Source organism: Oncorhynchus gorbuscha, linkage group LG05, assembly GCF_021184085.1.
Source record: "Oncorhynchus gorbuscha isolate QuinsamMale2020 ecotype Even-year linkage group LG05, OgorEven_v1.0, whole genome shotgun sequence".
In the NCBI taxonomy this organism is placed as follows: domain Eukaryota; kingdom Metazoa; phylum Chordata; class Actinopteri; order Salmoniformes; family Salmonidae; genus Oncorhynchus; species Oncorhynchus gorbuscha.
The window spans coordinates 78111054-78183142 of NC_060177.1; the positions used below are offsets into that span (position 1 = coordinate 78111054).

General features: G+C 46.2%; 2 protein-coding genes across 2 annotated transcripts; one reads left to right on the forward strand and one right to left on the reverse strand.

Annotated features, from left to right (window-relative positions):
* Window positions 1-1688: 1688 nt before the first annotated feature.
* On the forward strand, window positions 1689-28455 carry pold2 (polymerase (DNA directed), delta 2, regulatory subunit). The gene is made up of 11 exons (XM_046351244.1): window positions 1689-1846; window positions 2192-2432; window positions 2533-2654; window positions 2772-2895; window positions 3101-3212; window positions 3621-3822; window positions 4014-4094; window positions 4215-4372; window positions 4652-4779; window positions 24460-24561; window positions 27782-28455. The coding sequence occupies exons 2-11, from the start codon at window positions 2198-2200 to the stop codon at window positions 27940-27942; spliced, it is 1425 nt and encodes a 474-aa protein (XP_046207200.1). The 5' UTR covers window positions 1689-1846; window positions 2192-2197; the 3' UTR covers window positions 27943-28455.
* LOC124034934 (inactive carboxypeptidase-like protein X2) lies at window positions 28295-58846 on the reverse strand. Its single transcript, XM_046348328.1, has 22 exons — window positions 57976-58846; window positions 44251-44451; window positions 42903-43580; window positions 41579-41662; window positions 39745-39822; window positions 39098-39163; window positions 37843-37920; window positions 37520-37629; window positions 35258-35397; window positions 35095-35179; window positions 34603-34747; window positions 34439-34530; window positions 34125-34248; window positions 33830-34026; window positions 33356-33532; window positions 33008-33180; window positions 31045-31545; window positions 30808-30938; window positions 30435-30574; window positions 30236-30335; window positions 29524-29690; window positions 28295-29434 (listed from the first exon to the last, which is right to left on the reverse strand). The coding sequence occupies exons 1-22, from the start codon at window positions 58226-58228 to the stop codon at window positions 29063-29065; spliced, it is 4092 nt and encodes a 1363-aa protein (XP_046204284.1). The 5' UTR covers window positions 58229-58846; the 3' UTR covers window positions 28295-29062.
* Window positions 58847-72089: the final 13243 nt, after the last annotated feature.

The window sequence follows — 72089 nt, forward strand, 5'->3', positions numbered from 1 at the left end:
GACGTAGCCAGCGGTCAGGGATAAGTTGATGAGCGAGGTGAGGTAAGGGAGAAGGTCTCCGGAAATGGTCTGGAGAAGAGAGGAGGGGATAGGGTCAAGCGGGCAGGTTGTTGGGCGGCCGGCCGTCACAAGACGCGAGATTTCATCTGGAGAGAGAGGGGAGAAAGAGGTCAGAGCACAGGGTAGGGCACTGTGAGCAGAACCAGCGGTGTCGTTTGACTTAGCAAACGAGGATCGGATGTCGTCGACCTTCTTTTCAAAATGGTTGACGAAGTCATCTGCAGAGAGGGAGGAGGGGGGAGGGGGAGGAGGATTCAGGAGGGAGGAGAAGGTGGCAAAGAGCTTCCTAGGGTTAGAGGCAGATGCTTGGAATTTAGAGTGGTAGAAAGTGGCTTTAGCAGCAGAGACAGAGGAGGAAAATGTAGAGAGGAGGGAGTGAAAGGATGCCAGGTCCGCAGGGAGGCGAGTTTTCCTCCATTTCCGCTCGGCTGCCCGGAGCCCTGTTCTGTGAACTCGCAATGAGTCGTCAAGCCACGGAGCGGGAGGGGAGGACCGAGCCGGCCTGGAAGATAGGGGACATAGAGAGTCAAAGGATGCAGAAAGGGATGAGAGGAGGGTTGAGGAGGCAGAATCAGGAGATAGGTTGGAGAAGGTTTGAGCAGAGGGAAGAGATGATAGGATGGAAGAGGAGAGAGTAGCGGGGAGAGAGAGCGAAGGTTGGGACGGCGCGATACCATCCGAGTAGGGGCAGTGTGGGAAGTGTTGGATGAGAGCGAGAGGGAAAAGGATACAAGGTAGTGGTCGGAGACTTGGAGGGGAGTTGCAATGAGGTTAGTGGAAAAACAGCATCTAGTAAAGATGAGGTCGAGCGTATTGCCTGCCTTGTGAGTAGGGGGGGAAGGTGAGAGGGTGAGGTCAAAAGAGGAGAGGAGTGGAAAGAAGGAGGCAGAGAGGAATGAGTCAAAGGTAGACGTGGGGAGGTTAAAGTCGCCCAGAACTGTGAGAGGTGAGCCGTCCTCAGGAAAGGAGCTTATCAAGGCATCAAGCTCATTGATGAACTCTCCGAGGGGACCTGGAGGGCGATAAATGATAAGGATGTTAAGCTTGAAAGGGCTAACCATGGAGCTTCAGTGGGTTTGTACTGCTGGTGTCCTCCTGCTGGTGTCCTCCTGCTGGTGTCTTACCTGGGTCTATAGGGATTCCTCTATCAGCATGGCCTCAGACAGGTAGCTCAACAGGGTCTGGAAGCTGGGGTCGCTATAGTCAAAACAGCTCCCAAACATCAGCTGGCAGATGATATTAAACAGAGCTTTGTTCAATAGATGCAGATGCACAATCAAGAGCATCCTGCCGGGCTGTGTCACAGCCTGGTACAGCATCTGCACCGCCCTCAAACGCAACGCTCTCCAGCGGGTGGTGCGGTCTGCACAACGCATCACCGGGGGCAAACTACCTGCCCTCCAGGACACCTACACCACCCGATGTCTACGGGAACAGGGTTGGAGTGAACACCTACAGGACAGTAGCTCTCCAGGAACAGGGTTGGAGTGAACACCTACAGGATGGTAGTTCTCTAGGGACAGGGTTGGAGAACCCTGGTTTAGAGGACGTATAATAAGACGTCCAAGAACTCAAAACTCCGCTTTGACCTTACAAACATGTCTGACTGTTTTGTCTGTTACGTAAGACGTTGTGCAACCCGTCGACGTACGCGCCGGGTAACAGTCAAATTTCGCGGGAGATATCTAAGTAAGCTATGCTCTTTTGAAAGAACATACTCCTCTCCAAAAGTAAACGTGCATTTCAACAAAATCGCATTTTTGTCAGGAATAAAAGGCCAATAAAGGTAATGTAATTATTTTATTTAACGCATTGACGTTTTTCTGTTTTCGCAGGACACTGCTTTTGTTGACAACAACAAGACGTTAGCAGCTAGCTTAGGTAGCTAACTAACGGAAGCTAAAGTATTAGCGAGCTAACGTTAATAACCACACTCACATTTGCAGACCACGTAATAATCATTGTAACTATTTATGAGCTGAGTTGAGGTTTAGCTAGCAGTAGTGGAGATGGCATATGGACTGTGTTTGATCCCTGTTCAAATGACCTAAACTAGCAAGGATACCGTGTTCATTACAGCTGCAATGCAAGATCCCATATCATGTGTTTAACTTAATAACTGTCTCCCCAGGCAGCTATGTTCTCTGAGGTAAGCGCCCCTCAGGAGGGTTCCTGTTCTCTTCTGTTGTGTCGTCCTGGCTCCGAGGACCAGGAGCCCTCCGTGTTTGACAGGGTCAAGCCGGCATACTCACCCTGCTCTGAGCGTTTCAAGCTGGGGGAGCGCAGCTTCAACCGCCAGTATGCGCACATTTACGCCACACGACTCATGCAGATGAGCCCCCTGCTCACGGAGAGGGCCCAGCAGAAATGGGGTAAGTGCAGGGTTGACACCTAGCTCTCCAATTTGCTGCAAAAGTTTGTACACCAATACCTTGCTGAGAGTTAACTCTGTCCTGACTCCCTCCCTGTCAGGTGCAGATGTACAGATCAGGAAGTTGTGTGATCTGCAGATGGGTGAGCAGTGTTGCATTGTGGGAACCCTGTTCAAGCACATGGAACTGCAGCCATCCATTCTGAAGGAAATCAGTGAGGAAGTAAGAAGCTGCTAACATAAAATCAGACGTTGATTGTCATGAAACAAACAGGATCGTTTGACAAAGTCTGTATACTGGTTCTGGTTGTGACTCTTCAACTACATCTCTCTCTCTTAGCACAATCTGCTGCCCCAGCCTCCGCGCACGAGGTACATCAGCGAATCAGATGAGTTGATACTGGAGGACGAGCTGCAGAGGATCAAACTAGAGGGCAATATTGATGTGGACAAGTTTGTCACAGGTTTCTGTCTCCTCTGTACCTTCTACCTAGTGTATCAGGATAGACAAGCTTGTCTCAGTTCTCATGTAGTAATTATGACCGCCTCTTTTGTGTTGTTGTCTGTTCTAAGTCGCTCTGGATAAGAGCGTCTGCTAAATGACTTAAATGTAAATGTAATGTAAATGTAGTTTTTATTATTTCTGTTTCTCTCCTTTCTCGCTCTTAGGTAGTGTTATTGCTATTTATGGTGCAGAAAAGAATGATGGGAAATTCACAGTGGATGATTTCTGTACTGCTGACCTCCCCCCGCAGGCCCCCAGAACCACTCTCAGCTCAGACAGACACACACACACACACACACACACACACACACACACACACACACACACACACACACACACACACACACACACACACACACACACACACACACACACACACACACACACACACACACCATACCTAACTTTGTGAAATGTCAAACTTTAGAAGTGTACCAGTATCACAACACTGCAAAGGAAACTAAACAGGAAGCGGACCTACATTCTAGAGGAAAACAGTCTTAATGTTGGATTAAACATCCTTGTGTTGTCACCCAGAGTCACATTTGTTTATTTTACAAACTATAGCACACAATATTTAACAAAAGTAGGTTTTAAAGGACCAAAGCGTAGAGTCTGCTTTTTCTATTTTGCCATGAAAATGTGGTATTGTGACAACACTAAACTAATATATTATGTTGTGTGTAGGTTTGTGCTGCTGTTGTCAGGTTTGGGTCTGGGCGGTAGTCATGCAGACAGTATGCTGGCTTTACAGCTGCTTGTTGACATGGTAACGGGTCACCTAGGTGACCAGGGGGAGCAGAGTGGTGCATCAACAATCTCCAGGGTTCTACTGGCCGGGAACCTTCTGAGCCAAAGCACACAGGACAAGGACGCATCCACCAAGGTGAGGGGACTTATTTAGCTGTGACATCCATTCATTTCAGTTGATGAGAAAGTGAGCTATTACCGTAGCTTACACTTTTCAAATCATTATAGTAGATTTGTCTTGACTTAGGCTACTGGTTCATTTTGAACTGTCCAATGTGTGCGGGTGCGTGCGTGCAATGTTTTCCTAACTGTGTATTGTCCCTCCAGGCTAAATACTTGACTAAGAAAACCCAGGCAGGCACTGTGGATGCCATGCGTCTGCTGGATGAGATGCTGATGCAGCTGGTGGTGAGTTCCAGAGATTCCTACCACCTACACCATGGATGTCACAGCCTGGGCAGTATTTATCTAGTTTGCCATAGAATGTGCCATTCATTCAGTTATCTGAAGTGTGTCCTCCTCTCCTAGTCGTCAGTTCCAGTGGATGTGATGCCGGGCCAATATGATCCTACTAACTATACCCTGCCCCAGCAGCCCCTACACCACTGTATGTTCCCCCTCTCCTCCTCCTACCCCACCCTGCAGCTGGCCTCCAACCCACACCAGGCCACCCTGGACGGGGTAAGGTGAGTCTCAACAACCCGGGGGCTTCTGGACTTAGGGCGTGGAAACATTTTGTTTGTTTTGACCAACTTCACAAAGCATTCTCTGTGGAAGAGTAATGTGGTCACTGTTTTCAAATGCGATTTTTTTATTGCCATAACCTTTTGCATTAAGCAAGCTAATGTATTTCCTGATGCCCTTTCTACTACAGATATGTGATAGCTAGGTGTAAGTTGGGTTGTGTATGTCATGTGAAGTTGTCTGTAAGGAGCCAATGCAAAGGTCTTCCCTGTGTGCCTTAGGATCCTGGGGACGTCAGGGCAGAATGTGAAAGACATCCAGAAGTACAGCAGCATGGACAGTCACCTGGAGATACTGGAGAATACACTGAGGCTTAGACACCTCGCCCCTACTGCACCTGACACACTGGGTATGAACACACACCTCGCCCCTACTGCACCTGACACACTGGGTATGAACACACACCTCACTCCTACTGCACCTGACACTGGGTATGAACACACACCTCACTCCTACTGTACCTGACACTGGGTATGAACACACACCTCACTCCTACTGTACCTGACACTGGGTATGAACACACACCTCACTCCTACTGTACCTGACACACTGGGTATGAACACAGACCTCGCTCCTACTGTACCTGACACACTGGGTATGAACACACACCTCACTCCTACTGCACCTGACACACTGGGTATGAACACACACCTCACTCCTACTGCACCTGACACACTGGGTATGAACACACACCTCACTCCTACTGTACCTGACACTGGGTATGAACACACACCTCACTCCTACTGTACCTGACACTGGGTATGAACACACACCTCACTCCTACTGTACCTGACACTGGGTATGAACACAGACCTCACCCCTACTGTACCTGACACTGGGTATGAACACACACCTCACTCCTACTGCACCTGACACTGGGTATGAACACACACCTCACTCCTACTGCACCTGACACACTGGGTATGAACACACACCTCACTCCTACTGTACCTGACACTGGGTATGAACACAGACCTCACCCCTACTGTACCTGACACACTGGGTATGAACACACACCTCACTCCTACTGTACCTGACACACTGGGTATGAACACACACCTCACTCCTACTGTACCTGACACACTGGGTATGAACACACACCTCACTCCTACTGTACCTGACACACTGGGTATGAACACACACCTCACTCCTACTGTACCTGACACTGGGTATGAACACAGACCTCACCCCTACTGTACCTGACACTGGGTATGAACACAGACCTCACCCCTACTGTACCTGACACACTGGGTATGAACACACACCTCACCCCTACTGTACCTGACACACTGGGTATGAACACACACCTCACTCCTACTGTACCTGACACTGGGTATGAACACAGACCTCACTCCTACTGCACCTGACACACTGGGTATGAACACACACCTCACTCCTACTGCACCTGACACTGGGTATGAACACACACCTCACTCCTACTGTACCTGACACTGGGTATGAACACACACCTCACTCCTACTGCACCTGACACTGGGTATGAACACACACCTCACTCCTACTGCACCTGACACTGGGTATGAACACACACCTCACTCCTACTGCACCTGACACACTGGGTATGAACACACACCTCACTCCTACTGTACCTGACACTGGGTATGAACACACACCTCACTCCTACTGCACCTGACACACTGGGTATGAACACACACCTCACTCCTACTGTACCTGACACTGGGTATGAACACACACCTCACTCCTACTGTACCTGACACTGGGTATGAACACACACCTCACTCCTACTGCACCTGACACTGGGTATGAACACACACCTCACTCCTACTGCACCTGACACACTGGGTATGAACACACACCTCACTCCTACTGCACCTGACACACTGGGTATGAACACACACCTCACTCCTACTGTACCTGACACTGGGTATGAACACAGACCTCACCCCTACTGCACCTGACACACTGGGTATGAACACACACCTCACTCCTACTGTACCTGACACTGGGTATGAACACACACCTCACTCCTACTGTACCTGACACTGGGTATGAACACAGACCTCACCCCTACTGTACCTGACACACTGGGTATGAACACACACCTCACCCCTACTGTACCTGACACACTGGGTATGAACACACACCTCACTCCTACTGTACCTGACACTGGGTATGAACACACACCTCACTCCTACTGTACCTGACACACTGGGTATGAACACACACCTCACCCCTACTGTACCTGACACACTGGGTATGAACACACACCTCACTCCTACTGTACCTGACACACTGGGTATGAACACAGACCTCACTCCTACTGCACCTGACACACTGGGTATGAACACACATCTCACTCCTACTGTACCTGACACTGGGTATGAACACACACCTCACTCCTACTGTACCTGACACTGGGTATGAACACACACCTCACTCCTACTGCACCTGACACTGGGTATGAACACACACCTCACTCCTACTGCACCTGACACTGGGTATGAACACACACCTCACTCCTACTGCACCTGACACTGGGTATGAACACACACCTCACTCCTACTGCACCTGACACTGGGTATGAACACACACCTCACTCCTACTGTACCTGACACTGGGTATGAACACACACCTCACTCCTACTGTACCTGACACACTGGGTATGAACACACACCTCACTCCTACTGTACCTGACACACTGGGTATGAACACACACCTCACCCCCAGCTGTTCGGTGAAAAAAGTTTCTTCGTAGTAGGTAACTTTGAAAGTATAAACCCAAATGGTCAAATTGACCCTGCCCTTCTGTTTATTTTCAACTGGTAAAATGTGTTTGAAGTACATATGATGCGTGCAGGGGAGTTGCATGAATGAAGCACAACAAATCGGTTGGGCATGACGGAGGGGGCAGATTAAGGGACAGAATTAGGGATACAAACAAAGGGGGCATTGCCACCTCGTGACCTGACCCACTGGATAAGAACACACACACACACACCTCATACCTGACCCACTGGATAAGAACACACACACACACCTCATACCTGACCCACTGGATAAGAACACACACACACACACACACCTCATACCTGACCCACTGGATAAGAACACACACACACACCTCATACCTGACCCACTGGATAAGAACACACACACACCTCATACCTGACCCACTGGATAAGAACACACACACACACCTCATACCTGACCCACTGGATAAGAACACACACACACACCTCATACCTGACCCACTGGATAAGAACACACACACACACACCTCATACCTGACCCACTGGATAAGAACACACACACACACACCTCATACCTGACCCACTGGATAAGAACACACACACACACCTCATACCTGACCCACTGGATAAGAACACACACACACACCTCATACCTGACCCACTGGATAAGAACACACACACACACCTCATACCTGACCCACTGGATAAGAACACACACACACACACCTCATACCTGACCCACTGGATAAGAACACACACACACACACCTCATACCTGACCCACTGGATAAGAACACACACACACACCTCATACCTGACCCACTGGATAAGAACACACACACACACCTCATACCTGACCCACTGGATAAGAACACACACACACACCTCATACCTGACCCACTGGATAAGAACACACACACACCTCATACCTGACCCACTGGATAAGAACACACACACACACCTCATACCTGACCCACTGGATAAGAACACACACACACACACCACACTGGATAAGAACATACCTGACCCACTGGATAAGAACACACACACACACCTCATACCTGACCCACTGGATAAGAACACACACACACACACCTCATACCTGACCCACTGGATAAGAACACACACACACACACCTCATACCTGACCCACTGGATAAGAACACACACACACACACACCTCATACCTGACCCACTGGATAAGAACACACACACACACCTCATACCTGACCCACTGGATAAGAACACACACACACCTCATACCTGACCCACTGGATAAGAACACACACACACACCTCATACCTGACCCACTGGATAAGAACACACACACACCTCATACCTGACCCACTGGATAAGAACACACACACACACACACTCATACCTGACCCACTGGATAAGAACACACACACACACCTCATACCTGACCCACTGGATAAGAACACACACACACCTCATACCTGACCCACTGGATAAGAACACACACACACCTCATACCTGACCCACTGGATAAGAACACACACACACACACCTCATACCTGACCCACTGGATAAGAACACACACACACACCTCATACCACCTCATACCTGACCCACTGGATAAGAACACACACACACACCTCATACCTGACCCACTGGATAAGAACACACACACACCTCATACCTGACCCACACACACACACACCTCATACCTGACCCACTGGATAAGAACACACACACACCTCATACCTGACCCACTGGATAAGAACACACACAACACACACACACACACCTCATACCTGACCCACTGGGTAAGAACACACACACACACCTCATACCTGACCCACTGGATAAGAACACACACACACACACACACACTCATACCTGACCCACTGGATAAGGTAAGACCCACTGGATAAGAACACACACACACCTCATACCTGACCCACTGGATAAAAACACACACACACCTCATACCTGACCCACTGGGTAAGAACACACACACACCTCATACCTGACCCACTGGATAAGAACACACACACACACCTCATACCTGACCCACACACACACACCTCATACCTGACCCACTGGATAAGAAACACACACACACACCCCTCATACCTGACCCACTGGGTAAGAACACACACACACCTCATACCTGACCCACTGGATAAGAAACACACACACACACCTCATACCTGACCCACTGGTAAGAACACACACACACACCTCATACCTGACCCACTGGATAAGAACACACACACACCTCATACCTGACCCACTGGATAAGAACAACACACACACACACCTCATACCTGACCCACTGGATAAGAAACACACACACACCTCATACCTGACCCACTGGGTAAGAACACACACACACACCTCATACCTGACCCACTGGATAAGAACAACACACACACACACCTCATACCTGACCCACTGGATAAGAACACACACACCTCATACCTGACCCACTAAGAACACACACACACCTCATACCTGACCCACTGGGTAAGAACACACACACACACCTCATACCTGACCCACTGGATAAGAAAACACACACACACCTCATACCTGACCCACTGGGTAAGAACACACACACACACCTCATACCTGACCCACTGGATAAGACACACACACACACCTCATACCTGACCCACTGGATAAGAACACACACACACACCTCATACCTGACCCACTGGATAAGACACACACACACACACTGGGTAAGAACACACCTCATACCTGACCCACTGGATAAGAACACACACACACCTCATACCTGACCCACTGGATAAGAAACACACACACCTCATACCTGACCCACTGGATAAGAACACACACACACACCTCATACCTGACCCACTGGATAAGAACACACACACACACACCTCATACCTGACCCACTGGATAAGAACACACACACACACCTCATACCTGACCCACTGGATAAGAAACACACACACACACCTCATACCTGACCCACTGGATAAGAACACACACACACCTCATACCTGACCCACTGGATAAGAACACACACACACACCTCATACCTGACCCACTGGATAAGAACACACACACACCTCATACCTGACCCACTGGATAAGAACACACACACACCTCATACCTGACCCACTGGATAAGAACACACACACACCTCATACCTGACCCACTGGATAAGAACACACACACACACACCTCATACCTGACCCACTGGATAAGAACACACACACACACACCTCATACCTGACCCACTGGATAAGAACACACACACACCTCATACCTGACCCACTGGGTAAGAACACACACACACACCTCATACCTGACCCACTGGATAAGAACACACACACAAGACCCACACACACACACACCTCATACCTGACCCACTGGATAAGAAACACACACACACACCTCATACCTGACCCACTGGTAAGAAACACACACACACTGACCCACTGGGTAAGAACACACACACACCTCATACCTGACCCACTGGATAAGAACACACACACACACCTCATACCTGACCCACTGGGTAAGAACACACACACACACCTCATACCTGACCCACTGGATAAGAACACACACACACACCTCATACCTGACCCACTGGATAAGAAACACACACACACACCCACTGGATAAGAACACACACACACCTCATACCTGACCCACTGATAAGAACACACACACACCACACCTCATACCTGACCCACTGGATAAGAACACACACACACACCTCATACCTGACCCACTGGATAAGACACACACACACCTCATACCTGACCCACTGGATAAGACCCACTGGATAAACACACACACACACCTCATACCTGACCCACTGGATAAGAACACACACACACCTCATACCTGACCCACTGGGATAAGAACATAACCTGACCCACTGGATAAGAACACACACACACCTCATACCTGACCCACTGGATAAGAACACACACACACCTCATACCTGACCCACTGATAAGAACACACACACACCTCATACCTGACCCACTGGATAAGAACACACACACACCTCATACCTGACCCACTGAACACACACACAACCTGACCCACACACACCTGACCCACTAAGAACACACACACACCTCATACCTGACCCACTGGATAAGAACACACACACACACCTCATACCTGACCCACTGGGTAAGAACACACACACACCTCATACCTGACCCACTGGATAAGAACACACACACCTCATACCTGACCCACACACACACACCTCATACCTGACCCACTGGGTAAGAACACACACACACATACCTCATACCTGACCCACTGGATAAGAACACACACACACCTCATACCTGACCCACTGGATAAGAACACACACACACACCTCATACCTGACCCACTGGATAAGAACACACACACACACCTCATACCTGACCCACTGGATAAACACACACACCTCATACTGACACTGGATAAGAACACACACACACCTCATACCTGACCCACTGGATAAGAACACACACCTCATACCTCATACCTGACCCACTGGATAAGAACACACACACACACCTCATACCTGACCCACTGGATAAGAACACACACACACACCTCATACCTGACCCACTGGGTAAGAACACACACACACACCTCATACCTGACCCACTGGATAAGAACACACACACACACCTCATACCTGACCCACTGGATAAGAACACACACACACACCTCATACCTGACCCACTGGGTAAGAACACACACACACACCTCATACCTGACCCATTGGATAAGAACACACACACCTCATACCTGACCCACTGGATAAGAACACACACACACCACATACCTGACCCACTGGGATAAGAACACACACACACACACTCATACCTGACCCACTGGATAAGAACACACACACACACACCTCATACCTGTCCCACTGGGTAAGAATACACACACACCTCATACCTGACCCACTGGGTAAGAACACACACACACCTCATACCTGACCCACTGGATAAGAACACACACACTTCATACCTGACCCACTGGATAAGAACACACACACACACCTCATACCTGACCCACTGGATAAGAACACACACACACACCTCATACCTGACCCACTGGATAAGAACACACACCTCATACTGACCCACTGGATAAGAACACACACACACCTCATACCTGACCCACTGGGTAAGAATACACACGCACACCTCATACCTGACCCACTGGATAAGAACACACACACACCTCATACCTGACCCACTGGATAAGAACAACACACACACACCTCATACCTGACCCACTGGATAAGAACACACACACACACCTCATACCTGACCCACTGGAATACACATAAGACCCACTGGATAAGAATACACACACACACCTCACACCTGACCCACTGGATAAGAACACACACACCTCATACCTCATACCTGACCCACTGGATAAGAACACACACACCTCATACCTCATACCTGACCCACTGGATAAGAACACACACACACATACCTCATACCTGACCCACTGGATAAGAACACACACACACCTCATACCTGACCCACTGGATAAGAACACACACACACCTCATACCTGACCCACTGGGTAAGAACACACACACACACCTCATACCTGACCCACTGGATAAGAACACACACACCTCATACCTGACCCACTGGATAAGAACACACACACACACCTCATACCTGACCCACTGGATAAGAAACACACACACACACCTCATACCTGACCCACTGGATAAGAACAACACACACACCTCATACCTGACCCACTGGATAAGAACAGAACACACACACACACCTCATACCTGACCCACTGGGTAAGAACACACACACACCTCATACCTGACCCACTGGATAAGAACACACACACACCTCATACCTGACCCACTGGATAAGAACACACACACACACCTCATACCTGACCCACTGGATAAGAACACACACACACACCTCATACCTGACCCACTGGATAAGAACGCACACACACCTCATACCTGACCCACTGGGTAAGAACACACACACACCTCATACCTGACCCACTGGATAAGAACACACACACACATACTTCATACCTGACCCACTGGATAAGAACACACACACACACCTCATACCTGACCCACTGGATAAGAACACACACACACCTCATACCTGACCCACTGGATAAGAACACACACACACCTCATACCTGACCCACTGGGTAAGAACACACACCTCATACCTGACCCACTGGATAAGAACACACACACACCTCATACCTGACCCACTGGATAAGAACACACACACCTCATACCTGACCCACTGGGTAAGAACACACACACACACCTCATACCTGACCCACTGGGTAAGAACACACACACACACCTCATACCTGACCCACTGGATAAGAACACACACACACACCTCATACCTGACCCACTGGATAAGAACACACACACACACCTCATACCTGACCCACTGGGTAAGAACACACACACACACCTCATACCTGACCCACTGGGTAAGAACACACACACACCTCATACCTGACCCACTGGATAAGAACACACACACATACCTCATACCTGACCCACTGGATAAGAACACACACACACACACTCATACCTGACCCACTGCAAGAACACACACACCTCATACCTGACCCACTGACCACACACACACACACCTCATACCTGACCCACTGGGTAAGAACACACACACACACACCTCATACCTGACCCACTGGGTAAGAACACACACACACACCTCATACACTGACCCACTGACCCACTGGATAAGAACACACACACACACCTCATACCTGACCCACTGGATAAGAACACACACACACACCTCATACCTGACCCACTGGATAAGAACACACACACCTCATACCTGACCCACTGGATAAGAACACACACACACACCTCATACCTGACCCACTGGATAAGAACACACACACACCTCATACCTGACCCACTGGATAAGAACACACACACACACACCTCATACCTGACCCACTGGGTAAGAAAGAACACACACACACACCTCATACCTGACCCACTGGGTAAGAACACACACACACACACCTCATACCTGACCCACTGGGTAAGAACACACACACACACACCTCATACCTGACCCACTGGATAAGAACACACACATACCACCCACTGGATCATACCTACCTGACCCACTGGATAAGAACACACACACACCTCATACCTGACCCACTGGATAAGAACACACACACACACCTCATACCTGACCCACTGGATAAGAAACACACACACACACCTCATACCTGACCCACTGGATAAGACACACACACACACACCTCATACCTGACCCACTGGGTAAGAAAGACACACACACACACCTCATACCTGACCCACTGGGTAAGACACACACACACACCTCATACCTGACCCACTGGATAAGAACACACACACACACACACCTCATACCTGACCCACTGGATAAGAACACACACACACCTCATACCTGACCCACTGGATAAGAACACACACACACCTCATACCTGACCCACTGGATAAGAACACACACACACCTCATACCTGACCCACTGGGTAAGAACACACACACACCTCATACCTGACCCACTGGGTAAGAACACACACACACCTCATACCTGACCCACTGGGTAAGAACACACACACACACCTCATACCTGACCCACTGGATAAGAACACACACACACACCTCATACCTGACCCACTGGGTAAGAACACACGCACACACCTCATACCTGACCCATTGGATAAGAACACACACACCTCATACCTGACCCACTGGGTAAGAACACACACACGACATACCTGACCCACTGGGTAAGAACACACACACACACACACCTCATACCTGACCCACTGGATAAGAACACACACACACACACACACCTCATACCTGACCCACTGGATAAGAATACACACACACACCTCATACCTGACCCACTGGGTAAGAATACACACGCACACCTCACACCTGACCCACTGGATAAGAACACACACACCTCATACCTGACCCACTGGATAAGAACACACACACCTCATACCTCATACCTGACCCACTGGATAAGAACACACACACCTCATACCTCATACCTGACCCACTGGATAAGAACACACACACACACCTCATACCTGACCCACTGGGTAAGAACACACACACACCTCATACCTGACCCACTGGGTAAGAACACACACACACACCTCATACCTGACCCACTGGGTAAGAACACACACACACACCTCATACCTGACCCACTGGATAAGAACACACACACACACCTCATACCTGACCCACTGGATAAGAACACACACACACACACCACATACCTGACCCACTGGGTAATAACACACACACACACACACACACCTCATACCTGACCCACTGGATAAGAACACACACACACACCTCATACCTGTCCCACTGGGTAAGAATACACACACGCCTCATACCTGACCCACTGGGTAAGAACACACACACACACCTCATACCTGACCCACTGGATAAGAACACACACACTTCATACCTGACCCACTGGATAAGAACACACACACACACCTCATACCTGACCCACTGGATAAGAACACACACACACACACCTCATACCTGACCCACTGGATAAGAACACACACACCTCATACTTGACCCACTGGATAAGAACACACACACACCTCATACCTGACCCACTGGGTAAGAATACACACGCACACCTCATACCTGACCCACTGGATAAGAACACACACACACCTCATACCTGACCCACTGGATAAGAACGAACACACACACACCTCATACCTGACCCACTGGATAAGAATACACACACACACCTCATACCTGACCCACTGGGTAAGAATACACACGCACACCTCACACCTGACCCACTGGATAAGAATACACACGCACACCTCACACCTGACCCACTGGATAAGAACACACACACCTCATACCTCATACCTGACCCACTGGATAAGAACACACACCTCATACCTCATACCTGACCCACTGGGTAAGAACACACACACACACACCTCATACCTGACCCACTGGGTAAGAACACACACACACACCTCATACCTGACCCACTGGATAAGAACACACACACACACCTCATACCTGACCCACTGGGTAAGAACACACGCACACACCTCATACCTGACCCATTGGATAAGAACACACACACCTCATACCTGACCCACTGGATAAGAACACACACACACACCTCATACCTGACCCACTGGATAAGAACACACACACACATCTCATACCTGTCCCACTGGGTAAGAATACACACACGCCTCATACCTGACCCACTGGGTAAGAACACACACACACCTCATACCTGACCCACTGGATAAGAACACACACACTTCATACCTGACCCACTGGATAAGAACACACACACACACCTCATACCTGACCCACTGGATAAGAACACACACCCACACACCTCATACCTGACCCACTGGATAAGAACACACACCTCATACCTGACCCACTGGATAAGAACACACACACACCTCATACCTGACCCACTGGGTAAGAATACACACGCACACCTCATACCTGACCCACTGGATAAGAACACACACACACCTCATACCTGACCCACTGGATAAGAACACACACACACACACCTCATACCTGACCCACTGGATAAGAATACACACACACACCTCATACCTGACCCACTGGGTAAGAATACACACGCACACCTCACACCTGACCCACTGGATAAGAACACACACACCTCATACCTCATACCTGACCCACTGGATAAGAACACACACACCTCATACCTCATACCTGACCCACTGGATAAGAACACACACACCTCATACCTCATACCTGACCCACTGGATAAGAACACACACACACACCTCATACCTGACCCACTGGGTAAGAACACACACACACCTCATACCTGACCCACTGGGTAAGAACACACACACACACCTCATACCTGACCCACTGGATAAGAACACACACACACACACCTCATACCTGACCCACTGGGTAAGAACACACGCACACACCTCATACCTGACCCATTGGATAAGAACACACACACCTCATACCTGACCCACTGGATAAGAACACACACACACACACACCACATACCTGACCCACTGGGTAATAACACACACACACACACACCTCATACCTGACCCACTGGATAAGAACACGCACACACACCTCATACCTGACCCACTGGGTAAGAACACACACACACACCTCATACCTGACCCACTGGGTAAGAACACGCACACACACCTCATACCTGACCCACTGGGTAAGAACACACACACACACCTCATACCTGACCCACTGGGTAAGAACACACACACACACCTCATACCTGACCCATTGGGTAAGAACACACACACACACACACACACACCTCATACCTGACCCATTGGGTAAGAACACACACACACCTCACACCTGACCCACTGGGTAAGAACACACACACACCTCATACCTGACCCACTGGGTAAGAACAACACACACACACACACACACACACACACACACACACACACACACACACACACACACACACACACACACACACACACACACACACACACACACACACACACACACACCTCATACCTGACCCACTGGGTAAGAACACACACACCTCATACCTGACCCACTGGGTAAGAACACACACCTCATACCTGACCCACTGGGTAAGAACACACACACCTCATACCTGACCCACTGGGTAAGAACACACACACCTCATACCTGACCCACTGGGTAAGAACACACACACACACCTCATACCTGACCCACTGGATAAGAACACGCACACACACCTCATACCTGACCCACTGGGTAAGAACACACACACACACACCTCATACCTGACCCACTGGGTAAGAACACACACACACACCTCATACCTGACCCACTGGGTAAGAACACACACACACACACCTCATACCTGACCCACTGGGTAAGAACACACACACACACACACACACACACACACACACACACACACACACACACACACACACACACACACACACACACACACACACACACACACACACACACACACCTCATACCTGACTCACTGGGTAAGAACACACACACACACACCTCATACCTGACTCACTGGGTAAGAACACACACACACACACCTCATACCTGACTCACTGGGTAAGAACACACACACACACACCTCATACCTGACCCACTGGGTAAGAACACACACACACACACCTCATACCTGACCCACTGGATAAGAACACACACCTCATACCTGACCCACTGGATAAGAACACATACCTCATACCTGACCCACTGGATAAGAACACACACACACCTCATACCTGACCCACTGGATAAGAACACACACACACACACCTCATACCTGACCCACTGGGTAAGAACACACACACACACACCTCATACCTGACCCACTGGGTAAGAACACACACACACACACACACACACACACACACACACACACACACACACACACACACACACACACCTCATACCTGACCCACTGGGTAAGAACACACACACACACACACCTCATACCTGACCCACTGGGTAAGAACACACACACACACACCTCATACCTGACCCACTGGATAAGAACACACACCTCATACCTGACCCACTGGATAAGAACACATACCTCATACCTGACCCACTGGATAAGAACACACACACACCTCATACCTGACCCACTGGATAAGAACACACACACACACACCTCATACCTGACCCACTGGGTAAGAACACACACACACACACCTCATACCTGACCCACTGGGTAAGAACACACACACACACACACACACACCTCATACCTGACCCACTGGGTAAGAACACACACACACACCTCATACCTGACCCACTGGGTAAGAACACACACACACACACCTCATACCTGACCCACTGGGTAAGAACACACACACACACACCTCATACCTGACCCACTGGGTAAGAACACACACACACACACACACACACACACACACACACACACACACACACACACACACACACACACACACACACACACACACACACACACACACACACACACACACACCTCATACCTGACCCACTGGGTAAGAACACACACACACACACACCTCATACCTGACCCACTGGGTAAGAACACACACACACACCTCATACCTGACCCACTGGGTAAGAACACACACACACACACACCTCATACCTGACCCACTGGGTAAGAACACACACACACACACACCTCATACCTGACCCACTGGGTAAGAACACACACACACACCTCATACCTGACCCACTGGGTAAGAACACACACACACACACACACACACACACACACACACACACACACACACACACACACACACACACACACACACACACACACACACACACACACACACACACACACACACACACACACACACACACACACACCTCATACCTGACCCACTGGGTAAGAACAACACACACACACACACACACACACACACACACACACACACACACACACACACACACACACACACACACACACACACACACCTCATACCTGACCCACTGGGTAAGAACACACACACACACACCTCATACCTGACCCACTGGATAAGAACACACACACCTCATACCTCATACCTGACCCACTGGATAAGAACACACACACACACCTCATACCTGACCCACTGGGTAAGAACACACACACACCTCATACCTGACCCACTGGGTAAGAACACACACACACACACCTCATACCTGACCCACTGGGTAAGAACACACACACACACCTCATACCTGACCCACTGGATAAGAACACACACACACACCTCATACCTGACCCACTGGGTAAGAACACACGCACACACCTCATACCTGACCCATTGGATAAGAACACACACACCTCATACCTGACCCACTGGATAAGAACACACACACACACACCACATACCTGACCCACTGGGTAATAACACACACACACACACACACACCTCATACCTGACCCACTGGATAAGAACACACACACACACCTCATACCTGTCCCACTGGGTAAGAATACACACACGCCTCATACCTGACCCACTGGGTAAGAACACACACACACACCTCATACCTGACCCACTGGATAAGAACACACACACTTCATACCTGACCCACTGGATAAGAACACACACACACACCTCATACCTGACCCACTGGATAAGAACACACACACACACACCTCATACCTGACCCACTGGATAAGAACACACACCTCATACTTGACCCACTGGATAAGAACACACACACACCTCATACCTGACCCACTGGGTAAGAATACACACGCACACCTCATACCTGACCCACTGGATAAGAACACACACACACCTCATACCTGACCCACTGGATAAGAACGAACACACACACACCTCATACCTGACCCACTGGATAAGAATACACACACACACCTCATACCTGACCCACTGGGTAAGAATACACACGCACACCTCACACCTGACCCACTGGATAAGAATACACACGCACACCTCACACCTGACCCACTGGATAAGAACACACACACCTCATACCTCATACCTGACCCACTGGATAAGAACACACACACCTCATACCTCATACCTGACCCACTGGGTAAGAACACACACACACACACCTCATACCTGACCCACTGGGTAAGAACACACACACACACCTCATACCTGACCCACTGGATAAGAACACACACACACACCTCATACCTGACCCACTGGGTAAGAACACACGCACACACCTCATACCTGACCCATTGGATAAGAACACACACACCTCATACCTGACCCACTGGATAAGAACACACACACACACCTCATACCTGACCCACTGGATAAGAACACACACACACATCTCATACCTGTCCCACTGGGTAAGAATACACACACGCCTCATACCTGACCCACTGGGTAAGAACACACACACACCTCATACCTGACCCACTGGATAAGAACACACACACTTCATACCTGACCCACTGGATAAGAACACACACACACACCTCATACCTGACCCACTGGATAAGAACACACACCCACACACCTCATACCTGACCCACTGGATAAGAACACACACCTCATACCTGACCCACTGGATAAGAACACACACACACCTCATACCTGACCCACTGGGTAAGAATACACACGCACACCTCATACCTGACCCACTGGATAAGAACACACACACACCTCATACCTGACCCACTGGATAAGAACACACACACACACACCTCATACCTGACCCACTGGATAAGAATACACACACACACCTCATACCTGACCCACTGGGTAAGAATACACACGCACACCTCACACCTGACCCACTGGATAAGAACACACACACCTCATACCTCATACCTGACCCACTGGATAAGAACACACACACCTCATACCTCATACCTGACCCACTGGATAAGAACACACACACACTCATACCTCATACCTGACCCACTGGATAAGAACACACACACACACCTCATACCTGACCCACTGGGTAAGAACACACACACACCTCATACCTGACCCACTGGGTAAGAACACACACACACACCTCATACCTGACCCACTGGATAAGAACACACACACACCTCATACCTGACCCACTGGGTAAGAACACACGCACACACCTCATACCTGACCCATTGGATAAGAACACACACACCTCATACCTGACCCACTGGATAAGAACACACACACACACACACACACCACATACCTGACCCACTGGGTAATAACACACACACACACACACCTCATACCTGACCCACTGGATAAGAACACGCACACACACCTCATACCTGACCCACTGGGTAAGAACACACACACACACCTCATACCTGACCCACTGGGTAAGAACACGCACACACACCTCATACCTGACCCACTGGGTAAGAACACACACACACACCTCATACCTGACCCACTGGGTAAGAACACACACACACACCTCATACCTGACCCATTGGGTAAGACACACACACACACACACACACCTCATACCTGACCCATTGGGTAAGAACACACACACACCTCACACCTGACCCACTGGGTAAGAACACACACACACCTCATACCTGACCCACTGGGTAAGAACACACACACACACACACACACACACACACACACACACACACACACACACACACACACACACACACACACACCACACACACACACACACACACACACCTCATACCTGACCCACTGGGTAAGAACACACACACCTCATACCTGACCCACTGGGTAAGAACACACACCTCATACCTGACCCACTGGGTAAGAACACACACACCTCATACCTGACCCACTGGGTAAGAACACACACACCTCATACCTGACCCACTGGGTAAGAACACACACACACACCTCATACCTGACCCACTGGATAAGAACACGCACACACACCTCATACCTGACCCACTGGGTAAGAACACACACACACACACCTCATACCTGACCCACTGGGTAAGAACACACACACACACCTCATACCTGACCCACTGGGTAAGAACACACACACACACACCTCATACCTGACCCACTGGGTAAGACACACACACACACACACACACACACACACACACACACACACACACACACACACACACACACACACACACACACACACACACACACACACACACACACACACACACCTCATACCTGACTCACTGGGTAAGAACACACACACACACACCTCATACCTGACTCACTGGGTAAGAACACACACACACACACCTCATACCTGACTCACTGGGTAAGAACACACACACACACACCTCATACCTGACCCACTGGGTAAGAACACACACACACACACCTCATACCTGACCCACTGGGTAAGAACACACACCTCATACCTGACCCACTGGATAAGAACACACACCTCATACCTGACCCACTGGATAAGAACACATACCTCATACCTGACCCACTGGATAAGAACACACACACACCTCATACCTGACCCACTGGATAAGAACACACACACACACACCTCATACCTGACCCACTGGGTAAGAACACACACACACACACCTCATACCTGACCCACTGGGTAAGAACACACACACACACACACACACACACACACACACACACACACACCTCATACCTGACCCACTGGGTAAGAACACACACACACACACACCTCATACCTGACCCACTGGGTAAGAACACACACACACACACCTCATACCTGACCCACTGGATAAGAACACACACCTCATACCTGACCCACTGGATAAGAACACATACCTCATACCTGACCCACTGGATAAGAACACACACACACCTCATACCTGACCCACTGGATAAGAACACACACACACACACCTCATACCTGACCCACTGGGTAAGAACACACACACACACACCTCATACCTGACCCACTGGGTAAGAACACACACACACACACACACACACCTCATACCTGACCCACTGGGTAAGAACACACACACACACCTCATACCTGACCCACTGGGTAAGAACACACACACACACCTCATACCTGACCCACTGGGTAAGAACACACACACACACCTCATACCTGACCCACTGGGTAAGAACACACACACACACACACACACACACACACACACACACACACACACACACACACACACACACACACACACACACACACACACACACACACACACACACACACACACACACACACACACACACACACCTCATACCTGACCCACTGGGTAAGAACACACACACACACACACCTCATACCTGACCCACTGGGTAAGAACACACACACACCTCATACCTGACCCACTGGGTAAGAACACACACACACACACACCTCATACCTGACCCACTGGGTAAGAACACACACACACACCTCATACCTGACCCACTGGGTAAGACACACACACACACACCACACACACACACACCACACACACACACACACACACACACACACACACACACACACACACACACACACACACACACACACACACACACACACACACACACCTCATACCTGACCCACTGGGTAAGAACACACACACACACACACACACACACACACACACACACACACACACACACACACACACACACACACCTCATACCTGACCCACTGGGTAAGAACACACACACACACACCTCATACCTGACCCACTGGATAAGGACACACACACCTCATACCTGACCCACTGGATAAGAACACACACACACACCTCATACCTGACCCACTGGGTAAGAACACACACACATTCTCTCCGGTTGTGCAGACTAAGGTACATGTCTTATCTGGTGTTCTCTCAGGGTGTTATCCATTCTACCTGAAGGACCCTTTCATCCTGGAGGAATGTCCTCATGTCTACTTCAGTGGCAACGCCCCTTCCTACCAGGCCAAACGCATCACCGGTGAGTCCCCACTGTTACTGGAAACCTGACTGTTTATTCACATTGGAGCATTGCACTGTGCTGGTCCAGTATTACACACTGATAGTTGCCAGTCCTTTTTACACTGAACAAAAATATAAATGCAACATGCAACAATTTCAAAGATTTTACTGAGTTATAGTTAATATAAGGAAATCAGTCGATTGAAATAAGTAAATTAGTCCCTAATCTATGGATTTCAAAAGACTGGGAATACAGATATGCATCTGTCGGTCACAGATAGGTTTTCTGATCCACGACCCTGTCAGTATCTGGTGTGAACACCATTTGCCTCATGAAGCACGACACATCGCCTTCACATAGAGTTGACCAGGCTGTTGATTGTGGCCTGTGAAATGTTGTCCCACATTAGGGCTGTGGCAGTCATCAAATTTTGTCAGCTGGTTATTGTCATGCAAAAGACTGCCTGTCTCACAGTAATTTACCGTGAATTAAGATAAGCACGTTCAGCATCTCCAGGCCTCCACACATACACGCCAGCTGATGCGTGCCTTAATAAAGTTGAATCAATTAGTTGAATGTTCACCATCACAATAAATCCTTGATTTATTTTGGTCAGGTCTAAAGAAACATTATGATATTATTATTATTTTTTACACTTTGGCATCCGCCAAACCAAGGTTAGTCCATCGGACTTCCAGTGTGTGATTTAAGTGTGATTTATCACTCGAACGTATTTCGACTGCTCCAGAGTCTAATGGTGGAAAGCTTTACCCCACTCCAGCCGACGCTTGGCATTGCGTATGGATGATCTTAGGCTTGTGTGCGGCTGCTCGGCCGTGGAAACCCATTTCATGAAGCTCCAGACGAACAGTTCTCGTGCTGACGTTGCTTCCAGAGGCAGTTTGGATCTCGGTAGTGAGTGTTACAACCGAGGACAGACTATTTCTACGCGCTTCTGCACTCAGCAGTCCTGCTCTGTAAGCTTGTGTGGCCTACCACTTCGCGGCCGAACATGTCAAAAATGTTATAAATTTATTAGCATTTTAATGAGGGAAATAAATATTTGACCCAAAACAGGTCAGACGTTTCTTGTGTGCAAACCTGGTGGCCAACTACATCTCAGGAGGGATTTTTGTCCCACTCCTATTTGCAGATCTTCTCCAAGTCATTAAGATTTTTGAGGCTGACGTTTGGTCTTGGCCATGGTGGAGAGTTTGGAATCTGATTGATTGATTTCTTCTGTGGACAGGTGTCTTTTGTACAGGTAACACACTGAGATAAGGAGCACTCCCTTTAAGAGTGTGCTCCTAATCTCAGCTCGTTACCTGTATAAAAGACACCTGGGAGACAGAAACCTTTCTGGTTGAGAGGGGGTCAAATACTTATTTCCCTCATTAAAATGCAAGTCAAGTTATAACATTTTTGACATGTGTTTTTCTGGATTATTTTTGTTGTTATTCTGTCTCTCACTATTCAAATAAACCTCCCATTAAAATTATAGACTGATCATTTCTTTGTCAGTGGGCAAACGTACAAAATCAGCAGGGGATCAAATACTTTCTTCCCTCACTGTATGCTTGAAGGTGTTTTGCATTAATCATCACCTTATAAAGCGCTGTCCATTTCATTGAGTTTAGGCTTTGAAACAACATCCACAGCAACCATGTTTTTACAGTTTCAACCCCCTGTTGAACTTTTCTTCAAATTGATCATCATAGTGAGGTGAGTTTTAGAAGTATGATAGGCCTAAGTGTTAGATGTGATTTTTGATTGCAGTTGCTTTGATGTGTGTGGTTCGAGGGACAATATAGTCCTGAGTACCAGGCCATTAAGACCTGATGGTAGTTAGCAGGTTGGGTACTACCAAAGCATGTCCAGATTGCCTTAAAGGAGATTACCATGACTCAACGGGCACATGGAATTTTACTGCGGTCATGACTGGTAATACAGTCACTGCAACAGCCCATGTCCCACTGCTCTTCAATGGCTGTGTGAAGTTGCTGGACATTGGCGGGAACTGGAACATCCCAAACAAGCTCAGAGCATCCCAAACAAGCTCAGTTGGTGACATGTCTGGTGTGTATGCAGGACATGAAAGGAGCTGGTAAATGTTCAGTTTCCAGGAATTGTGTACAGATCTTTGCGACATGGGGCTGTGCATTATCATGCAAAACATGAGATGATGGCAGCGGATGAATGGCACGACAATGGGCCTCAGGATCTTATCATGGTATCTATGTTCATTCAAATTGCCATCAATAAAATGAAATTGTTGTCCGTGGCTTAGGTCTGCCCATACCATAACCCCACCACCACCATGGGGCACACTGTTCACAACATTGATATCATTAACCGCTCGCCCACGCAACGCCATACATGGTGTTCTGCCATCTGCCCGGTACAGTTGAAACCGGGATTCACCTGTGAAGAGCACACTTCTCCAGCGTGCCAGTGACCATCGACGGTGAGCACTTGCCTACTGAAGTCGGTTACACCGCTGAACTGTAGTCAAGTCAAAACCCTGCTGAGGACGACGAGCATGCAGATGAGCTTCCCTGAGGCGGTTTCTGACAGTTTGTGCAACATTTCTTCAGTTGTTCAAACCCAGTTTCATCAGCTGTCCGGTTGGCTGGTCTCAGACAATCCGGCAGGTGAAGAAGCCGTATGTGGAGGTCCTGGACTGGTGTGGTTACATGTGGTCTGCGGTTGTGAGGCCGGTTGGACGTACTGCCAAATTCTCTAAAACATTGGAGGTTGCTGGTTGGTAGAGAAAAACATTAAATTATCAATTCGAAACAGCTCTGGGGGACATTCCTGCAGTCGGAATGCCAATTACGCTCTCCCTCAAAACTTGACATCTGTGGCATTGTGTTGTGTGACAAAACTGCACATTTTATAGGGGTATTTTATTGTCCCCAGCACAAGGTGCACCTGTGTAATGATCACGCCATTTAATCAGCTTCTTGATATGCCACACCTGTCAGATGGATGTATTATCTTGGTAAAGGAGAAAAGCTCACTAACAGGGATGTAAACGCTTTGTATGCAACATTTTCTGGCATCATTTATTTCAGCTCATGAAACATGGGAACAACACTTGTTCTGTTAACAAAATGTTCAGTGTACATTTTATGGGATCTTTTGTGATCTACATATGTTTTAGCAACTGGTGTACTGTAGTTGCATGGGTGACATGGGGTGTAATCTAATGACCAGTTACATGCCCCACCCTCCCTAGGTGCTGAAGGTCAGGAAGTCCTCCTGGTGGCTATTCCAGAGTTCAGCAGCACTCAGACAGCCTGCCTGGTCAACCTCCGGACTCTGGAGTGTGAGCCAATCCGCTTCTCTTCCTTCTCTGCTGGTGATGATGAGGAGAGTGAGATGAACATCAGCCACTGAAGGAGCAACACACAATCTTTGTCCTCAGCCCCTTCCCCTGGTCCTCAAATGGAATCAGGTTGTACACTATCAAACATGTTTTTAAAGTGTCTGCTGAAGTCTCATTGGTTTCTCTTGATCAGCAAAGATATCAGTCATTATATACATAGTAAATATGGAGGATCAATGATGCTGTGCAGTCATCCCAGTACTGTTTGAGTAGAAGGAAACATGTTGCTAATGAAAGGTGTGTGTGATGGAACGGACTGTGCTTTGTTTGTGTACCGGTGCCCAGACTCCTGTATTTGTCAACACACATTGTTTCCATTTTAGTACGGTAGATGATGTCATGAAGAAGAACAAAACACAAATGCTGTATGTAAATGAGCCTTTATTCATTGAAAAAATAACTTTCCTCAGCTACGTTATGAGGAACATTTCAGAAAATCTCTCGAGTTCTCTCAACCTTCAACTAACATTTTGTGAAGTTAACATTTTAATGTCTGTCGGTATTATGGTTTTGCTGTCATGGGTGAAAATAATGTAAATAAATCCTCACTTTTTTCAAAGAAATACATTTTGCTTCTTTCTATTTACTCTTCAGGGGTGGAGGTGGTAAAAATACATTTAATTTACAACCAGCACATATACATGATCTCTGAAGCACATTCTCTAGGAAGGCCTTGAATTGGTGTAAAAGGACCTTCCCAGATATCGGTACTGACATTTTCATTTGTGTTGAACTTTGTATCAAAAGACCTACTCAAGCAGTTATACAGAACACTTGACATTAGCGTGTGTGCCTGACTATTCAACATCATTGTTCCTTTTGAGTTTCTGTAAATATACCTAAACGCTTCTTGTGGCCCATTTGTAGATCTGAAAGAATGGATGGGTTCAGTAATATAGGAGGGAGAGAGTCAATCTATCCTATTGGAGATGTAAATGAGATTAAGCCATATTGCTTAAACAGATCCAGTCCACTCAGATTTTCAAGGGGTCACTTAATTGTCCAGGAATTGAGTTAACAGTCTGGGCTTGACTGACAAATTGGTCCTGTTCAACTTCTTCCTTCCCTACCTTGATTATTTTAAGGAAATGGGGAGAAAGGATGTATTGGAACACGGTCTTGGTGTTACCCTTAGTAATCGTCGATCTCGTAGTTGTAATCCAAGATGGAGTCTGTGAAACCTTCTGGAGCTGATGTTTGCCCCTCTCCTATGAGCCACGAGTCGTACCAGGCAGTGGTGGGCTCTGCCTCTGTTGTCGTGGGAACCGGTGTGGTTGTCGGGGGCAAAGTTGTTGTCGATCTCATCAGTTTCTGTTGTCGTAGACGACGGAGGCGGCCGAGCCTCCGCTTTTGCTGGCGCATGCGACTCGTCTCAGGTTCATTGGCGGCAGCGCCATTGTTATGCACCACACGGCTGTTACCGTTGGAGGCGGTGTTCCGTCGTGTTCCACCGTTGCCGTGGCTGAGCAAGCGGATGGGCTTGTTGCCGTGCAGGGCCATGATCTGTTGATGAATTGATAGTATTTATATAGCGCTTCATTGGCTCTCAAAGGGCTAATGGGTAACCTCATTGTAGGTGTAGCAGTACCCACCTGTTTGATGCGGTCCCAGTTGGACTTGGCCAGGTTAAAGCTGCAGGTAGTTGCCCCTGGCTCGTAGCCCACCACACACAGCTTGGTCAGGGGGGTGAAGCCTTCTGCCCGCACCGTCACACGGTACTCACCTGGGTTCAACAAGCGCCAGTAGTCCCCTGTTACAGCTGTGGAGGGAGGAGAGGGGTTAGACTGCACATTCAGTGAGGATAGCAGGCTCCTGGAGTGCTCACCTCCCTACCACTGAGGAAGTACAGCTCCCGCTCAGCCCAGTCAAAACTGTTCGCTGCTCTGGCCCCCCAATGGTGGAACAAACTCCCTCACGACGCCAGGACAGCGGAGTCAATCACCACCTTCCGGAGACACCTGAAACCCCACCTCTTTAAGGAATACCTAGGATAGGATAAGTATTCCCTCTCTCCCCCCCCCTTTAATATTTAGATGCACTATTGTAAAGTGACTGTTCCACTGGATGTCATAAGGTGAATGCACCAATTTGTAAGTCGCTCTGGATAAGGGCGTCTGCTAAATGACTTAAATGTAATGTAAATGAGTGCTTTTGGTTTGTTCAGGGGCAAAGGGACAGCAGGCTGTTACCAATAGTGCTCACCTGAGGTTTCATGAATCTGCCAATATGGCGGTGCATGGCAACACTGATTTGTTAAGCAGTAATGCAGGAGGCAGTATGGGGTATGGCTGACACTGTACCCACCTGTAGTGACATCATGGTTGACCCCCTCTACAGACACTGTGGCATTAGTGATGGGGTTCCCCTCATTGTCTTTCACCACGCCCCTGATCCCACGATGTACCTGGGTGAAGTGAAAACCAGGGGTCAAAGGTTCACGGTCACTATACAGCCACTCCATGACTAGGTGTGTTTGGTAAATTGTGCGTGTGTGTGTGATTACCTGCTCCATGAAGGTGAGCATGGCCTCTCTGTTCTTCTCCCACTCAATGACCAGCTCACTCTGATGGGGGAACTTATCACAGCCCAGGAACATTGACAGCTCCAGACAGTTAGTGTGCAGGTAGCTGAAATCATTCATACCTGAGGACGGAGGAGGATGGGGGGGAGGGAGAGACAAAGGTAGCAATTATTGGCCACCAGAGAGTGGCATTGTCCTCAAAAGTGGGTACTTTACTATGATGACTGATTCATGTTTCATTACACGGTTTAACCTTGTTGAACTACTGAATGTAATGTTGACTAACAAATTCCTTATTGAACAGCAGACAACAATGTAAGGGAAAGGGATGTTGTCGGTTTGACTGTGTACTCACTTCCTGTGATGGGCTTCCACTTGGCGCGGTTGATGATTCCGACGCCGCCAGTGATGTCATCGCCATGACAGGAGCCGTGGGAAGTGTATGTCATGGACAGGTGAGTGGAGGCGTAGGAGATAGCCAACCACCTGATGGCCCCATACACACACACCCACACACACACACACACACTCAGATAGTCAGATATGTGGGATATTCTGATTGTTGACCTGTGGTTACCTTCAGGCTACACACCTGAAAAAGGAGGCGTCTGCCGTGGTCCTGGGTTCATCCTCAGGCTCTGCTTCCTGATGTCCCCCTCTGTCATCCTCTTCTTCCTCTTCTCTGTGGCCATAGCCATGCCCCCTCCACTCCTCCTCCAGCTCCCTGTTCTGCCGGTCCTCTTCCGGCTGCTGGTATCCCCTGTTCCAACGCTCCTCTTCTGGTTCCTGGTATCCTCTGTTCCATCGGTCCTCTTCCGGCTGCTGGTATCCCCTGTTCCAACGCTCCTCTTCTGGTTCCTGGTATCCCCTGTTCCGCCGGTCCTCTTCTGGTTCCTGGTATCCCCTGTTCCGCCGGTCCTCTTCTGGTTCCTGGTATCCCCTGTTCCGCCGGTCCTCTTCTGGTTCCTGGTATCCCCTGTTCCAACGCTCTTCTTCTGGTTCCTGGTATCCCCTGTTTCTATCATCATCCTCTGGCTCCTCACGGTCGTAGCCTCTATCCCAATCTGCCCCTCTGTCATACTCATCCTCGAACCTAGAAGAATGATTTAGATTTCGTTGATAGTTTATATGGTTTGCCATAAAGAGAGTGCAGGAAGAGAGATATTGGGAGAGAGCGAGAGAATGAGAGTGAGTGGGAGAGAGCGAGAGAATGAGAGTGAGTGGGAGAGAGCGAGAGAATGAGAGTGAGTGGGAGAGAGCGAGAGAATGAGAGTGAGTGGGAGAGAGCGAGAGAATGAGAGTGAGTGGGAGAGAGCGAGAGAATAAGAGTGGGAGAGAGCGAGAGAGTGAGTGAGTGGGAGAGAGCGAGAGAGTGAGAGTGAGTGGGAGAGAGCGAGAGAATGAGAGTGAGTGGGAGAGAGCGAGAGAATGAGAGTGAGTGGGAGAGAGCGAGAGAATGAGAGTGAGTGGGAGAGAGCGAGAGAATGAGAGTGAGTGGGAGAGAGCGAGAGAATGAGAGTGAGTGGGAGAGAGCGAGAGAATAAGAGTGGGAGAGAGCGAGAGAGTGAGAGTGTGTGGGAGAGAGCGAGAGAATGAGAGTGTGTGGGAGAGAGCGAGAGAATGAGAGTGAGTGGGAGAGAGCGAGAGAATAAGAGTGAGTGGGAGAGAGCGAGAGAATGAGAGTGAGTGGGAGAGAGCGAGAGAATGAGAGTGAGTGGGAGAGAGAGAATGAGAGTGAGTGGGAGAGAGCGAGAGAATGAGAGTGAGTGGGAGAGAGCGAGAGAATGAGAGTGAGTGGGAGAGAGCGAGAGAATGAGAGTGAGTGGGAGAGAGCGAGAGAATGAGAGTGAGTGGGAGAGAGCGAGAGAATGAGAGTGAGTGGGAGAGAGCGAGAGAATGAGAGTGGGAGGGAGAGAGCGAGAGAGTGAGAGTGAGTGGGAGAGAGCGAGAGAATGAGAGTGAGTGGGAGAGAGCGAGAGAATGAGAGTGAGTGGGAGAGAGCGAGAGAATGAGAGTGAGTGGGAGAGAGCGAGAGAATGAGAGTGAGTGGGAGAGAGCGAGAGAATGAGAGTGAGTGGGAGAGAGCGAGAGAATGAGAGTGAGTGGGAGAGAGCGAGAGAATGAGAGTGAGTGGGAGAGAGCGAGAGAATAAGAGTGGGAGAGAGCGAGAGAGTGAGAGTGTGTGGGAGAGAGCGAGAGAATGAGAGTGAGTGGGAGAGAGCGAGAGAATGAGAGTGAGTGGGAGAGAGCGAGAGAATAAGAGTGAGTGGGAGAGAGCGAGAGAATGAGAGTGAGTGGGAGAGAATGAGAGTGAGTGGGAGAGAGCGAGAGAATGAGAGTGAGTGGGAGAGAGCGAGAGAATGAGAGTGAGTGGGAGAGAGCGAGAGAGTGAGAGTGAGTGGGAGAGAGCGAGAGAATGAGAGTGAGTGGGAGAGAGCGAGAGAATGAGAGTGAGTGGGAGAGAGCGAGAGAATAAGAGTGAGTGGGAGAGAGAGAAAGAGGGAGAGAGAGAGGGTGGGAGTAGGCGAGAGAGAGGGAGAGTAAGTGCCTCGTACTGTCTCTTCTTGCGGCTGTGTGCCCGGTCTCTCTCGCTGGTGCTGGCGGCCTTGGTTAGGCGGTGGTTGTCGTAGGGGTAGGCCACTACCCTCTCCCCTCCCTGGAAGTTGGCCCCCAGTACAAACGGGTGGCTCTCCATCCATGAGATGATGGCTTGAGTCTCCACAGCTATCTGCAGGACAAGAAAAACAAACAGCAGCTGTCATATTGAGGCGATAGACAGAGAAATAGGACTTACTCGTACTCTGCTCTTCACACATCTACATTTATTTTCTCCCTCCTCTCCTGTCTTCATCCCCTCTCTTCCGCCCCTTCCTCTTCCCCATCCTCTCCCTCCCTTCACACACCTTGTCGTCCCCCACTGTGTCAGCAGGGATCTTGACATGGTGATTGGGGGTCAGTTTGGGCACCATACCCTTGTCCTCTGCCTCCCACAGAACACTGTTCAGGTCGGGGAAGTTGTGGAAGATGTCATGGCCGTCCTCCGTCCAGTGGCCTGTGGTCCAACCACTCAACTCTGAACCCTTTGGTGGCAATGGGACACAATGTTATGGAGAGAACCTGAAAGAACATCTTTACAGAACAATTTGCTTGAATGTGTCTAGTCTTGTCTTGTCTTGTTTAAAATATCTTCTCTTAGGAAAAATAAAGTTGGGTGCCAGACTGTTCCTGCATGCAACAATACTTGCCTACAGCAAGTTGGCTAAATCAGAAACTGTCTGGCACCTAACTTTATTTTTCTTTAAAGAAAAAAACATTTGTACCCTGGAAGAGTAAAGGAGGTACAGCCGGTAATACCACGTATAGTACCCAGTACTAACCACTATGAGGGCCTTCTCCTGTCCGTCAGGATTCAGAGAGGGCACCAGGTGGGTACGCATTCCCTCCACCAGGCGGCGCACTCTGGGGTTGCCGTCTCTGTACTCCTTACAAAGGTACTGCATCAGAAGAAGAACCATCTCCCGCCCTGTTGCCTCATTTCCATGGAGACCAGCCGTGTATCGGAACTCTGGCTCACCTAAGGGGGAAAAACACAGATCGTCATAGTCTTTCCATACTAAAGAGGACACAAGTACAGAGCTTTCTGTGAAAAAGACAGTATTTTTTTCTTCCCACCTATCTCATGTTCTGTGGGGTTGCCTGATATCACCATGGCCACGATGTCTAGTCCATTGGAGCTGCGGCCCAGGCTGTACATACTGGTGATGTTGGGACACTCCTCAGACACAGACTTCATCAGCTACAGTAGAGACACAGTGGAAAGCAGAGGTCACCAACCCTGGTTCTGGAGACCTACAGTCTGTGCAGGACTTCGTTACAGTCAAACACATCTGATTTTAACCAATCATCAGTGTCAAGACCGTGTGGAAGTCATTTGTAACATTAGACCTGAATCCAGTTCATGAAGGTGGTAGTCATCACCATCTCACCGTGACCATATCTGAGTAGTTGTGATGTCTGAAGTCCAGGTACTGGACTGGAGTCACCTCATTCTGCAACCTCTGGTAGGCACTGGTGGGGTCTGAGGAGACAGAAACACACAGCATGAGTGTTTGTGTGTGAGTGTGTTGGTGTGTGTGTGTGTGTGACTCACCAGGCAGTGGGCATCCCAGCACCTCCAGCCTCATACAGCAACTGCCGTTCCAGCTCTGAGGGATGACTCTGATGTAGCGAGCTAGTATGGGCTCAGCTAACTGATTCAGCACTGGGGTGTCCTTATCAGAGTTACCAAAGAACAACTGGAGAGAGAGAGAGGAGAAGAGAGAGAATGAGAGCGAGAGAAAGGAAGAGAGATAGCGAGAGGGAGAGGAGATAAGAGAGAGAGTGGCGGTAAGAGATGGAGAGAGAGAGAAAGGAAGAGAGATAGCGAGAGGGAGAGATAAGAAGAGAGAGAGAGGAGGTAAGAGGTAAAGAGAGAGAGAGAGTGGCGGTAAGAGATGGAGAGAGAGAGAAATATAGGACTCAATGGCCAGACGCAGTAAACATTTACACCCCATGAAGAGAGGATAAGAATGAACCCTGCTTGGGAGCAAAGCTGACAAAAGCCTCATTTGAAACAGTGTAGCTGTGAGGCTAACAGACTCACCCAGTCAGAGTAACCGTCATTCATGGTTGTCCATTCTCTGCTGTCATTACTGAATTGCACATAGTACGATGTGACAAAGTCACTCCTGGAACACAAAGTTTAGTCACCATTTTATTTAAATCTCTGTAGATAAAACATGCGCTTACGTGTGTGTGTGTCTTACTCATTGCGTGAGTCTCGTCCTTGTGTTATGATCCCAGTAAACTCTGTTACTTTGCGAGCGTCAATCTCAAACCAGTGAATGTTGTCCCCTTGGTTAGGACACCACGCCCCACCATGCATGTCGTCCTCATCCTCTGAAGCCTGAAAACCATACCGTTTTAGAGATTAGGGGATGAGGGGTTACCCTCAGGGTTCTTGTGTGAGGGGTTACCCTCAGGGTTCATGTGTGAGAGTTTACCCTCAGGGTTAGGGTTCATGTGTGAGGGGTTACCCTCAAGATTCATGTGTGAGGTGTTACCCCCAAGGTTAGGGTTCATGTGTGAGGGGTTACCCTCAATATTCATGTGTGAGGTGTTACCCCCACGGTTAGGGTTCAAGTGTGAGGGGTTGCCCTCAGGGTTAATGTGTGGGAGGTTACCCTCAGGGTTCATGTGTGAGGGGTTACCCTCAGGGTTAATGTGTGAGGGGTTACCCTCAGGGTTAATGTGTGAGGGGTTACCCTCAGGGTTCATGTGTGAGAGTTTACCCTCAGGGTTAGGGTTCATGTGTGAGGGGTTACCCTCAAAGTTCATGTGTGAGGTGTTACCCCCAAGGTTAGGGTTCATGTGTGAGGGGTTACCCTCAAGGTTCATGTGTGAGGTGTTACCCCCAAGGTTAGGGTTCATGTGTGAGGGGTTACCCTCAATATTCACGTGTGAGGTGTTACCCCCACGGTTAGGGTTCAAGTGTGAGGGGTTGCCCTCAGGGTTAATGTGTGAGAGGTTACCCTCAGGGTTCATGTGAGGGGTTACCCTCAGGGTTAATGTGTGAGGGGTTACCCTCAGGGTTAATGTGTGAGGGGTTACCCTCAGGGTTAATGTGTGAGGGGTTGCCCTCAGGGTTAATGTGTGAGGGGTTGCCCTCAGGGTTAATGTGTGAGGGGTTGCCCTCAGGGTTCATGTGTGAGGGGTTGCCCTCAGGGTTCATGTGTGAGGGGTTACCCTCAGGGTTCATGTGTGAGGGGTTACCCTCAGGGTTCATGTGTGAGAGTTTACCCTCAGGGTTAGGGTTCATGTGTGAGGGGTTACCCCCAAGGTTAGGGTTCATGTGTGAGGGGTTACCCTCAGGGTTCATGTGTGAGGGGTTACCCTCAGGGTTCATGTGTGAGGGGTTACCCTCAAGATTCATGTGTGAGGAGTTACCCCCATGGTTAGGGTTCAAGTGTGAGGGGTTGCCCTCAGGGTTCATGAGTGAGGGGCTACCCTCAGGGTTCATGTGTGAGGGGTTACCCTCAGGGTTCATGTGTGAGGGGTTACCCTCAGGGTTCATGTGTGAGGGGTTACCCTCAGGGTTCATGTGTGAGGGGTTACCCTCAGGGTTCATGTGTGAGGGGTTACCCTCAAAGTTCATGTGTGAGGTGTTACCCCCAAGGTTAGGGTTCATGTGTGAGGGGTTACCCTCAAGGTTCATGTGTGAGGTGTTACCCCAAGGTTAGGGTTCATGTGTGAGGGGTTACCCTCAATATTGTGTTACCCCCACGGTTAGGGTTCAAGTGTGAGGGGTTGCCCTCAGGGTTAATGTGTGAGAGGTTACCCTCAGGGTTCATGTGAGGGGTTACCCTCAGGGTTAATGTGTGAGGGGTTACCCTCAGGGTTCATGTGTGAGGGGTTACCCTCAGGGTTAATGTGTGAGGGGTTGCCCTCAGGGTTAATGTGTGAGGGGTTGCCCTCAGGGTTAATGTGTGAGGGGTTGCCCTCAGGGTTCATGTGTGAGGGGTTGCCCTCAGGGTTCATGTGTGAGGGGTTACCCTCAGGGTTCATGTGTGAGGGGTTACCCTCAGGGTTCACGTGTGAGAGTTTACCCTCAGGGTTAGGGTTCATGTGTGAGGGGTTACCCCCAAGGTTAGGGTTCATGTGTGAGGGGTTACCCTCAGGGTTCATGTGTGAGGGGTTACCCTCAGGGTTCATGTGTGAGGGGTTACCCTCAAGATTCATGTGTGAGGTGTTACCCCCATGGTTAGGGTTCAAGTGTGAGGGGTTGCCCTCAGGGTTCATGAGTGAGGGGCTACCCTCAGGGTTCATGTGTGAGGGGTTACCCTCAGGGTTCATGTGTGAGGGGTTACCCTCAGGGTTCATGTGTGAGGGGTTACCCTCAGGGTTCATGTGTGAGGGGTTACCCTCAGGGTTCATGTGTGAGGGGTTACCCTCAGGGTTCATGTGTGAGGGGTTACCCTCAGGGTTCATGTGTGAGGGGTTAGTGTGTATGGGTTAAGGATGAGGGTTACCTGCATGTTGAGCCGTGCCCTGCCCTGGCTGTAACGGTGGTGAGACATGGAGGAGGCCAGCAGCTGGTCTGATTCTATCCTGTGAGACTCCATACCCAGGGGAGGACACTCTGCCACCAGGGGAAAACATCTGTCACACACACTTCACAAACGTTTCCTAACCACACTGGAAAACATCATGAGGTATGCTAATGGTTTCTGGAAACTGATTATCTCAAATAAATTGAAGTATTAAACTAGTCAGATTACAAAAAATGTGAATATGTAGATGACATTGAGATGATAAAGGTATTTTTGTAATTGGATGGTAGTAGTTGACTTACTTTTGGGCTCTTTGAATACGGGTGGTCTCTTCTTGGCTTTTTCCCTATCTTCCTCCTCCCTCCTCTGCTGAGCTCTCTCTGTTAAAGAGCACCCATAGTCAATCACTAACTACCATTCCAGTAATCGATTGTGTGTGTGCGTGCATGAGCTCGTGAAGAGTGTTGGGCCAGTAACTTAAAGGTTGCTTCTTCCCAGAGCCAAAGAAGCAACCTTTCAGTTAGGTAAATGCAGTATATCTGGCATCCCTTTACTGGTTAATCACACACCCTGGAAATCCCACACTGAAAATGCATTATATCAGTCATCCCTTTACTGGTTAATCCCACACTGAAACGCAGTATATCTGGCATCCCTTTACTGGTTAATCCCACACCCTGGCTATCCCACACCCTGGCTATCCCACACAGACAAATGTTCCATATTATGATTATACAGTTCCTGTGGTTCTAACATGGTCACAGTGCACGAGGTACAGAAAGAGACCGGAACATGTGGCAACAGCTGTTGGTTAGATCTCTGCCTTCCTTCTCTAACCGGGACTCTATGCTCCTCTGTTTCTATCCCTTGTTTTTTTCTCTCTTTTCATTCATATTCCCTGTTAGTACTGTAACCTCTCTTGGCTGGCCCATCCCTCCCTCTTTCTTTGCTCCACTCCAGCTCTTAAATAATTCAAACCGTACAGGTTACCACTATACCCCAGGCCTTTCTTCCCTGTCATCCTTCCTTCACAACACATTTCTACGGTTGAGATTTGTCCCGTTCTGGAGAGGATTAACTTTTGTCCCTCGTCTGCAAGTCATAGCAAGTGAAGCCCAGGCAGAGACTAACATCTGTGTTTTCGTTCTTTTGGCTTTAATTGGAACCATGAACCACATGGGACTGATAAACCTCCTGTACATGAATCTGTGAGTAACATGACAAGTTCTATCTGTGTGTCATATGTTCTTCTGATTGTCTGAGAGCTTTGACAGTACAACGTTTGGCATTGCAGTGTTACTAAGTTTTACTTGTTGCAATGTGTGGATGTTTTACCTCCCTTCATTGAATGCACTGAATGTTAGCCGCTCTGCATAAGAATTACCAAAGATATTTAGTCTTACGGCTAAATGACCAAAATGTAAACGTAGTGTCAAATATTACTGTATGATGGGAAGTATCCACAACCTAGGACAGATGGACGGACAGACGGACAGATAGACCACAGTCATTCAGATCATAATGGAACAGACAGACAGACCACAGATCAGATCATACCTCTGTCCTCTCTCTCCTTTTCTTTCCTTTGTCTTTCCCTCTCCTCCTCCTCCTCCTGTTTTTTTGCTGTAGTAAACAAAGGAGTGAAAAACTTCAATGGGTGAATCCATTTTCCCCACCTCCCCATGTTTCAGATGTGAAACATTCAAAACGTTGCAGATAGAATCCCAACAGCTGTCATGATTCCCTATTCTACCTGACAGATAATCCATCACAACAGGTGTGAACAAAGCATTCTTCAACTTTTTCCCCTCTTCCCTTTCTTCATGTTTGCCACATAACCATAAACATACGTGTTTGAAGAAAGGATCAATTCCATTACTTAGCTCATTTTGCAGTTTGTAACTTCAGCTGGCAAAGTCTCGCTAAACCCAAATTTATGAAGAAGATAACAGACCATGTAATTGAAACAGTCTGACAATTATACACGTCTCTTGTTCATTCTTGTGGGGAATGAGAGCGTGTAGGCCCATTACTTTGACTCTGTGGTAGCGGTCCAATTCTTTATGGTGTCTATCTAATCTTTAATTTACTGCAGGGTCCCAATGAAATGAAAAACAGATTTCTATTGGAGATTTGGCCATGGGTTAATGTTAGTTCATTTCATGTGTGTGTGTGTGTGTGTGTGTGTGCGTGTGTGTACATACTCTCTCCACCACTATATCCATAGTCATACTCCTCGTACCATGGACTTTCATGGGTAGGTGGTGGTGTAATAGAATCCTCTGTATCAGAGGGAGAAACACAACGTTAGAACAGTCTTAGTATACTGTATCAGAGGGAGAAACACAACGTTAGAACAGTCTTAGTATACTGTATCAGAGGGAGAAACACAACACTAGAACAGTCTTAGTATACTGTATCAGAGGGAGAAACACAACGTTAGAACAGTCTTAGTATACTGTATCAGAGGGAGAAACACAACGTTAGAACAGTCTTAGTATACTGTATCAGAGGGAGAAACACAACGTTAGAACAGTCTTAGTATACTGTATCAGAGGGAGAAACACAACGCTAGAACAGTCTTAGTATACTGTATCAGAGGGAGAAACACAACACTAGAACAGTCTTAGTATACTGTATCAGAGGGAGAAACACAACACTAGAACAGTCTTAGTATACTGTATCAGAGGGAGAAACACAACACTAGAACAGTCTTAGTATACTGTATCAGAGGGAGAAACACAACGTTAGAACAGTCTTAGTATACTGTATCAGAGGGAGAAACACAACGTTAGAACAGTCTTAGTATACTGTATCAGAGGGAGAAACACAACACTAGAACAGTCTTAGTATACTGTATCAGAAACACAACGTTAGAACAGTCTTAGTATAGTATCAGAGGGAGAAAGAACAGTCTTAGTATACACAACAACGTTAGAACAGTCTTAGTATACTGTATCAGAGGGAGAAACACAACTTTAGAACAGTCTTAGTATACTGTATCAGAGGGAGAAACACAACGTTAGAACAGTCTTAGTATACTGTATCAGAGGGAGAAACACAACGTTAGAACAGTCTTAGTATACTGTATCAGAGGGGGAAAACACAACATTAGAACAGTCTTAGTATTCTGTAGCCTGGGTAACACATTGTTTCTGCATTGATTCAACAGGACTACCCCACTGGGCACAAACTGTTTGAATCAATGTTGTTTCCATGTCATTTCTGCAGTGGAAAACTGATTGAATTTGCAAAAAGTCATCAACTTAAGAAATTTTGAGAATGTTTTGTCTTTTTTTCACCCAACTTTTAACCTACTATAAATCAAATGACAGGGTTTTATTGATTTCACATTGAATTAACGTTAGTTGACAACTCATTCAAATGCAAATCAAAACTAGACATTGAACTGACGCATGTGCACAGTGGGACAGAACTGCCCTGGCAAAACCACAAGTTGACTCCAGCAGAAACCTGTTTGGTAGTACTGTTCTCTTTTTACTTAACAACATGACACAGACTCTCTTTGGTTTTATGTGTGCTTTCCAACGCTCTCTGTAGCTACGGCTATTTAACTAAAGGCCTTGATAATGCAGTAATCTTCCAATACAGTGATGTTCAAATTTCTGCAGCCACAACAGACGCTCTCTGTTTGGACCAACGTAAAGCTAGTGTAACTCACTGCTTGTTATTTGCCTAGTTAAATGTTTAATTTACATTTACAAGGAATATAACAGAGCAACCATCTTGTGAAAGGCTTCTCGATCAAAAACAAAACCATGAAAAGCCTTTGATTGTGTGGAACTAAACTCTCACCCACTCACTCTCATTTAAAAGAACAGCTATGATCTAGCTAGCCTGATGTGATTCCCTGGAGTTAGAGGACGGTTGATCATATCCCACACTAAAACACGGGTTGTCTTTCATTCTTAGAAAGGAGGAACAACAGCAATACACTGTGGCTCTCAAAGCAGTGACTGATTGACTGAGATATATTTACAGTCCGTATTGATTGATTGATTTAATTATGTAAGTTACCTGTGACAGCGTAGCTCAAGTCATCTTTCTCTGTGGGGACGACCTCTTTACCGTCAGGGAAAGGAAGATTCTCGGGCACCTCATCTGTTATTGGAGAACAGAGAGAGTGAGAGTTAGAGAATGAGAGAGTGTGATAGTGAGTGAGAGAATGAGAGAGTAAGAGATTGAGAGAGCGAGATATTGAGAGAATGAGAGCGAGAGAGAGAGTGAAAGTGTGAGAGAATGAAAAAGAGAAGAGAGAAAGAAAGGAGTGCAAGATTGAAGAGAGTGAGATAGAAGAGGAAGATGAGTCAGGAAGAAAGGAAGGAGATGGATGATGAAGTACGAGTAGGGCGCAAGAAGAAAAACGAGAACGGAGAGAGATGGAGTGATATGGTGACAGAAATAGAGGATGAGAACGGAGAGAGACGATGGAGTGATATGGTGAGAGAAATAGAGGATGAGAACGGAGAGAGACTATGGAGTGATATGGTGAGAGAAATAGAGGATGAGAATGGAAAGAGATGGTGGAGTGATATGGTGAGAGAAATAGAGGATGAGAACGGAGAAAGACTATGGAGTGATATGGTGAGAGAAATAGAGGATGAGAATGGAAAGAGATGGTGGAGTGATATGGTGAGAGAAATAGAGGGGTACTGGAGAGTAAGATACTGTAGGAGTGGAAATATGGAGCAATGGTAGAGTAAAATAGTAGTGGAAATATGGAGCAATGGTAGAGTAAAATAGTAGTGGAAATATGGACACAGTAACGTAATCAAAACTTGTAACTTTCACACAAAGTACAGATGAGCTGAGCTTAGCTATGAATGTCACTGACAGACCTTCATATGAGATGATCTTTCCATCATCTGATTTAAAACTCATTGGTTAAAGCAGCATTTCTCAAACTCGGTACTCTGGACTCCAAGGGGCGGAAGTTTTGGTTTTTGCCCTAATACTACACAGCTGATTCAAATGATCAAAGCTGGATGATTAGTTTATTATTTTAATTAGCTGCGTAGTGCTGGGGCAAAAACCAAAACGTGCTCACCTTGGGGTCCCGAGGACCGAGTTTGGGAAACCCTGGGTTAAAGACTCCAGGTGGTTTGATATAGAGAGGAGCTGGAGAAGAAATGTACAAATAGTTCAGTATGTGCTGTTATAAACTTATAAACGAATAGCTAGTATGTAAAATACTTTACTAACTACTTGGAAATTACTATTCAAGTTATTTCGAAAAGACATTTTACTGTTGTTGGTACCTTTATCCCATTCATCCATTCATCCATCTAGTCAGTTAGTCAGTCATTGTCAGTCATTTTAGGAAACTGAGGTTTAAACATACATTTGGCTTCCCAGTAGTCTTCATCTCCCGTGTCCACCTCTCCATCCACCACAAGAGGGGGGGATGTGGCCGTCGGGTCCTCTCCCTTCCAATAGTCATCTTCTGGGTCGACCACTGGGCCTGCAGGCTCCTCCTCCTCTCCCTTCCAGAAGTCATCCTCTGAGTCAGTCTCTGGGGTGGCTGGCATATCATCATCAGGGTTCCAGTACTCATCCTCTGAGTCAGTCTCTGGGGTGGCTGGCTTATCATCATCAGGGTTCCAGTACTCATCCTCTGAGTCAGTCAGGGTTCTAGGGGTGGCTGGCTTATCATCATCAGGGTTCCAGTAGTCATCCTCTGAGTCAGTCTCTGGGGTGGCTGGCTTATCATCATCAGGGTTCCAGTACTCATCCTCTGAGTCAGTCTCTGGGGTGGCTGGCTTATTATCATCAGGGTTCCAGTAGTCATCCTCTGAGTCAGTCTCTGGGGTGGCTGGCTTATCATCATCAGGGTTCCAGTAGTCATCCTCTGAGTCAGTCTCTGGGGTGGCTGGCTTATCATCATCAGGGTTCCAGTACTCATCCTCTGAGTCAGTCTCTGGGGTGGCTGGCTTATCATCATCAGGGTTCCAGTAGTCATCCTCTGAGTCAGTCTCTGGGGTGGCTGGCTTATCATCATCAGGGTTCCAGTAGTCATCCTCTGTCAGAGGGACACAGGACAGTAGATGTAACATTATTATTGTGGAGAAAATCCATATACTTATCAATGGTACAAATAAGATCAACATTTTGATTGGTATTAGAACACTGAGGCACCAGCTCAGCCCAAACATCTTAGCACTCACAAATGACAAATCATTGTATAGTTAATTTACCAATTCTAGTCTGTCTTAAAGAACCAGTGAGGTCAAAAACGAGATTTTCTGTGTTTCATATATACAGTATTTACACACTGAAGTTGGAATAATACAGTGAAATTGTGAAAATGACAATAATACCCTTTAGCGTTAGAGCTGTTTATAAAGATAGCCTGAAATTTTAGCCTGTTTAGGTGGGATGGAGTTTTTGCTTGCCTGGTGACCAGGCTGCAAATTAGTTAATAAACCAATAAGAGTTCCAAACCTCTCTGCCAATAACAGCTAATCGTCAGTTTTCCCCTCTCCACTCAGAACACTCCCAGGCAGTCCTAGCAAAATTCTTGCTTGAGAAATTGCTCTTTACTTAAGAAGCTGTTTTTTGTTAATTTTTTTTCAAATTTTTAATGAAAATAATCACAGTAAGGTACTTAATTGTTACCCAGAAATGATTTGATACTGAGATGAAAACAGCTGCATTGGACCTTTAACTAGAGTGGTGTGTAACTAAATTACCTGGCTCTGTGTACACCTCTGTGGTAGTGGTCGGTGGTAGTGTGGTAGTTGTCGGTGGTGGAGTTGTTGGTGCTTTGCCGCGGCGGCCTCCCTTGTCCTTCAGCTTTTTGTCTGCTTTAGACTCCTTGTTCTTCTTGTCCTTCTTACCCTTTTTTTTCTTCCCTTTGCCCTCCTCCTCCTCTGGGGCTCTCCTGACCCGGGCTTGGAGATGGACGAAGAAGCAAAGGAAAGTGAATAAACTCGATCATGTTGACCCCTGAGGGCCCAATAGGAGGCCTTACAGCTCCTACCAGATATGTATATTGCTCTGGATGAGAGCGTCTGCTAAATTACTCAATTGTAAATGTAATGTAAATGTTGAAATTGAGAGGGCGATATGGCATTCAAACAACGGCTTTAAATCAACACCAACTTTCTGCAATTGAAACAGAATGATGAGAGAGCGAGGGACGGAGAGAGACAGACAGACAGACAGAGATCCCGGTCCAGACATGTGAACCGGGAAGTGGGTCTGCCAGACAGCATCACTAGCAGGGGGCACCGCTGAGCTAACGTCTGGCAGACAGGCTGTGTGTGTGTGTGTGTGTGTGTGTGTGTGTGTGTGTGTGTGTGTGTGTGTGTGTGTGTGTGTGTGTGTGTGTGTGTGTGGCGGGGGGGGAGATGACTGTGTCCTGTGCAGAAGAAAGCCTCCTCTGTTCTATCTACAAAAAAGGTTTGGGGTAGTTTCCCCTTTTTTCCCCCAATTTCGTGACATCCAATTGGTAGTTAGTCTTGTCCCATCACTGAAACTCCCCTACTGACTTGGGCCAGGCAAAGGTCGAGAGCCATGCGTCCTCTGAAACACAACCCTGCCAAGCCGCACTGCTTCTTGACACGTTGCTCACTTAACCCTGAAGCCAGCCGCACCAATGTGTCGGAGGAATCACCATCCAGTTGGCGACCAAAGTCAGCTTGGAGTCGCTAGAGCATGATAAGACAAGGAAATCCCAGGCCAGCCAAAACCTGCCCTAACCCGGACAACGCTGGGCCAATTGTGCTCTGCTTCATGGGTCTCCCAGTCAGGGCCAGTTGTGACACAGCCTGGGATCGAACCCGGGCCTGTAGTGACACCTCAAACACTGCAATGCAGTTCCTTAGACTGCTGTGCCACTCGGGAGGCCCGGGACACACAAACACATACACGTACACACAGACAAACCTCAAGAAGAGGAACTATAGCGACATCGTCATACTCATGGTCAAGGAGATCTGGGCTTATCTAAGTGTTACCACATGATGTCCCATTTAAATATTCCAAAATCACATACTAGGACTGTAGGCTTCTATTTGATGTGGAATGGATAATGAAGCTGTTCTTCTTTCTGGCCTTTCCTCTGAATGAACATATTTACAGCATTGTGCATGTTATGAATAATATGTGGATGTAAATATCCTCTTGTGCTGCTTATGGTTCTGCCTCAATCGCCACTGGAAGGCATTGTATTGTATGGTATTGTAATGTAACATATTGGGAAGCAAAAAGTTGTGTAAATCCAGAAGTCAGTGGAGCCTCATTGGCATTTCACTATCTCTCTTCATGGCTGTCTGAATATCAGTGCCAGTGACATAACTGTGGAACGGCGATGTCTTCATGGAAAATATTCCTCTCCATTAGTAAACTCAGTCAAACTGTAATGACATGCTGTTAGGGCATTATCAACATTGTCCCGTCTGACTCTGTGTGGTTGGTCATTCTCATATCTTCTCAATGGTGGACAAATAGGTATAACAGTAGTAGCAACTATCCCATAGCACACTACAAACTATGTAACAATGTCTACCTACTGTACAACATACACTGAACAAAAAAATGGACGCAACATGTTAAGTGTTGGTTCCATGTTTCATGAGCTGAAATAAAGATTTCCATACGCACAAAAAGCTTATTTCTCTAAAATGTTGTGCACAAATTTGTTTACGTCCTTGCTAGTAAGCAATTGTCCTTTGCCAAGATAATCCATCCATATGGCATATTAAGCTGATTAAACAGCATGATCTCCACACAGGTGTAACTTGTGCTGGGGACAATAGAAGGCCACTCTAATTTTTAATTTTTTACCTAACAATAAAAATTGAAATTTTAAACAATGGGTTAACTGCCTTGTTCAGGGGCAGAAGAACAGATGTTTTACCTTGTCTGCTTGGGATCCGATCTTGCAATCTTTCAGTTACTAGTCCAACACTCTAACCACTAGGCTACCTGCCGACCCAGTTTTGTCACACAACACAATGACACAGATGTCTCAAGTTTTGCGAGAGCGTGCAATTGGCATGCTGACTGCAGGAATGTCCACCAGAGCTGTTGCCAGAGACTTGAATGTTAATGTCTCTACCATAAGCTGCCTCCAACGTTGTTTTAGAGAATTTCGCAGTGTCCAACTGCAGACCACGTATTCCCAGGGCCGGTCCCGGCCATTCTGCCGCCCTAGGCAAGCCTATAAAAAAATTGCCTTCCCATGCAAAACTAGAACAGTCCCAGTAAACAAAATAACATTGAAAAGACATCTAAAATAGTATTTTCCAGACATTGAAGTTAGGTTCAATTTACGTTCTGAATGAAAGGTGAAAATGTGTTTTTTTTCCGGACATTGAAAATATGCATTTTCCAGACGTTGAAATCAACATAATTTTTGGTTCTGAATAAAAGTTGAAAAGACGTCATTTAGAAACGTCTATGTTTGGACAAAATCAAGGCCGGTCCAGACAGGACCAAGTCTGAACCAAACATAGACGTCTATGTTTGGGCCAAATCAATGCCGGTCGATACCAGACAAAATCTGAACCAACGTCCATGGACATGGAATGCAAGGCCAGTCCGGATTGCACCAAAAAAGATATCCAGTCCGGACAGAGCAACAACAACAAAAAGACATCCAGTCTGGACAGAGCAACAACAACAAAAAGACATCCAGTCCGGACAGAGCAACAACAACAAAAAGACATCCAGTCCGGACAGAGCAACAACAACAAAAAGACATCCAGTCCGGACAGAGCAACAACAACAAAAAAGACATCCAGTCCGGACAGAGCAACAACAACAAAAAGACATCCAGTCGGACAGAGCAACAACAACAAAAAGACATCCAGTCGGACAGAGCAACAACAACAAAAGAGCAACAACAACAAAAAAAAGACATCCAGTCCGGACAGAGCAACAACAACAAAAAAAGACATCCAGTCCGGACAGAGCAACAACAACAAAAAGACATCCAGTCCGGACAGAGCAACAACAACAAAAAGACATCCAGTCCGGACAGAGCAACAACAACAAAAAGACATCCAGTCCGGACAGAGCAACAACAACAAAAAGACATCCAGTCCGGACAGAGCAACAACAACAAAAAGACATCCAGTCCGGACAGAGCAACAACAACAAAAAGACATCCAGTCTGGACAGAGCAACAACAACAAAAAGACATCCAGTCTGGACAGAGCAACAACAACAAAAAGACATCCAGTCTGGACAGAGCAACAACAACAAAAAGACATCCAGTCCGGACAGAGCAACAACAACAAAAAGACATCCAGTCTGGACAGAGCAACAACAACAAAAAGACATCCAGTCCGGACAGAGCAACAACAACAAAAAGACATCCAGTCCGGACAGAGCAACAACAACATCCAAAAAGACATCCAGTCGGACAGAGCAACAACAACAAAAAAAGACATCCAGTCCAGGACAGAGCAACAACAACAAAAAGACATCCAGTCCGGACAGAGCAACAACAACAAAAAAAGACATCCAGTCCGGACAGAGCAACAACAACAAAAAGACATCCAGTCTGGACAGAGGACAGAGCAACAACAACAAAAAGACATCCAGTCCGGACAGAGCAACAACAACAAAAAGACATCCAGTCCGGACAGAGCAACAACAACAAAAAGACATCCAGTCCGGACAGAGCAACAACAACAAAAAGACATCCAGTCCGGACAGAGCAACAACAACAAAAAGACACATCCAGTCCAGGACAGAGCAACAACAACAAAAAGACATCCAGTCCGGACAGAGCAACAACAACAAAAAGACATCCAACAACAACAAAAAGACATCCAGTCCGGACAGAGCAACAACAACAAAAAGACATCCAGTCCGGACAGAGCAACAACAACAACAAAAAGACATCCAGTCCGGACAGAGCAACAACAACAAAAAGACATCCAGTCCGGACAGAGCAACAACAAAAAAGACATCCAGTCTGGACAGAGCAACAACAACAAAAAGACATCCAGTCCGGACAGAGCAACAACAACAAAAGACATCCAGTCCGGACAGAGCAACAGCAACAACAAAAAGACATCCAGTCTGGACAGAGACAGACATCCAGCAACAACAACAAAAAAGACATCCAGTCTGGACAGAGCAACAACAACAAAAAGACATCCAGTCCAGTCTGGACAGAGCAACAACAACAAAAAGACATCCAGTCTGGACAGAGCAACAACAACAAAAAGACATCCAGTCTGGACAGAGCAACAACAACAAAAAGACATCCAGTCCGGACAGAGCAACAACAACAAAAAGACATCCAGTCCGGACAGAGCAACAACAACAAAAAGACATCCAGTCCGGACAAAAACAGAGCAACAAAAAGACATCCAGTCTGGACAGAGCAACAACAACAAAAAGACATCCAGCAAGCAACAACAACAAAAAGACATCCAGTCCGGACAGAGCAACAACAACAAAAAGACATCCAGTCCGGACAGAGCAACAACAACAAAAAGACATCCAGTCCGGACAGAGCAACAACAACAAAAAGACATCCAGTCCGGACAGAGCAACAACAAAAAGACATCCAGTCTGGACAGAGCAACAACAACAAAAAGACATCCAGTCCGGACAGAGCAACAACAACAAAAAGACATCCAGTCTGGACAGAGCAACAACAACAAAAAGACATCCAGTCTGGACAGAGCAACAACAACAAAAAGACATCCAGTCTGGACAGAGCAACAACAACAAAAAGACATCCAGTATGGACAGAGCAACAACAACATCCAAAAGACATCCAGTCTGGACAGAGCAACAACAACAAAAAGACATCCAGTCTGGACAGAGCAACAACAACAAAAAGACATCCAGTCTGGACAGAGCAACAACAACAAAAAGACATCCAGTCTGGACAGAGCAACAACAACAAAAAGACATCCAGTCTGGACAGAGCAACAACAACAAAAAGACATCCAGTCTGGACAGAGCAACAACAACAAAAAGACATCCAGTCTGGACAGAGCAACAACAACAAAAAGACCTCCAGTCTGGACAGAGCAACAACAACAAAAAGACCTCCAGTCTGGACAGAACAACAACAACAAAAAGACATCCAGTATGGACAGAGCAACAACAACAAAAAGACATCCAGTCCGGACAGAGCAACAACAACAAAAAGACATCCAGTCCGGACAGAGCAACAACAACAACAACAACAAAAAAGACATCCAGTCCGGACAGAGCAACAACAACAAAAAGACATCCAGTCTGGACAGAGCAACAACAACAAAAAGACATCCAGTCAGGACAGAGCAACAACAACAAAAAGACATCCAGTCTGGACAGAGCAACAACAACAAAAAGACATCCAGTCTGGACAGAGCAACAACAACAAAAAGACATCCAGTCTGGACAGAGCAACAACAACAAAAAGACCTCCAGTCCGGACAGAGCAACAACAACAAAAAGACCTCCAGTCTGGACAGAGCAACAACAACAAAAAGACCTCCAGTCTGGACAGAGCAACAACAACAAAAAGACCTCCAGTCCGGACAGAGCAACAACAACAAAAAGACCTCCAGTCTGGACAGAGCAACAACAACAAAAAGACATCCAGTCCGGACAGAGCAACAACAACAAAAAGACATCCAGTCCGGACAGAGCAACAACAACAAAAAGACATCCAGTCCGGACAGAGCAACAACAACAAAAAGACCTCCAGTCCGGACAGAGCAGCAACAACAAAAAGACCTCCAGTAGACGTCGGTGTCGGTCTGTGTTTACTGAGGTGTAGCCGATCGCGTCCATTCGCTTATTTGCCGCTTACATGCGGTAATAATAAAAAGTGGTGTAATAGCCTACAGTTTTCTTGACATTTTGTTTTAATTATTGTGAATGGGTTGTTTTACCCTGGCTATATCTGCTACATGATTCATGTTAGATTATTTTGTGGACGGAATGTTGGTAGCGCGTCGCAGCGATGCTTCTCTCCAACAGAGAGACAAGCTGGGAATAAACAATCAAAATATTTTGCACCCCTGCCTTTGACAAAGTGGGAGCTGCTTATCACAGGGCGGCATCAGCGCTCACCTAAAAAGCCCATATGCCACTGTTTAAGAGAAATTGACATTGTTTTTGGGCAGAATTATGTGAGATTTAATGTGTTGTTGGAGGTGCATGTTTATCAATTTAGTTCAGAAAATGATACCCTCGTCAATGTGCCGCCACAGGCCACAGCCTAAATCTGCCAAATGAGCGGGCTGGCACCGTGTATTCCCAGTCATGTGAAATCCATAGATTTATTTCAATTGACTGATTTCCTTATATGAACTGTAACTCAGTGAAATCTTCAAAATTGAGGCATGTTGCATTTTATATTTTTCTTCAGTATGGTTACACAGTACCTACTAACTAATATAATTACCATATAAATACATAGTTTAGGTGCAATCAAATTGGGAAATTGGTCTGATTCAACCAACAGATGTGTGTGCTGAAGTTTACTAGATTTTAAGCTGTGAAACTCAGAAACAAATGTACTTTATGATTAAAACTTCATCATCATCTCTGTCTCAGAGGGTGATTCCTTCCACTGTAGAGTGGGGTTCTGTGGTCACTGTTCACCCATGATTACAGCACAATCAGTGGAAAAGAAAAGTTGACTGTACAAATCTGTTTGCAAGATGCTCAGCTCAGAGCCCAGCCAGGTCTGTTACTGCAGCAGCAGACTAAATCTTCCCCAGTCTCCGTCCCAGTCCAAGTCCCAGTCTCAGTCCCAGTCCAAGTACCAGTCCCAGTCCTAGTCCAAGTACCAGTCTCAGTCTAAGTCCCAGTCCAAGTACCAGTCCCAGTCCAAGTACCAGTCCCAGTCCAAGTACCAGTCTCAGTCTCAGTCCAAGTCCCAGTCCAAGTACCAGTCTCAGTCTAAGTCCCAGTCCCAGTCCCAGTCCAAGTACCAGTCCCAGTCCAAGTACCAGTCCCAGTCTCAGCCTCAGTTCCAGTCCAAGTACCAGTCCCAGTCCAAGTACCAGTCTCAGTCCAAGTACCAGTCCTAGTCCAAAGTACCAGTCCCAGTCCCATTCCAAGTACCAGTCTCAGTCCAAGTACCAGTCCTAGTCCAAAGTACCAGTCTCAGTCCCAGTCCAAGTACCAGTCCCAGTCTCAGTCTCAGTTCCAGTCCAAGTACCAGTCCCAGTCCCAGGCTAAGTCCCAGTCCCAGTCCCAGTCCAAGTACCAGTCCCAGTCTCAGTCCAAGTAACAGTCTCAGTCCCAGTTCCAGTACCAGTCCCAGTCCCAGTCCCAGTCCTAGTCCAAGTACCAGTCCCAGTCTCAGTCCATGTACCAGTCCTAGTCCAAGTCCCAGTCTCAGTCCCAGTCCAAGTACCAGTCTCAGTCCCAGTCCAAGTACCAGTCTCAGTCCCAGTTCCAGTCCCAGTACCAGTCCCCGTCCAAGTACCAGTCTAAGCCCCAGTCCCAGTCCAAGTACCAGTCCCAGTACCAGTCCTAGTCCAAGTACCAGTCTCAGTCCCAGTCCCAGTCCCAGTACTAGTCCAAGTTCCAGTCTCAGTCCCAGTCCCAGTACTAGTCCAAGTACCAGTCTCAGTCCCAGTCCAAGTACCAGTACCAGTCCCAGTCCCAGTCTCAGTCCCAGTACCAGTCCTAGTCCAAGTCTCAGTCTAAGTCCCAGTCCAAGTACCAGTCCCAGTCTCAGGCCCAGGTATACTTTGCTCTGCTCTGGTGCGTGCCAAGAGACACGGTCCAGATGGGTATGACAAAAGACAAAAGGAACACCTATGTGAGAATGCTGTTCATTGACTACAGCTCAGCGTTCAACACCATAGTGCCCTCCATATAATCACTAAGCTAAGGAACCTGGGATTATATTTGATTTGATTAGGATCTCTTTTAGTCCTCATTTGGACTGTTCTTCCAAGAGTTCTTAAAATACAATTTATAATATGATCATATTTTCACTTATAACACACTGTTACAAACAGACATAATACACTGACATGTTGACCAGATAAATACTCTAACAGTCTAAAAAGTATTATTCTTCATCTACCATAGTCCAGCACAGCTTTCCTATGTATTATATTTAAATGGTTTTAAAGTATTGTTTGAATTTATATATTGAAAAGTTTCTTGTTTGCTCAGATGAATTATTCAATTTTTTTATTGCTCTAAATCGAAATGTTATTTAGCCTTCTCTTTTCTGTCTAGATAACACATAGATGGTGGACAATCTATTCCTAGTGTCACGACTTCTACCGAAGTCGTTGCCTCTCCTTGTTCGGGCGGTGCTCGGCGGTCGACGTCACCGGTCTTCCAGCCATCCATTTTTCATTTTCCATTGGTTTTGTCTTGTCTTCCCACACACCTGTTTTCAATCCCATTCATAACCGGTTGTGTATTTAACCCTCTGTTTCCCCTCATGTCTTTGTCAGAGATTGTTTATTGTCAGTATTGTGTTTATTGTATAGGTGCGCGACGGGTCCTCGTACCCATGTTTGTTTATATTCTATTCTTAGTGTTATGGAGCATGTTACTAGGACATTATTAAAAGACTCAATTTTACACTCCGTTTGACTCTCCTGCGCCTGACTTCCCTGCCACCTATACACATGTATATTATGAAATAAAATAAGCATGTATTTATTTAATATCTTGTTGACTGATGACCAACCAAGAGCATTGAGCATGACTACAACCGAATAACCATATATCCACCTTAAAACAATCCTTGCTGCTTTGTTCTGTTCAATCTGCAGCCTCTAAATTGAACTTGTGGATGCATTTCCCCAGACCACAGAACAGTAGATTACCTGACTCCCTATTAATGCTTGGGTTGTTTACTTAAGAATCTTTCCCGGTAAATATTTAGCTATCCATCTGATCATGCATGCAGTTTTAATATTTTGTTTTACATAGATGAGTTGTTTGAGACGAACATGATAAGCAGTTGTCTAGCTGCACTCCTAGTAGTTTGGTTTCTGCCACTTCCTAAGTTTGTACTCCCCCCATACTTAATTGTATCCCATGCTGTGTTGGCCTTTTCCTAGTGGAACAGACCAACATAACTTTGGTTTTCTTAGTGTTTAAAACAAGTTTGTTCCAGCAAACCCACTCCTTGATATTTTCCAAATCTACTTGTACAGCTTGCTGTACGTGTTGAACCGATTGGAGAAAGAGGACCGAGCATGCCCCCATTCTCAGCGACAGGGCTGCAGTGGAGCAGGTTGAGAGCTTCAAGTTCCTTGGTGTTCACATCACCAACAAACTAACATGGTCCAAGCACACCAAGAGAGGGCACGACAAAACCTATTCCACCTCGGGAGACTGAAAAGATTTGACATGGGTCTTCAAATCCTCAAAAGGTTCTACAGATGCACCATCGAGAGCATCCTGACTGGTTGTATCACTGCCTGGTACGGCAACTACTCGGCCTCCGACCGCAAGGCACTACATAGGGTAGTGTGTACGGCCCAGTACATCACTGGAGCCAAACTTCCTGCCATCCAGTACCTCTATACCAGGCGGTGTCAGGAGGAAGGCCCTAAAAATTTTCAAAGACTCAAGCCACCCTAGTCATAGACTGTTCTCTCTGCTACCGCATGGCAAGCGGTACCGGAGCACCAAGTCTAGGTCCAAGAAGCTTCTAAACAGCTTCTACCCCCAAGCCATAAAACTCCTGAACACCTATTCAAATAGCTACCCAAATTATTTGCATTGCCCCCCCCCCCCCTTATTCACCGCTGCTACTCTCTGTTGTTATCTCCTATGCATAGTCACTTTAATAAATCTACCTACATGTATATATTACCTCAACTAACTGGTGTCCCCACACATTGACCTTGTATTGGTAACCCCCTGTACATAGTCTTACAAGTGTTATTTTACTGCTGCTCTTTAATTACTTGTTACTTTTATTTCTTATTCTTATCCGTATAACTGCATTGTTGGTTAGGGGCTCGTAAGTAAGCGTTTCAATGTAATACCTGTTGTATTCGGCACATTTGACTAATACAAATTGATTTTATTTTATTGTCTTGCTGTATAAATTGTAGTATCATCTGAAAATGTAGTGGTTTGAGTTTCAGATAAGGCATAAGGAAGGTTGTTGGTATATATTAAGTAAAGAAGTGGACCAAGGCAGCTGCCCTGTGGTATTCCACAGTTTAAAGCATGAGGGGAAGAAAATTAACCATTGAAATACAGTGGGGAGAACAAGTATTTGATACTACTTACAAAGCATGTAGAGGTCTGTAATTTTTATCACAGATACACTTCAACTGTACAACGGAATCTAAAACAAAAATCCAGAAAATCACATTGTATGATTTTTAAGTAATTCATTTGCATTTTATTGCATGACATAAGTATTTGATCACCTACCAACCAGTAAGAATTCTGTCTCTCACATATCTGTTAGTTTTTCTTTAAGAGGCCCTCCTGTTCTCCACTCATTACCTGTATTAAATGCACCTGTTTGAACTCGTTACCTGTATAAAAGACACCTGTCCACACACTCAATGAAAATATATTTTGGATTTTAGATTCTTCAAAGTAGAGACCCTTTGCCTTGATGACAGCTTTGCACACTCTTGGCATTGAGTAGGTGTGTCCAAACTTTTGACTGGTGGTATACAGAAGACAGCCCTATTTGGTCAAAGACCAAGTCCATATTATGGCAAGAACAGCTCATATAAGCAAAGAGAAACAACAGTTCATCATTACTTTAAAACATGAAGGTCAGTCAATCCATACAATTTCAAGAACTTTGTGCAGTCGCAAAAACCATCAAGAAGTGCTATGATGAAACTGGCACTCATGAGGACTGCCACAGGACAGGAAGACCCAAAGTTACCTCTGCTACAGAGGATAAGTTCCTTAGAGTTTACCATCCTCAGAATTTTCACTTGTCTTTGTGAGACGCAGAGTAGGTGAAAGGATGATCTCCGCATGTGTGGTTCCCACCGTGAAACATGAGCTGTGATGGTGTGGAGGTGCTTATCTGGTGACACTGTCTGTGATTTATTTAGAATTCAAGGCACACTTAACCAGTATGGCTACAACAGCAGCGATATGCCATCAAATCTGGTCTGCGCTTGGGCCTCCCGGGTGGCGCAGTGGTTAAGGGCGCTGTACTGCAGCGCCAGCTGTGCCATCAGACTCCCTGGGTACGCGCCCAGGCTCTGTAGTAACCGGCCGCGACCGGGAGGTCCGTGGGGCGACGCACAATTAGCCTAGCGTCGCCCGGGTTAGGGAGGGCTTGGTCGGTAAGGGGTGTCCTTGTCTCATTGCGCACCAGCGACTCCTGTAGCGGGCTGGGCGCAGTGTGCGCTAGCCAAAGTGGCCAGGTGCACGGTGTTTCCTCCAGCGCATTGGTGCGGCTGGCTTCCGGGTTGGATGCGCACTGTGTTAAGAAGCAGTGCGGCTTGGTTGGGTTGTGTATCGGAGGACGCATGACTTTCAACCTTTGTCTCTCCCGAGCCCGTACGGGAGTTGTAGCTACTACAACAATTGGATACCATGAAATTGGGGAGAAAAAGGGGTAAAATTCAACAAAACAAAAAAACAAAAAATCTGGTTTGCGCTTAGAGGGACTATCATTTGCTTTCAACAGGACAATGATCCAACACATATCCAGGCTCGAGGGTGCCAGGCTGCTTTTCATTACGCACACCTGTCACCATGATTACGGGCAGCTGCACAATATTGGACTCACCTGGACTCCATTACTTTGTGGATTACCCCCTCTATATTTGTCTGCTCTTCAGTTTGTTCCCTGTGTCAGCATTGATGATGTTATCTTTCTCCTGTCCAGATGCTGTCCCTGTTCTGTTTCATGTCTGTGTTTCATTAAATGTTCACTCCCTGTACCTGCTTCTCATCTCCAGCGTTGATCCTCACAGTAAGGGGCAGTGGGTAGCGTAGTAGTTAGAGCGTTGGGCCAGTAAGCGAAAGATTGCTACATTGAATCCCCGAGCTGACAAAGTAAAAATCTGTCGTTCTGCTCCTGAACAAGGCCATCATTATAAATATGAATGCGTTCTTAACTGACGTGCCTAGTTAAATATATATATATTTTTAAAGTACATTAAAAAAAGCAAGGGCTATTTGACCAAGAAGGAGAGTTATTGAGTGCTGCATCCAGTGACCTGGCCTCCACATTCACCTGACCTCAACCCAATCGAGATGGTTTGAGATGATTTGGACCACAGAGTGAAGGAAAAGCAGCAAACAAGTGCTAAGCATATGTGGGAACTCCTTCAAGACTGTTGGAAAAGCATTTCCAGGTGAAGCTCGTTGAGAGAATGCCAAGAGAGTGCAAGGCTATCAAGGCAAAGGGTGGCTACTTTATAGAATCTAAAATATATTTGGATTTGTTTAACACTTCTCTGGTTACTACATGATTCCATATGTGTTATTTCATAGTTTGATGTCTTCAGAAAATTGTAAAAATAAAGAAAAACCATTGAGTAGGTGTGTCCAAATGTTTGTCTGGTACTGTACATAGTAATTCAATCAATCACCTAACCTAACCTAACCTAACCTACATGTACATAAAGTGCATTCGGAAAGTATTTAGTGTTATTGCGTGTAGATTTAATCTTTAGATTATACTGTAAGACTGTAACAAAATGTAGAAAAAGTCAATGGGTCTGAATACTTTCCGAATACAATGTATTACCTCAATCAATCACCCCAACTACCTCATACCCAAGTACACTGACTTGGTACCGGTACTCCTTAAATATAGCCTTGTTATTGTTATTTTATTGAGTTACTATTTTCTTTGTATCTATTTGCTCATTTTCTTACTTTTTAACCACATTGTTGGGAAAAAGCTTGTAAGCATTTCACGGTAAAGTGTACACTTGTATTCGGTGCATGTGTCAAATAAAATGTGATTTGATTTTGTGAGCTGGAGACAAACAGGTGAGAGTGGTGTGTGCAGGGTATGTGTGTGTATACTGTTGGACAGGTCATAGTGACTGAACAGTGCCTGGGTAATTCAGGAAACCGCCGGCTACTTTTGAAACCAATGCTCTCCATTCATCTTCCATGTTCTCTGTGCCTTATCCCCTGTCCTCTGTGCCCTGTCTCCTGTCTGACAATGTAACATAATGTTCTCCAGTCCTGCTCCTGGAAAGGAGGCATCTGTTCCAGCCCAACAACCAGACGATGTAGATGATTTTTTTCTATTAATGGTTTGATCATTAGTTGATAAGGTGTGTTATTGCTGGCCTGGAACAAAGTCCTGCACATCTTGTGAGTCTCCAAGACTAGGATCCAAGAACACTCGTGTAACACAAGCCAGGGGTTCCAAAACAGTTTTCTTATTGAGCCCCATCAAGTAGATAAAACCATCCATGTTTCTAGCCACAACTCAATTGGGATCTACCAGTGGGTCCCAACTCTCCACTTAGTAACATGTATTATAATAGGTAGGTTGGCTTTGTTCTTACCTGGTGCGGCTTCTTCCTCTGTGGCTCTCTTTGCCTTGCCAGTCTGTCTTTGCGTCTCTGTGAGCTCCTGTTCTTTAGCCGGCTCATCCTGGGACTCCTCTCCATGTAGGGCCTCCATTCCTCCATCCATCCCTCTCTCCTCCACAGCCTGGCCTATAGAGACTATGCCTCCTGCGCTCTCCCCTCCTCTTAGCAGTAGCACACAGCATAGGGCCAGCAGAACCAAACACACCACTGCAGTATGACCCCCCATCCTCCCTACTCTACAGTACCTACCTCAATGTTCCACAAAATACTTCTAGCTCAGTATTCCGATCAAGTATTCCACCACAGTATTCTACTTCAGAATTAAAGTTATTGCTAAAGTTCCAGCTCAGAATGCTACTCAGAAATTCTACCTCAGTGTTCTAAATCAGTATTCTACAAAATAATTCTACCTCACCAAAACACCTCACTGTTCTGTCTCAGTATTCTACTCCAGTGTTCCACACCTTCACTCTAGTGAGGAATATTCTGGAGCTCCACGCGCACTGCAAGCCACAGCCAAACCCACTCACTCAAAGCATGAGGCAGGGCTGAACACAGAGAGGAGGGAGGGAGGAAAAGAAGCCCCAAAACAATGGCTGAGGGAGACAGAGAAAGAATCACCTTCACCTGGCTGATGAGTTGGAACAGGTGCCCAGATCAAAAGGAGATCTCAGCACAGATTGAGCAGAGCAGCTCACTGGAGAAGCCAGGAGAGGGAAGGCAGAATCCAGGCTGGCTCTATATATTTGAAAATAGAGCTTAGTCCTGTAGCAGAGTGCTTCTACCAGCTCTTCCCTCCGCAGACTGCTCTTCCCTCCGCAGACTGCCACAGACAGGCACGAATGGAAAGGCTCCCAGGACGCTGGATTCCAGAGGAGGAGAGGGGGAGGGGAAAAGAGTGGAAAGAGGGTGGGGGAGGACAGAATGTGTGTGTGCTGACAATACTGAACCCCACAACATCTGTGGACTCATGGAGTGGACTTAGTTCAAAGCAATTTAAAACAATAAAGAACATATTCCACCTCAAACTGGATTTCGTTTTTTAGGAATGTCCCGCTCTCCTTACCATCCAGATTTCAGGGGAACTGTAGCATTCTTTCCTTACGATGTAGCTTAGCAAAGTCTCCCATTAGTTTGAAGGAAAACTAATTCCCAGCCAAGAACACACACACACACACACACACACACACACACACACACACACACACACACACACACACACACACACACACACACACACACACACACACACACACACACACACACACACACACACACACACACACACACACACACACACACACACACACACACACACAAGGAATAACTATTTGAGCAGATGACAAAAGTTTGCCCTTTTCGGGGCTTTGTGTTTTCTTTGCTCTGCCCTGTCTGTGGCCTCCCCCAGAGAAGTAGTCTCCACTCCAGTACCTCGGGTTAACTGAGACGAAGGAATTGGAAAACAAACTGAATTGGAAAAAGATATGCAGCTACTGGAAGAAGCTTAAATGGAAATGTGTTTTTCAGCACTACATTATGGTGCTGCAAACAGAAACAGACAGCCTAATAATTCAGAAGAAAAGAAAACTGTGGGGGAAAAAAATCTGATTCTAAGCAGGATTGTTTAGATGGTGAGTAGTAGTAGTAGTATCTCTTGAGATTTGTCCAAAAGGGCTTATTTTTTAAATGTGTTTAGAGTTATAACTCACAAATCAAATTATAAGCATCTGGTTGGAAATGACTCAAAGTGAGTAAGAGGGTTTTGGTTTTGTCCAAAGTACTCTGATTCAAGTCTGTCTTCCCGTACGCATCACAGATTGACCTTTTTTATAGAGAGACAGTAGTTTTTCCATGACACACATTTTATAACCAACAAGCTGTGATGTTGGGGGATAAGGGTAGGTCAAACATTGTGTGTGTGTGTGTGTGTGTGTGTGTGTGTGTGTGTGTGTGTGTGTGTGTGTGTGTGTGTGTGTGTGTGTGTGTGTGTGTGTGTGTGTGTGTGTGTGTGTGTGTGTGTGTGTGTGTGTGTGTGTGTGTGTGTGTGTGTGTGTGCGTGCGTGCGTGCGTGCGTGCGTGCGTGCATGGATGGATGGTGTCCTACTACAGTAGCATGTTTGAATAAACCATCTCATCTCTGCCATTTTTATACACACCCTTACACACACAGAAACCTCCCTGCTTGATGATGTAATTCACTTGGCTATGGAATTATAATGGCGACAGAACTACATGAGTTTGTGTTTGGAATTTTGTTGTCACACATTGAGATTCATGGTTGCAAGTAGCTTCGCAAATGTGTAATTTAATTTTGAAGCTGCCCACGACAGTAGTTTGGTCATCATGTGAAACATAATGGTACATTTCAGAGGAACTCCAGACCAGCCATTGCATTGACAGCCGCTATTGCGTTAGCTAGCTGGCCTCTGACATTCTTCCAAGTTTTACTATCAACAGGCTAGCTTTAGCAGGCAGCTTTAGATGCGAGGGAAAACTAATATATTTTCTAGTTAGTTAACCATCTATTGATGAAGTTGATTGGAAAGGCCATTAGATAGTTAAATTGAAACAGCTGAGGGAAATCTAGCTAGCTAATTCCCATCATCATCATCACTACAGAGATGGCCGCCTCGCTTCGCGTTCCTAGGAAACTATGCAGTTTTTTTTTTTACGTGTTATTTCTTACATTAGTACCCCAGGTCATCTTAGGTTTCATTACATACAGTCGAGAAGAACTACTGAATATAAGATCAGCGTCACATCACCATCAGTACGACCAAGAATATGTTTTCCGCGACGCAGATCCTGTGTTCTGCCTTACAAACAGGTCAACGGAATTGATTCCATGCAGCGACCCCAAAAAACGACTCCGAAAAAGAGGGAAACGAGGCGGTCTTCTGATCAGACTCTGGAGAAGAGCACACCGTGCACCACTCCCTAGCATTCTTCTTGCCAATGTCCAGTCTCTTGACAACAAGGTTTATGAAATCCGAGCAAGGGTAGCATTCCAGAGGGACATCAGAGACTGTAACGTTCTTTGCTTCACGGAAACATGGCTCACTGGAGAGACGCTATCCGGGGCGGTGCAGCCAACACGCATCGCGCCGACAGAAACAAACATCTTTCTGGTAAGAAGAGTGGCGGGGGCGTATGCCTCATGACTAACGAGACATGGTGTGATGAAAGAAACATACAGGAACTCAAATCCTTCTGTTCAGCTGATTTAGAATTCCTCACAATCAAATGTAGACCGCATTATCTACCAAGAGAATTCTCTTCGATTATAATCACAGCCGTATATATCCCCCCCATGCAGACACATCGATGGCTCTGAACGAACTTTATTTAACTCTTTGCAAACTGGAAACCATTTATCCGGAGGCTGCATTCATTGTAGCTGGGGATTTTAACAAAGCTAATCTGAAAACAAGACTCCCTAAATTTTATCAGCATATCGATTGCGCTACCAGGGGTGGTAAAACCTTGGATCATTGTTACTCTAACTTCTGCGACGCATATAAGGCCCTGCCCCGCCCCCCTTTCGGAAAAGCTGACCACGACTCCATTTTGTTGATCCCTGCCTACAGACAGAAACTTAAACAAGAGGCTCCCACGCTGAGGTCTGTCCAACGCTGGTCCGACCAAGCTGACTCCACACTCCAAGACTGCTTCCATCACGTGGACTGGGACATGTTTCGTATTGCGTCAGATAACAATATTGACGAATACGCTGATTCGGTGTGCGAGTTCATAAGAACGTGCGTTGAAGATGTCGTTCCCATAGCAACGATGAAAACATTCCCTAACCAGAAACCGTGGATTGATGGCAGCATTCGCGTGGAACTGAAAGCGCGAACCACTGCTTTTAATCAGGGCAAGGTGTCTGGTAACATGACCGAATACAAATAGTGTAACTATTCCCTCCGCAAGGCTATCAAACAAGCTAAGCGTCAGTACAGAGACAAAGTAGAATCTCAATTCAACGGCTCAGACACAAGAGGCATGTGGCAGGGTTTACAGTCAATTACGGACTACAAGAAGAAACCCAGCCCAGTCACGGACCAGGATGTCTTGCTCCCAGGCAGACTAAATAACTTTTTTGCCCGCTTTGAGGACAATACAGTGCCACTGACATGGCCTGCAACGAAAACATGCGGTCTCTCCTTCACTGCAGCCGAGGTGAGTAAGACATTTAAACGTGTTAACCCTCGCAAGGCTGCAGGCCCAGACGGCATCCCCAGCCGCGCCCTCAGGGCATGCGCAGACCAGCTGGCCGGTGTGTTTACGGACATATTCAATCAATCCTTATACCAGTCTGCTGTTCCCACATGCTTCAAGAGGGCCACCATTGTTCCTGTTCCCAAGAAAGCTAAGGTAACTGAGCTAAACGACTACCGCCCCGTAGCACTCACTTCCGTCATCATGAAGTGCTTTGAGAGACTAGTCAAGGACCATATCACCTCCACCCTACCTGACACCCTAGACCCACTCCAATTTGCTTACCGCCCAAATAGGTCCACAGACGATGCAATCTCAACCACACTGCACACTGCCCTAACCCATCTGGACAAGAGGAATAACTATGTGAGAATGCTGTTCATCGACTACAGCTCGGCATTCAACATCATAGTACCCTCCAAGCTCGTCATCAAGCTCAAGACCCTGGGTCTCGACCCCGCCCTGTGCAACTGGGTACTGGACTTCCTGACGGGCCGCCCCCAGGTGGTGAGGGTAGGCAACAACATCTCCTCCCCGCTGATCCTCAACACGGGGGCCCCACAAGGGTGCGTTCTGAGCCCTCTCCTGTACTCCCTGTTCACCCACGACTGCATGGCCACGCACGCCTCCAACTCAATCATCAAGTTTGCGGACGACACAACAGTGGTAGGCTTGATTACCAACAACTGCGAGACGGCCTACAGGAAGGAGGTGAGGGCCCTCGGAGTGTGGTGTCAGGAAAATAACGTCACACTCAACGTCAACAAAACTAAGGAGATGATTGTGGACTTCAGGAAACAGCAGAGGGAACACCCCCCCTATCCACATCGATGGAACAGTAGTGGAGAGGGTAGCAAGTTTTAAGTTCCTCGGCATACACATCACAGACAAACTGAATTGGTCCACTCACACAGACAGCATCGTGAAGAAGGCGCAGCAGCGCCTCCTCAACCTCAGGAGGCTGAAGAAATTTGGCTTGTCACCAAAAGCACTCACAAACTTCTACAGATGCACAATCGAGAGCATCCTGGTGGGCTGTATCACCGCCTGGTACGGCAACTGCTCCGCCCTCAACCGTAAGGCTCTCCAGAGGGTAGTGAGGTCTGCACAACGCATCACCGGGGGCAAACTACCTGCCCTCCAGGACACCTACACCACCCGATGTTACAGGAAGGCCATAAAGATCATCAAGGACATCAACCACCCGAGCCACTGCCTGTTCACCCCACTATCATCCAGAAGGCGAGGTCAGTACAGGTGCATCAAAGCTGGGACCGAGAGACTGAAAAACAGCTTCTATCTCAAGGCCATCAGACTGTTAAACAGCCACCACTAACATTGAGTGGCTGCTGCCAACACACTGACATTGACACGGACTCAACTCCAGCCACTTTAATAATAGGAATTGATGGGAAATGATGTAAATATATCACTAGCCACTTTAAACAATGCTACCTTATATAATGTTACTTACCCTACATTATTCATCTCATATGCATACGTATATACTGTACTCTATATCATCGACTGCATCCTTATGTAATACATGAATCACTAGCCACTTTAACAATGCCACTTTGTTTACATACTCATCTCATATGTATATACTGTACTCGATACCATCTACTGTATCTTGCCTATGCTGCTCTGTACCATCACTCATTCATATATCCTTATGTACATATTCTTCATCCCCTTACACTGTGTATAAGACAGTAGTTTTGGAATTGTTAGTTAGATTACTTGTTGGTTATTACTGCATTGTCAGAAATAGAAGCACAAGCATTTCACTACACTCGCATTAACATCTGCTAACCATGTGTATGTGACAAATAAAATTTGATTTGATTTGATTTAGCTAATGTTAGCTAGGTTTCTAGAAAATATTAAATATATATTTGAAGCTATATTTTAAAGACTTGTTACTGACTTTTGAACACTTGTCGAACTTCTTCATTCCACTGCTTGTTTATTGATTAATTGATTGAAAAAGTTGGCAATAAAAATGCCCCTCACAATTTTATTGCAAATAGATTAGCGATCTAAAAGTAAACTCGTGACAACTTGATCATGCTTATGAATATGTAAAACTGTGTACAAACTGTCCCCCCCCCCCCTCTGCTCTTTTCTCAGGTTGAAGCACATCCCTAACACAGATGTAAAGAATTTGCTAACCTCCCAGCCACCAGGAAAATCATATTTTTATTGGAGTTTCTTCCCAAGTTTAGATAGAAATAGATCCACATGTTATTTTCCTTTATGCAGAATTGTCGCTAAACTTTTAACTTGGAAAGCTCATTCAATAATACAGACGTGGGTGATTTCTGTCCCAGGGGACTGAACTGTGTGCACATTTTTATTCAATTTAGACCACAATTAGTTGAATGGGGTGTTAGTGAAGTCCTGAAACAAAACTCTGTACACTCCTGTGTAAAGAACCTATGGCTGTCATGACTTAAATTTAATAAATGCAGTTACCATTTTCTTTTGTTAATCTATATAGATTTGTCACGTGATTTCCAGGAGACTGGTGGAGATGGATACAACCATAACCCGATCACTGCCTCGTTGTCTGCATCTGTAATGGATCTGCGGTCAAACGACCACCCCTCATCGCTGTCAAAACACTTCAGCGAGCAGGCCTTTCTAATCGACCTGGCCCGGGTATCCTTGAAGGATATTTACCTCAATCCGTCAGTAGAGGATAACTGGTTATTCTTTAAAAGTGCCTTCCTCGCCAACTTAAATAAGCATGCCCCATTCAAAAAATTTAGAACCAGGAACAGATATAGCCCTTGGTTCTCTCCAGACCTGACTGCCCTTGACCAGCACAAAAACATCCTGTGGCGTTCTGCATTAGCATCGAATAGCCTTCCTGATATGCAATTTTTCAGGGAAGTTAGGAACCAATATACACAGGCAGTTAGGAAAGCAACGCCTAGCTTTTTCAAGCAGAAATGTTCATCCTGTAGCACAAACTCCCCAAAATTCTGGGACACTGTAAAGTCCATGGAGAATAAGAGCACCTCCTCCCAGCTGCCCACTGCACTGAGGCTAGAAAACACTGTCACCACTGATAAATTCACTATAATTGAGAATTTCAATAAGCATTTTTCTACGGCTGGCCATGCTTTCCACCTGGCTACCCCTATCCCGATCAACAGCCCTGCACCCCCCACAGCAACTCGCCCAAGCCTCCCCCATTTCTCCTTCACCAAAATCCAGATAGCTGATGTTCTGAAAGAGCTGCCAAATCTGGACCCCTACAAATCAGTCGGGCTGGACCCTCTCTTTCTAAAATGATCTGCCGAAATTGTTGCGACCCCCTATTACTAGCCTGTTCAACCGCTCTTTCGTATCGTCTGAGATTCCCAAAGATTGGAAAGCTGCCGTGGTCATCTCCCTCTTCAAAGCGGGAGATACTCTACACCCACTAGAGTAACTGCTATAGATCTATCCTACACTGCCTTTCTAAGGTCTTCGAAAGCCAAGTTAACAAACAGATTACTGACAATTTTGAATCATCAAATCAAATGTATTTATATAGCCCTTCGTACTTCAGCTGATATCTCAAAGTGCTGAACAGAAACCCAGCCTAAAACCCCAAACAGCAAGCAATGCAGGTGTAGAAGCACGGTGGCTAGGAAAAACTCCCTAGAAAGGCCAAAACCTAGGAAGAAACCTAGAGAGGAACCAGGCTATGTGGGGTGGCCAGTCCTCTTCTGGCTGTGCCAGGTGGAGATTATAACAGAACATGGCCAAGATGTTCAAATGTTCATAAATGACCAGCATGGTCAAATAATAATAATCACAGGCAGAACAGTTGAAACAGTTGAATTCCACCGTACCTTCTACGCTATGAGATACTAGGGTGCAAAGGAGCAAGATAAATAAATAAATACAGTATGGGGATGAGGTAGTTGGATGGGCTATTTACAGATGGGCTATGGAATGGTTCAAAAATAAACATATCCAGGTGTTAGAATGGCCAAGTCAAAGTCCAGACCTGGACCAATTATTCAGTTTTTGATTTGTTAAAAAAGTTTGAAATATCCAATAAATGTCATTCAACTTCATGATTGTGTCCCACTTGTTGTTGATTCTTCACAAAAAAATACAGTTTTATATCTTTATGTTTGAAGCCTGAAATGTGGCAAAAGGTCGCAAAGTTCAAGGGGGCCGAATACTTTCGCAAGGCACTGTATATCTCACTGGTCACCCCCAAAGCCAATTCTTCCTTTGGCCGCCTTTCCTTCCAGTTCTCTGCTTTCAATGACTGGAACGAACTGCAAAAATCACTGAAGCTGGAGACTCATATCTCACTCACTAGCTTTAAACACCATCTGTCAGAGCAGCTCACAGATTACTGCACCTGTACATAGCCCATCTGTAAATAGCCCATCCAACTACCTCATCCCCATACTGTATTTATTTATTTATCTTGCTCCTTTGCACCCTAGTATCTCTACTTGCACATTCATCTTCTGGACATCTACCATTCCAGTATTTAATCGCTTATTGTAATTACTTTGCTACCATGGCCTATTTATTGCCTTAGCTCCCTTATCCTACTGTATTATTGACTGTATGTTTGTTTATTGCATGTGTAAATGTGTTGTTGTATGTGTCGAACTGCTTTGCTTTATCTTGGCCAGGTCACAGTTGTAAATGAGAACTTGTTCTCAAGTAGCCTACCTAGTTAAATAAAGGTGAAATAAAAAATAAATAAAATTGATTATGGTGGGTGTTGGCTAGCTAGCTAACTATCTTTCCCCAGCCGTTTCAATTTATCTATCTAGCTAGCTAATGGCATTTATAATCAACCCCATCAATCAGGTGGATAACTAACCATCAAATATATTAGTTTTCCCCTCACATTTAAAGCTGCCTGATAAAGCTAGCCAGTTGATAGTAAAGCTAGAATGAACGTCAGTGGCTGTAGGTAACGCAATAGCGGTTGTCAATGCAATGGCTGGCAAACCACTGTAATTCCTTTTCACAAAAAATATTGAACACAGACAAAAGAGATTATTACTTTCAAGTAGATCGTTGTCGTTTAATTTACTTCATCCTCTCTTTCTCATGTGGGGTGCTAATTCCTGAGATTTGATTGACGGAACAATCCAACCAAACGATTAGGCTGTTGTGGTTTTGGCAGAAGGAAATGATTGGTCAGGAGTAAAAGGTGCTGCCCCCACAGTGCTAATCATATTTTCACTAGCAAATATCTTTCCACAAAACTGCAAGTGTATTTTTTATTCACAGCAGAATATTCATACTCGGAAATAGATTTTGAATAATTCTGAAAATAAATTATACTTGCAAATCTTATTGAATGTCTTCAAATGTCAAATTACACATTTGCGAATCAGATTTACAACCACAAATCTCAATTTGCGACCACGAAATTCAAAATACAAACTCACGTAGTTCTGTCATTATAATCCCATACTTTGCACGCCACTGGAGAGAAAAGCAGAAAAATATGCCAATATGCAAATACTGAAAACTTGGCAGACAATAGATAAACATGTAATGGAAAGTTAGATTTCAGAGAGGGCTCTGCTAACTGCGGTTGATGGGGATTCAGTCTGTGTCCAGGGATGACGTTCCAGCCAAAGAATGCTGCAGATTTCGGTTCAGACTACATTAAACTCAAACTGAGAAGCCAGTTTATTAGTAAAACTCCAGTGACTGGAGTTTTACTCATTTCACAAGAGAGCATAAAAAAAACGTCAACCCCCAGGAAAGGTGGGCCTTAGTGAGTGTATGTGGTTTTCCTATGCTCTCATGTCCTACCCATCACAAGGATTTCACTGGGGACCCAATGCAGAGATTATAAATAAAAATATAAATCAAACTAGTTGAGATTGCTAAAAAAAAAATAGCTGTTCTTATTCTACCAAGGTACACACAGCATCCCATTTTCTCTCAAAACATTCCTTCCAACTTTGCAAATGGGATCATTACTGTATCTGACTCAGTGGAGTTTCCATCTCTCTGTCCCCTCACTCCCTCCCATTCTATCTCTTCCTACTGTCTGTAAAAGCATCATGTCATGGTTTTCTTGAATTTCTCTCCAAGTGGGAGTATTGACTACATGGCATGATACTGATTAGACCAAAATGGACGTCAGCCAAAAACAACTTCCACCATTATAAACTCATTATCATAATGTGCTTAACCTGTGAAAACAGTGAATGAAGTAAACTTCCCATCGTTTGTGATGAAATATAAATTAGATAGTGGGCACGGGGCATTCAAATATCTATTTTGCACTAAGAATAATTTGTAAAGTGGAAAGAATATGTGGGCTGGATTGCAGTTGCAATCACTCACCACTCACCACGAATGAAACACACTCCTTTGTTCAACTTGCAAGTTTTTATAAACCTAATCAGAGAATGGGACACAGACGGCCATTGTAGAGTAGCGTTACCTTCCAAGGCCAAGTTGGAAAAGCATATTCACCGATTCATCCTCATGTCACTACCATGTTGATCATTGCTGATTGCTGACTGACTCAGCATGTTGTCCATCACAGGATAATATGAGTTGGCATGGCTTCCTTCCGTTAGGTCTGCTCCTTGAACATGTCACTTCATCTGCATGTATGTAACACTTCTATGTACAGTTGAAGTCGGAAGTTTACATACACTTAGGTTGGAGTCATTAAAACTTGTTTTTCAACCACTCCACACATTTCTTGTTAACAAACTATAGTTTTGGCAAGTCGGTTAGGATATCTACTTTGCATGACAAGTAATTTTTCCAACAATTGTTTACAGACAGATGATTTCATTTATAATTCACTGTATCACAATTCCAGTGGGTCAGAAGTTTACATACACTAAGTTGACTGTGCCTTTAAACAGCTAGGAAAATTCCAGAAAATGATGTCATGGCTTTAGAAGCTTCTGATAGGCTAAGTGACATCATTTGAGTCTATTGGAGGTGTACCTGTGGATGTATTTTCAAAACGCCTGAAGGTACCACGTTCATATGTACAAACAATAGTACGCAAGTATAAACACCACGTGACCATGCAGCCATCATACCGCTCAGGAAGGAGACACGTTCTGTCTCCTAGAGATGAACGTACTTTGGTGCGAAAAATGCAAATCAATCCCAGAACAACAGCAAAGGACCTGCTGGAGGAAACAGGTACAAAAGTATCTATATCCACAGGAAAACGAGTCCTATTTCGATATAACCTGAAAGGCCGCTCAGCAAGGAAGAAGCCACTGCTCCTAAACCGACATAAAAAAGCCAGACTACGGTTTGCAACTGCACATGGGGACAAAGATCGTACTTTTTGGAGAAATGTCCTCTGGTCTGATGGGAAAAAAATAGAACTGTTTGCAATTCACAAAATAGATAGCATCATGAGGCAGGACAATTATTTGGATATATTGAAGCAACATCTCAAGACATCAGTCAGGAAGTTAAAGCTAAAGTCTTCTAAATGGACAATGACTCCAAGCAAACTTCCAAAGTTGTGGCAAAATGGATTAAGGACAACAAAGTCAAAGTATTGGAGTGGCCATCACAAAGCCCTGACCTCAATCCCATAGAAAATTTGTGGGCAGAACTGAAAAAGCATGTGCGAGCAAGGAGGCCTCCAAACCTGACTGTTACACCAGCTCTGTCTGGAGGAATGGGCCAAAATTCACCCAACTTATTGTGGGAAGCTTGTAGAAGGCTACCTGAAACATTTGACCCAAGTTAAACCATTTAAAGGCAATGCTACCAAATACTAATTGAGCATATGTAAACTTCTGACCCACTGGGAATGTGATGAAAGAAATAAAAGCTGAAATAAATCATTATCTTGACTATTATTCTGACATTTCACATTCTTAAAATAAAGTGGTGATGTTAACTGAATTAAGACAGGGAATGTTTACTAGGATTAAATGTGAAAAACTGAGTATAAATGTATTTGGCTAAGGTGTAAGTAAACTTCCGACTTCAACTGTATATCTGTGGTTCTGTTGATGTCTAGACCATGACGTCAACTTCTATGTCATGCTTTTGACTGCAGCAGTACCTCAGCAAACAGTCCTGAGCTCAGCGTCTACAGGGGCAGGAAACAATGAGAGAGAGAGAGAGAGAGAGAGAGAGAGAGAGAGAGAGAGAGAGAGAGAGAGAGAGAGAGAGAGAGAGAGAGAGAAAGGAAAAAGGGGTGAGTAAGAGAGAGAATGTGTCAGTGTGTATGTCAGAGAGAGAGAGAGAGAGAGAGAGAGAGAGAGAGAGAGAGAGAGAGAGAGAGAGAAATGCTGTGTTCCAGAAGGCTCTCTAGGTACACATGGAAACAGATCTTTAAACTACACCCAGCTTCATGCCTTCATTCTCCCGCTCTTCCTTTAGACTTGTAACATTCTGAACCCCTCCTAAACCTTCTTAGATGTCTAGCATACACAGCTACAGTCTGGAAGCTAGAAAATAAATCACTTTTGCATGCTTTAAAATACTTTTATCATCTCAAATTTACAGTAGGTGGAGACTGCATTGCCATTTATTTTTTAAAAATGGGTATGGGTAGGCGAAAGGGGGAGGGAAAGAGGTGGAGAGACATTAAGACAGTGAGAGTAGCCTACCCAGCCTTTATTGCCCCAGGACCTCTGAAGAGTAATGAATTCCAAACAAGCTATCACAGTATGTTTTTATAAGATGCATTTCCTGTGGTCTGAGCATGTTGGTGTTGGCCAACTGTCCTATTATAATAACAGTGGATGTCGCCTGTGTAAAGTGATTTCCCATAAGCACAATGATGACTGTGTATAGTGCAGAGTTTTAGGGGTGTTGGGAACTAGCTTTTAAACTTGAAAATATGAAATATCCTTATTCATGGTACCGAAGGAGAGGGGAATGTATGATGTTTACATTCTACCAGGATATGTTATTGTCACACATCAGGGATCCTATGGGAGGAGAAGAGACACAGTCTGGTACGTGTCAACATGACAGCCGTGAGTTGGGGAGGAGTGAGCACTTTGGGGCAGAGGTCAAGTTAGATGAAGTGAGGAAGAACATATACCACTAATCTTCTGGTTAGCAACAGGGGTGTATTGGCTGTTCAGATGTGTAGGAGGGGCTCAGCATGGGAGAAAGGGTTAAATACCAGAGCTTGTGTGAAAATGTTCCTTGTGTTATGCAACTGTATGGCCAATGAGTGAATAGAGTTGGTTTAAACTATACTCATTGTCTGTGAGGTTCATTTAGAAGTGGGACTTGAACCAGTGACCCTGTGGTTATAGCAAATGCAAACGCCTGTACCATAGAAGTCCAGCAGATCTTGTTTTGTAGGTTCCTACAGTACCTTCACTCTGTCAGGGCAGGTTGGCCTCTGTGGAATATGGATCATATCACTATCACCAGCTGCAAACAGGCTGCAATAGACATTAGGCTTAAAGAAAGTGTTCTCCTTTTCGGTCTAAAGGTAGCAAACCTGTGACATTTAGAATAAATACTACTATAGCATTTGGGAACTATGGAGTAACCAATCTGGCTTTGGTTGGCCAATGACTGCTGGAACAACCCTCTGACCTGATCTTAAAAACTGCAGTGTTAGAGGTGTATGCTATGCTGTATGCACAGTTTACAAGGAGTGTGGGAGAAGTTTAAAACATTATTACTATGCAAATGCACCTCCAATTGCTTGTTAAGTGTAATTTGTCTACCCTTTTGAAAAGGTAAACTAATATGCTCAGAGGCCTCAGGGTTAAACATGTTTTTATTTTTTAGCATTATTCATTTTTTTAACCTTTATTTAACTAGGCAAGTCAGTTAAGAGCAGACAGAACTGGTGGAGGCCCAATTCTTTCCCCATAAATGAATTGACGTTTGTTACAGTACCAGTGGAATGC

What these genes read in the sequence shown, in the direction of transcription:
- pold2 (XM_046351244.1), top strand. Translation starts at nt 2,198, where the DNA reads ATGTTCTCTGAGGTAAGCGCCCCTCAGGAGGGTTCCTGTTCTCTTCTG. An exon ending in TGTGGACAAGTTTGTCACAG is followed by an intron (nt 2,896 to 3,100) that starts GTTTCTGTCTCC and finishes TCTCGCTCTTAG; the next exon opens with GTAGTGTTATTGCTATTTAT. An exon ending in CCAGGCCAAACGCATCACCG is followed by an intron (nt 24,562 to 27,781) that starts GTGAGTCCCCAC and finishes CACCCTCCCTAG; the next exon opens with GTGCTGAAGGTCAGGAAGTC.
- LOC124034934 (XM_046348328.1), bottom strand. Translation starts at nt 58,228, where the DNA reads ATGGGGGGTCATACTGCAGTGGTGTGTTTGGTTCTGCTGGCCCTATGC. An exon ending in AGAGGTGTACACAGAGCCAG is followed by an intron (nt 43,581 to 44,250) that starts GTAATTTAGTTA and finishes TCCCTCTGACAG; the next exon opens with AGGATGACTACTGGAACCCT. An exon ending in AGACTACTGGGAAGCCAAAT is followed by an intron (nt 41,663 to 42,902) that starts GTATGTTTAAAC and finishes CTCCAATAACAG; the next exon opens with ATGAGGTGCCCGAGAATCTT.